Raw genomic sequence first — 60,948 nt, forward strand, 5'->3', positions numbered from 1 at the left:
CTATAAATATACATGCTTTTTTAATGTTCTTTTTTACTTCCAAAAATGGTACATTTAACAGTATTTTATTGTAAAATGACATGAAATGTGAGGTTAGATCTATTACAGTTTTCCCTGTATATAGCAACCAATTAACAGTTTTTATCTTAGCATTTTTACAGCCTTTACAGTTAAAATTACAATAATTTGGATTCATTTTTTTTTATTTTTTATTTTGAGTTCAGAACCTTAAAGCAGTGTGTTTAGAACTAACACAACTATCATTTCAAAAGATCAAGGAAAATGTGAGTATCTCGGTAACACTTTACCATATGGGCTCATTTGTTAACATTAGTTAATTCGTTAACTAACATGAACTTTCAATGACCAATATATTTTTACAGCATTTATTAATTAATGTTAATTAATAAAAATATTCCTGTTCATGTAAGTTCACAGTGTATTAACTAATGTTAACAGATACAACTTTTGATCTTAAAAATGTATTAGTAAATGTTGAGATTAACATTAAAGGGGACCTATTACGCAAAATTCACGTTTGGACATAAATGTGTGTTGGCAGCGTGTGTACACAACCACCCTATAGTGATAAAAATCCACCCACTCCTTTTTTTTAATCCCCATAAATCATAAGCAGTGTCTCCCAATGACCTGTTTTCAGCCATGGTGCTAATGTGACGTCACATTAGCCACGAACGCTGACTCACAGTCCTGTATTACCATAGTTTCCGCCCTCAGTGAGCTGTACGCTGGCCGCCATTTTCTCAGTCTTCATTTACCTATATCTGAGCCGCTAAGCGCAGTGGATTAGTTTCATTTTTGAAGGGAATGCACCACAGATCTAATATACACATACAATTTCTGTAACGTTGCCTGCTAGTTACGTTCACAGACATAACTGACTGTGTTAATGTGAACTGTGTGTGTTTTTGACAGAACCTTGTGAGTATTTGACAGTTTAAACAAAACAAAAAATGTGAAAGAGAAGTTACTCACGAGACTTGACGTCTGACAGCCAGCTGTCTGTGTGTGTGCGCTTCAGATAAGCGCGCTCAGAAAACGATCCATTAGATGTTTAAGCTGATATAGCTTTAAAACGCATGGAAATAATAAACTAAAGATGAAAGAAGAACTATGCTATCCGTGAGAGTGATTGCGATATAGATAATAATCAAAGCCAAGCAGATGTCTTGTTAATATTTGGCAGAGAATCCGATTGAGGCAGGAACTGTGATCGCAGAGAGGGGGCGGGGCACAGCAGCTCATTTGCATTTAAAGACACATGCACGAAAACAGCCTGTTCTTGACTGTAGTCAGAAATGGGTGTTTACAACATGGATTTATAAACAATCTGTGAGATATTTTAAGCTGAAACTTCACAGACACATTCTGTGGACACCTGAGACTTAAATTACATCTTGTAAAAATGATAGGTCCCCTTTAAATAAGATTAATAAATACTGTGCTGTATTGTTCATTGTTAGTTCTTGATAACTAATGTAGTTACGTTAACAAATGAAGCCTTATTGTAAAGTGTTACCATTACAATATGCTCAATGGTGAAAACACTGAGGCTTAAAAGGGCCAACAAAGCTCTCTGTCTGCTGCTAACCGAGCGTAGCACTGTTCACAGTGTGAGGTCACAGCCTCAACATGCTTCCAATGGAAAGCCACCATCAAACACATCTGATTCATCCTTTTTCTCCCTTTCTCTCTTGCATCTCTCACTTTGATGTGCCTTCCCTTCCTCTGTAGCCCATTTATCCCTGGCACAAGCCCCTTTGGCAGATGCGCAGCATACGCAGTAATAAGGAGCTTCCCTCATTAGAGTTTCACTAGAGGCATTGTGACATTACTGTCCCCCAAACATGCAGATATGCACATGCACACACTGATTCACTGACTCATTTCCTATTATGAGGAATTGTCTTTGAAGAGAATATGGGCATCTTCAAATTTAGTCTCAGAAATCACTATTTTGTGACTATACACTGGTGATGTACCTGATTGCATTGATTCTGAAGCTGCCAAAATTCTTGAAATTCAATAAATCTGTGGAAATAAGGAGCAGAATTTAATACTTCTGGGAATTTATGTTTTCTTAAATGTCAGGAATGTTCAATATTTATTATTTAAACAGCACCACAGAAATATCAACCGAAAATAGATTTCCAGGAACTCTTCCAGAAATATTTGCTCTTTTTATATTTACTCTTTTAAAAACATTAACATTTTTTTTTGGGTTTAGTCTTGTGCAGACTGGCTCTGAAACATCTGGCTTCCCAGATCTTTTTGTGTTGAGTAGAAATTTGATCCCTAGAGCATGATAAATGATCATAATCATAATATTACAGCAGAACTGTAATAAAAGCCTCAAGTTTGAGGAAGGCCATATGAGCTTTTATGCTGTTTACTAGGTTAAACATAAATTTTGCTCCAGGGCATCTACATTCATTTGAATCCCAGTGACATCTGGTCACCTACTTCATGTTTTATAAATAATTCTCACAGATAGTGAACCTAAAAATAGACCATGTGAAGCCCAATTTTGAGGCTAAATAAAGAGATTATTTTACATATGCCATATTTCACAATGCCATTATTTATGACAATAATTACTTAACATGAATGCAGTAATGTGAAAGAATAATGTATTCCATGTTACATTATTAAATTACCTCAGTCTTTGGGGGAGGCTACTGCTCTTTTCTCTAATTTAGAAAATGCTGCTATAGCAGAAATTCTGATAAACTCACATTATTGTTCTGGAGCTTGAAGGTAAAACAGCACTTCCTTTTCTTCTCCTTTTGAGCCAGGCAAGATGAAGCACTCTCTCACTCGCTCTCTCACTCACTCCTGACAGCTGATGCAGAATAACACCATACTGAGGGAGAGAAAGAGTGAGAGAAAGTGTGAGGAAGAGAGAAAGAGAGAGAAGTTAACTCAGTGCAACGTGAGCTGAGATTTGTTGGAATAAATCATTGTCCTTTCATGACACATCCCAGGATGCCATGCCAGAAATGGAGACAGTTTAGAAGAACTCATAGAACTATCACAGCGTGCATCTGTTTCAAGAGTATTCGCTTAACATTTGAAACCTTTACATCTGACATCTTTGCTGTTAAAGGGATAGTTCACCCAAGAATAGTATGAATTTCTTTCTTCTGAGGAACATAAAAGAAGATATTTTGAAAAATGTCTAAGTGTTCTTATACAATGGAAGTCAATAGCCATCAAAACAATTTGGTTACCAACATTCTTCAAAATATCTTCTTTTGTGTTCAACAGAAGAAAGATACAGATGTGAACCGACATGAGGGTAAGTGAATTTTCATTTATAGGGTGAATTCAGGTTGAATGGGACACTTTTTCCGACACTTTCCTGAATTCACCCAGAATTCAGCCCTATATTTTATATATATATATATATATATATATATATATATACACATATATATATATATATATATATACACACATATATATATATATATATATATATATATATATATATATATTTATATAGACAGAGCAACCATTACAAATACCCAACTGCCCAACACACTTTTTAGTGTGCTTGGCCTTGGTGCGAAGAAAAAAATACTGTAGTCTGCCATGTTAAACAACAGCTTTGAGAACAAGCAGAACCATCTGCTAATTTTTAGCATTAGCATGCATTTTTAGCATACAGCATGCAGTTATCTTACTATGGCTAGTGCCCACTTACCTGCCTTTTAGCAATTTATATTCATGAGCCAAGCTTATGAGGGCCACTTTTCATATGATTGTTTTGGGTAGTTGGGTAGTTCAAACTTTACTAAATAACACACTTTTTCTGCCTAATTCTAAGGGTAAGAGTAATAGTACTACAACTAGCATAGTATAGAGTAATAGTATAGAATAATAGTGATGGCCACTATGGACACTAAGCATGAAAAGTATAAACTGAAGTGTTGTTTTCAGTTCCATTTTAAGATTCCCATTTCAATTTAATCAAAAATCAAGGTTGTTTCATTGCCAGACATTGATTGACTCAATGCTGAATCAATGTCTACTGCTATCTAGGTGACTATTTATGAACATATGACAAGTGTGGGAAATATACGACCTGAATTGTCGCAACCCACAGTGTGTGACCTATATTAACGGGGAATCCTGTGGGTGCCTGTGTGGAGCACTAATGATGGATGTTTGCTTGAGCTAAGCAATGAAGCGTAACACAATCTATTCTCCTGGATGGCCAAACACCTCAGGTAAAGGAAAGAACAGAGCCCCACGCTTGATCTCAAACATTTATACACATTCTCGCAGAGACACACATGCACACACACATCAACCTCCTGGAAAGACTAGTTTTTCATCCTTGTCCCTTAGTGATATTTCACCTGCCAGAGGCCAGGCTTCTTTATTACCTCTGATAGCTTTCCTGTTCTGTAGCTGATAACCTCACTTCCTGGTTCTTAGTCAATGTCACCCTATTGGGTTTCGTCTCATTTGTCAATGTAGACTTTTCCCCTTGAGTCTATTGGCCTTTGTGGGCATCTGGAGAAATATCTCCAATCTGTCCTTTACTGTAAAAATGCCTGCATAAATGGCTCTTTAACATTTTCCTGCCCTGGCTTATGCTATAATGTGGGTTTACTTACAATGTTGGCATTATACATTTTAGTTAATGAATTGATAGTCTTTCTGACCACCTAATTATGTAAACAAACCCCCTAAAATATGACCAAAACAACAGTTGATCTTAAACAATGCAATGTAGAATGAAGTAAACACATTTATCTCATCCACTTCTTATATGTGACACTTAATTAAGACACTACACTAACCACGAAGAAGTTTTTAAACACAAGGTGAAGGCTGATGATTTGTAATGGGGTACTAATTAAAAAGATAATTACACATGCATCTGTTGAAATATGGATGCCAGCATAAGTTCCCTCTAATTAACCTCCCAAGGACACTCAGTTATTAATGCTGTTAAATAAAGTGGAAGCGAGACCGAGAGAGAGAGAGAGAGAGAGAGACACCTCAACTCGCCTTTCAGTGACTTAGCAAGAGAGAAAAAAAGTAGGAGAGAAAAATGGAAGGAAAAACATGTCGCTATTATTAAATGCCTTTGTATTCTTTCTGGAAGATTTATGAAGTGCAGCAGAATTTCCTGTTGTGTAAAGTCAAGACAGCAGAGAATAGAAGACATGAAAGAGGTAGGAAGAGTGGTCCTAATGGATATGCTCTTTAAATATAGCAAAAAAAAAAACACACACACACTCGTGTACACATGCGAGGCCTTAAGTCAAACTCATGGACCACGCGCCCAAAGCCCATAGAAACACGGAGTACATTTGTGCACACTGTTCAACTAAATTGCAAAGGCGTTGTGTTAAAAATAGAGACCCAGCTGACAGCCTGAGGGGACAGAATGCACATCTACCAAAACTACTTCTTTTATAGTGCTTTTTTGGCTAGGTAAATCCAGTAGAAAAATGTCACATGGAAAATACATTGCAAAGATGTAAAGAACCAACCGCCAGTCAAATAAATTGTGTGTGTGTGTGTGTGTATATGTAAATAAATATACACATACATACACACTAGAGCTACACGCTTAATCGTTAAAAGATCTCAATTCAAACACCCACACATCTTATTCCTTAATTACAATGATTCGGCTATGTCCATTAAACCTTTGACAAGCAAAAATTCAGATCTGCGTTCTGAGCCAGAGAGAGCAGTTGTCATGTATAGGTATGAAACAGACTCAGTCTTTTCAACCACACAGTATCATTATTTCTGTGTTACAATAATTCAAATGATCACAGAAGTACTGGGATAAAAGTTTATAAATTGAATATGAACACTGATGTCTTTGGTAGTGATCGAAATAGAGTAAATCACCTTTTGAAAGTAACTTGTCTCTTCAAATTGACATAAATCGTTACACCAGTAGGTGGCAACAAGTGACTGTTAAAAATGTATTTATCATTGAATCATTCAAGAGATTACTTCAAAAACACTGATTCATTCAGTAATGAAACAAGTGAAGTCTTTGTTTTATAATTTATTCAATGAGTGAGTCATTGAATCATTCATTCGAACTGATTTTTCTTAAATAATTCAAATTAATTAAATACTTCAGCAATTAACATTTTGTCAGAATCTCTAGTAAATTATGTTATTTTTTAGTTGTCTATTCAGAATCATGATCTGTGTTTTAAACAAAAAAAAATGTGATTCTAAGTTTATTCAGAATCATGCAGCTCTAATACACATATTCAAAAACTGAAAGTACATTCGAAATATACAGTTTTAACTGTTTTCAACATTTATAATAATGAAAAATGTTTCTTGAGCACCAAATCAGCATATTAGAATGATTTCTGAAAGGATCATGTGACACTGAAGACCGCTGAAAATTCAGCTTTGCCATTACAGGAATATATTATATATTAAAATAAATTAAAGAAAACAGTTATTTTAAATTGTAATAATATTTTACAATATTACTGTTTTACTACATTTTTGATCAGATAAATGCATCCTTGATGAGCATAAGAGACTGCTTGAATGCTCGTTGATGTAAAAGGAATTATAATTATTTTAATATAGTTTACAATGCGACAGGCTACAAACATTTGCCATATTGTTAGAAGCCATTCACACAAATGCGTTATTTGTTGCATTAGATGGACATCTTCAACTGCTGTAACAGTCTTTTTAAGTCTTGCAGCATGAGTGCAGAGTTTTAAAGTCCCTTGTCAAGAAGTTTAACTTTTAAAAACATGCCTTGGGATCCCTGCATTCTGCGTCGTTCCTCTGCACTGTGTCAGGTTTTTTTTAAACGCAAGAATGTGTCCCATGTGAACGGCTCCTCACACAAGAGCGCTTCGGTTAGATTTGCTCTCTACATTTTAATGTTTAAATGGCCTACATCATTTGGGAGAAAGGAACTGGTATCCAGTGTTTAATGTTAGGGGTGCATTTATATCTGTCTGGCCTACCAGTTAAATACATGCAAGGTGTTTTTTGAATGAATGAATGATGAGGACAAGCTGAGCTGTAGCAAAATTTTGCTGTTGTAAGTTTTTTTGAGTAATCATATTTGTGTACAGGCAATGATCCAGCATCCAGCATATATTTTTTAACTCGGAAATTAAACTTCTGTCATCATTTACTCACCTTCATGTTGTTCCAAACCTGTATGAATTTCTTTCTTCTGTAGGGAATATTCTGCTCTTTTCCACATATGGTGACCAGGGACTGTCAAGCTGCAAAATGGATGAAAAAAATACCATAACAATAGTCAATAAATCTTGTGCACATTATTTGAAGTCTGAAGCCATAAATAGCTGTGTGCGAAGCTGAATTTTCAGCAGCCATTACCCCAGTTTTCAGTGTCACATGATCATTCTGATACGCTGATTTGGTGCTCAAGGAACATTTCTAATTATTATCACAATTGGAAACAGTTAAAATATTGTTTTTAATTTTAATTTAAATTATATTTTTTCCAGGATTCTTTAATAAACAGAAAGTTAAAAAAGAACAGCATCTATTAGATTTATTTGCAATCATGTAAAAGTCTTTACTTGCACTTTAATTATTTAATTGATTAATTTAATGCATCCTTACTAAAGAAAAGTATTAGTTTTTCAAAAAAAATTAAATAAATAAAATCTTACGGACCCCAAACTTTTGAACAGTAAAGTATGTTATTATTGTAAATTATTTGATTTTAAAATGTTTCCATTCACTTTAGCTTTCAAATCTCAGTATTTCACTTGCACAAATTCAAACATGCTGAGTTACATGCAAGAGAACCAATGGTTTTTGAGTCATTTATCATTTTCTTTTTTCTTTTTTTTTTCAGACAGAGTTGAGCTTTCACTGTTACATTTCCCATTGCCTTCGGAACCAAAAGCACACATATAAATATTTTATCAGTGCTCTTTGCTCAAGTGAATAGTCAGCACTATTCTCAGTTCTTCAAGCCTTAAATTTTCACGAAACAACCACATGGATTTACACTCAACCTAAATTTACGACGACTGTATGCTTTCTCAGCATGCTAACATTTTGTGAGTGGCATCAGATACTGCTGTTTACCACGCATCTCTCAAACAGATGTCCGATGTCTCTCGTCATTAGAATTCAAATGAGCACATCTTGATCTGAATCATAGCGTTTGTAGGATAGAGGTGCGTGAACAGTACAGACAGAGCAGTTGTGCTGTTGTTGTGTGATGTAACACGGTTTGGCAGGCGTGTTTGATGACAAACAGAAGCCCTCAGATGCACTTGAATAGCTGTGCAGTTGGGGGATATGAATATTATATGTTGTGATGTTTTGTGATGTGCTGCTCACGCTGCCTTGTTGGAGATATATGATAGCGGAGCCATACAAGTCCCCTGTGTTGAAAAATCGATGCTATTATCTTTTATTTAACAGCAAATGCTAATGATGTTTACAGGCCTAGCAGTTCGCAGTTCACTCTACTTTTTCGTCATTTAAAATATTATAAAACTCACAATAGCACAGTATAGTTACAACTGGATAACACTGGCTCTATATCTATAAGCAAGTGGCATTTTAACTGATTTTAATTCATTGTTATTTAGGGCACAAGGGCTTTATCTCAGTAGGCTTTACAGTAAAATGTTGTTTTCAGTGGTTCAGTGGTTCTGTATGTCGTTTTTTAATCATCTAGTTTATGGTTGTAAAAGCTCTTGGGTAAATGTGTGTGAACACAATGTAACTACACTGGGTTTCAATAAGACAGACGCATGTGTACAATAAGACATAGGTTACAATAGTTCAACTATAATTATTCATCGTAGTGAATCGGTTCATTCGGATTTCATAAAGAGTAGAGCTCAGTTTCAAAGTAGCTTCCCAAACACAAAATGTCTTGTATTTCTGCTGTTTCATATTTGTTTGAATGTATTTCTTATTCTAAAAAAACAAACAAACAAAAAAACACAACAACATAAAATAGCCTATAATACTGTTTAAATAAAGATGTTGTGGAAGGTAGCTTTTGTCCAACCTTAGGATGTATTTTACAGAGCCCCTAAGTGGGCATGGTGAAAAATTGTACTGTATTTTAATGTTTTTGCATTAACTAGCAAAATTCTTTGAGGAATGCAAAACCATTGTAATATAGTTTTGCACGTAAGTAAGTGTTTTGAAAACATTGGCCATATAAAAGTATCATTTACAGACAAAGCAAAAGCATTATGATATCGTTTACTTGTCCTTTGTAATATAGCTGCTGTCAGATCCAATACAGCTGACTGCGTCATCCGTCAACAAAAGTTTCTTTGCAAACATTACACTGTGTGTCATTTACAAAACAATCTGCAGTCAAATTCTCTAAACAAACATATAATCCTCTGGTGCGATCCAGGACGCAATAAAAAAATCCACTTGTTTCTGACACTGACATCCTTTTTAAGTCTCTACAGAAATGAGCAAATGAGCTGTTTTACCAGGAAGCATCAAAGCCAACATTCCTTTTTTAAGCTTCTATTTACTCTTCTATTTGTCCCCTTGTCAGCAGACTCAAGTGCATGGAGTAAAGAGAATGAGCATCTGTATCCTGTATCCAGTGTAGACAGCTTCAGTGATTATAATGGGTTCTATTTGCTTTTGACGCGACGCTCGCATCCAGTGTAGGCACTAGGCAAAACTTGAAAACCGCTGTTGGACATTGTTGATATTTGAAATCAACCCAAACAAACCCACCCCTCTCTTCATTGCTCCACCTCCAAAACTCACACTCCAATCCTAACCACCCTGCTTTGAGTCGGTCTCGAACCCCGGCCCGATCACTGCTGGCAGGTGAGGCGAATGCACTAACAGTGACGCCAAACACCGTATTCTCTAGCAGTCGTCAGTGCGCAGTGGATTACCTGCACAACTTTCACTAGCTGGCCACTGTTACAAACGCAATGCGAGTGGATGTTTGTTTATCGCAGCTGACGCGCAACAAAATGCTTCACGAAAAATAAAGCGAAGTTGATGAACTAACGACAAGGAAGCACAAAAAAAAATGAACGTACAGTACACAAGAGTAAATACAAAGTGTTCGTTGTTAGTCACCAACACCACAGCAGCTCCAGACAATCAAACGTAGTGTTACTCACATGAGAAGTGGAATCAAAGCAGCCTCCGCATCTGTTTTCAGGCCTTCCCACTTAGCTCTCTCCAGCGCTGGAAAGCTTTTCTCATATAAACTCGGTCCTAAAGCGCTTGCCTAGTCATAAACCTTCATTCCAGTGATATTCTTTTGAGCTTTTGTATTGTGTCCCATCTATCGTTCTGCAGTTTTTTTCTTCTTGCTTTCAAATCTCCCTCTTGCTCGTTCTCTCTCCTCGACCGTCATACGCCCCATAATGATGATTGGTTAGATGTTTGTTGTTGGTGTCAGACAGACTAACTTCCAAACAGTGTTTTTGAAATTCTACTGAGTCCTACTTTAAGTGACAGAATGCCAGTGGGCGGGGCCTTTGATGTGATTATGTAAAACTATTCGTCATTGTATTGCTCTGGAGGCAAGCATATGCAAATCCATTTGCCCGTTTGACATTACAAAATCCCACAATATCCAAATGAGCCATTTTTGGAGCTTGATTAAATAAATTCTTTGTTTATAATGAGGAGGACGTTTTAAGCTCTGAAACTTGCAGGATTTTTTAATGGTAGAAAGACCTCTGTCAAAAGATCAGGGCAAATTTGATTTCTCATGTCATGACCCCTTTAAGTAAAGTGTTACCAAGCATTCTTCTCAATTAACTGTCAATAAACAGGCTAATTTCATTACATCTCACCCCATTCAGTGTGGCATGCCCACCTATTTCTTAAATAAACTGAATCTTTCTTCATAGGCAATATACAGAAATTGACTACCAAAAATGAACCAAGAAATGTACTGGTGCACAAGCCTTGGTTTCCCCTACAATTTCGAGCAATAAAGAGATTCAAATTTGCTCTTTTTAAGGACACATGCTCTAAAGTAACCATGTTGCACATTTCAAAGACAGTCTATCCTTCTCCGGCATGGAGGAATCTTTGATCCTTGTGCTGCTCTATCACTATTGCACACACATGCACGTGGGCAGCGGGACACAGTAATTAACCAAGTACGTCTGCATGACGTCTAGCTGAAGCTACTGGCGCTCGCACTAATTGAGTGAAGAATTCCTCCTCACGAGGCGTTAATGAAGGTTTTTCACTTGAATGACCGTGACATCACAGCAGCTCAAGCACCGGCTACTAATGAGAGGGGTGAGAATATATTCTGTTACAAATGTTGTAGATCAAGGCATGATCATAAAGTGTCTTTTTCACAGATTTTATCTGCTGGCCAAGTTGTGTTAGTTGCTCAGATCTGTACTTACCCTTTTCACGGGTCAACATTTTATTTCTAAAAAAACATTTATTTAAAAAAGGCATCTGAAATAATTTGTGCAATGTAGTGTTGTCAATAATGTCGATTTTTCGATACATATTGAAATATCTGAAATGCTTTCCATAGTCATTTTCCACGGAATAGATAAACGATACCATCTGCGCTTTCTCGCTCTTTCTCATCTAGCGAGTTGACTCACAAACCCACCTCCCCTCATTCACTCATTTCATTTGCTCTGAATGAATATTGCTGGCATTACAGGGCTTGAATTTCGGCGTGGGTTTGCGCGTATTGCGCATAATTTTACTCATTCCCATAGATTTTGTGCTCACACCCAAAGTGCGTGCACATAAAGCTGCCTCTCAGTACTAAATTGAGTTATTTTTCACTGCTTATTGCGCTTAAACAGTCAAATGCAAACAAAATAATGTCAAAATGTCAGCCTTGGCGAGTATTCACGTAAACACAGTCAGTTATGTTTTAAATGAACGTAAACAGTTGAGAAAGACAACGTATGTGTAACAGTATAATGGATCCATGTGCCAAGTTTTAAAGTGAAAGCAGCCTGCTGTCAAATTATGAGAAAATATTAAAAATATCTATATTGCAGTTTAGTGCTATATGTTTAATAATTATTACTATTAGGCTACAGTTTTTCACAATTGCGACATTTCTTGAAACCTTCACCCATTTTTTCACATTAAACACAAAAGCAAATTTTCAAACTACATTCACAAAACCCCTGACTCTTCCGGCAAAATCAAACAATTGACACAAAACCACTTCACCTGTGCTCAAAATCAAACAATGCTTTCAGATCATACACAATCAGTCAATATACAGTATAAACACTACAGATCATTCATTAGACACTACATTTAAAAAATGGAGAACACAGCATCCAGAGCATGTAGTTACAGAAAATGTTTTTGCAAAATTTGCAATTACGTGAAGTATAGTGATCGCAACTAAGGAGAATACAAGTGTGAATAATTTTGAGCCGTTGTGTGTAAATGATTACAACTGTGTTGTAGTTGTGTTTAACTTTTGCCACTTGTGTTTACCATTTTGCAACACAAGTGCATCACAGTGCAAAATGTGTTTTGGTGAGTAAGAATATGTTTAGAGTTTTGCAAAAAGAGTGCATGTGACTTGCAAATGTTGTCTAACTGCTTGAACTTTTTTAAGGTTTTGCAGAAAGAGTGATTTATTCGACAAATGGGTTTAGGCCTTTGAGAATTTGGTTCAGAAAATGGGGTTTAGTGTCTTAGCAATTGTGAAAAACAAATTTGAATATAATATAATATAATATAGCACATTCACCATTTTCTTTTTTCAATCAGTAATGTGTAACATGAATCATAGAAATATACCCATTAGAATCTGTGGAAAGAACATTAATGATCATTTCAAATATGTATAGAAGATTGAGTGTGGCTTTTACTGACTTAAGTTGCACTACTAGACCAACAGATAGGAAGATCAGACAGACAGTTTGCCTGGAGGCTGATGGCTCTCCCATAAGAGAGAGATGAGAAGCTTTACAAAGGGAGAGATGGGACTCCAACTAGCTTAAAAGGGATTTAAAGATTTATCGCAAAGTGCCACAGGAGGATATTCCCCTCGAAAGCTCACCTGATATCAACCTTCCTGCCTCCCCTTACAACACAAACTGTTTTTTTAAACACCAAGCGGCAAAAATAAGAAATTCAGCTAGCTAATTATCCCAGCTTTAAAAGCAGCACTATAATAGTACTCATCCAGTCCATATATGGCAAAAAACATACACTTCACCTCTAAATGAACCGAATCACGAACCAGATGATTCATAATCACTTCAAGCAACACCGTCATATATGAATCATGATCATTTATGAAGCATCTCTGTGTTCTTTCATCTAAGAGCCATATGTTGAGTTCATCGGGCAGATCGCAGACCCAAGAGAGATACCACAGAGATAGAGAAAGGACATGTGAGAAGCTGTCAGAGTGAGAGATGACTCCAGGCAACAGATGCCCAATTACCATATTTACATAATTATGGTGATGTGGTTGGATCCGAATGAAGTTGTAAGAGCACAGCTGTTGTTGTCCAGCTCAGGCGTAGCTCAGCAGAGGAGCAAGCTGAATATTTATATGACATTTCATGATATTTCAATTGCGTGGTACTTATCACAGTCAAATGCAGTAGAGACCTATTTCACAAGCTTGATTACCATCTGCGCCAAGGTTTGATGGCAATATGATATGTTTAACAAAATATCATGGTAAAGCTATGAAAGCATTTCACAGCTTTTAGAGAATGTTTGCTGACAATTAACTAACACAATTTAGCTGCATCACTTCTATTTTGCAATAAGGGATCTAGGTAAGACTTTATTTCGATGGTCTACTTTAGACAGTCCACTAACTGTAAGTTACTTTGCAACTACATGTCAACTAACTCTCATTAGAGTACTAGTAGACTGTAGTAGACCGTTAGTAGACTTTTAGGTTAAAGGGTTAGTTCACCCAAAAATGAAATTTCTGTCATTAATTACTCACCCTCATGTCGTCCCAAGCCTGTAAGACCTTTGTTCATCTTCGGAACACAAATTAAGATATTTTTGACGAAATCCGAGGGTTTCTGAACCTCAGATAGGCAGCAATGTCATTGCACCTTTTGAGTACATTAAGGTTGAACCACTGTAGTCACGTTGACTATTTTAACAATGTCTTTAATACCTTTCTGGACCTCAATGACATTGTTCTGTCCTATCTGTGGTTCAGAAACTCTCGGATTTCACAAAAATATCTTTATTTGTGTTCTGAAGATGAACAAAGGTCTTACGAGTTTGGGACAACATGACGGGTGAGTAATTAATGACAGAAATTTCATTTTTGGGTGAACTAACCCTTTAAGATTAGGTGTTAGGGTTGGGTTAGTAGATTAAGTTGACGTAGTTGAAAAGTTATTTATAGTGAGTAGAATGTCTGTTGGGGGACCATCAAAATAAAGTGAGCAGATATTAAGCAGACTTATTTAGCCTACTTATACTCTAATGAGAGTTAGTTGACATGTAGTTACAAAGTTACATATAGTTAGATTGATTAAAGTGGACCATCAAAATAAAGTGTTCTGGGATCTATATCTAGAGTCTTGGGATGGGACTAAGGCCCCAAGAAGCCACAAAAAAAAAAAAAAAAAAAACTTCAACAAAAGATCTGAGAAATGTGCATGGGGCAAACTTAAAGGACTAAAAAGTCTTAAAGAGATAGTTCACACAAAAATGAAAAATTTGTCATCATTTACTCACCCTCAAGTTGTTCCAAACCTGTATGAGTTTCTTTCTTCTTTTGAACACAAAAGAAAATATATATTTAATAATGTTGGTAACCAGACAGTTGACGGTAGCCATTGACTTATAGGAAAAAAACAGTATGGAATTCAATGGGTGCCATCAACTGTCTAGTTACTGACATTCTTTAAAACATCTTCTTTTGTGTTTTTGGGTGAACTAACCCTTTAAATACACACTCAAAGAAAGTAATCAAAGGATGAAATGAATGAGACACAAGCCTCTCTGGAAATTTCCTACTACAAAATATGTTGCTTTCTGCTTCCCCTTTGAAGACAGCTTCTGCTCTAATAACTTCGTCTACAGGCCTGCTGTTCACAGGCTTTGCACGGCCCTAGCTAGCTCTCGGCCTGAGCCTTTTCAACTTTCAGATAAATTATTCAGACAGATAGCCTATAAATACCATTCTCTTTTAATGAAATATCCTGGTGAAGCACCGCAGTATGATGTAGCAAACGTAGTCCTACTGACTTCCATGCCCATCGATCTAAATGTCTACAAGAAACATATGAGTTACAAGAAAACATATGATTGTCACATCTTTCGCCTTATCAAGATCACAAAAACGTCTTTTTGTTTTGTTTTTGAAAGAAATCCATACTTATTCAGCAAAGATGCATTTGATTTATAATGTTACAAAAGAGTTCTCTTCTGAATAAATGTTCTTTTGAACTTTTTATTCATCAAAGAATCCTGAAAAATACGTATCCCGGTTTCCACAAAAATAATGAGCAGCACAACTGTATTTAACACTGATAATAATAAAAAAAAAATCTTGATATTAGAATGATTTCTGAGTAATGGCTGCTGAAAATTCAGCTTTACCATCACAGGAATAAATTACATTTTAAAACATATTAGAATAGAAAACAGTTATTTTAAATTGTAATAATATTTCATTACTGTAAATACTTTACTGTATTTTTAATCAAATAAATGCAGCCTTGGTGAGCATAAAAAATCTTACCGACCCCAAATTTTTGAATGGTTTTCATGTGGAAATTATTCAAAGTGTGAGTTAAAGGAACAGTTCGCCTTCCAAAAATATGTAAATTCTTATGATTTAGATTTACTCATCATGATGTCAAGATATGTGAAATCAAATGGTGTTTAGAATTAATGACAATTTGACACAAACTCTTATCCCGTTTTGATGTGTGTGACACGCCTTGAGGTGGAAAGTTTTAATATGCGCAAATAAGATTTGAGAGCTACTGTGAAAGAGAGCTAATGTGCTACTGTGAAAGATTATAAGTGAATAAAAGTGACATTTAATATATAACTCATGGGTCTTATGGACTACTTTTACAGTATGTTACTTTTTTTGGAGATACTTTCATTGTATGCAAAAAAAAGAGAAGCCTGGACATTCCACAAAACATCTTTTGTGCTCCACAATATACAATATACTGTAATAGAGGTGAGTAAATAATGACAAAATCTTCATTTTTGCATACAACTATTCCTTTAAATTCTACACGTAGATTTAAAGGCTTCAAAGTAAAAAAAAAAAAAAAAAAAACACCCAGTCACGTACATCAAAGCAAACTAGTAGGCGTATTGTAACTATGTGTCTGGAATTAGGAGTAAACATTAGGAGTAAACTGCTCTTTACATTCTAGAGGGAAAAAATAAAGCATTTGTTTAGACTCCTGCATGTCCTTAAAACAGTGCCGCCACCTACAGACTTGTCACAATTAGAGCACAGAGCACTGCCAAAATCTCTGACCTGCATTTATGTGCATATGACTTGACACTTGAATATTGTATATTCAAATGCAGTGCTGTTATATTCTACAGTAATGGAAAAACTAATCACTATAAAACACATGACAACAAAAAGTGACAGTTTTTAGCCATCTTATATACTAAAGCAGCATGAGGTATTAATTAACATGTGGTAAGACATCTGCCATGCTCCTAATGATCTCCTGAGTGCACATCTTTCCAGCTAAGCCTCAAAGTCTATTAAATCTCCTTAGCATGATGGAGTCTGTCTAGAAAATAAATATGTAAATGTGAGCTCCAGAGAGGACAGACGCACTTTGACTTTCATGGTGGGCAAAGAGTGACAGAGAAAAGCAGTCTGTGGTGTCTCAAATGCAGTAGCTAGACAGAGGACTGTCAGATTTGATGATGAGGATGAAAATGAATGAAACTGAGCTATAAGTGTCACAAACTGGCACACCAACACTAAGTGTCACAAGCAATCACGTCACCTCACGCTATTCATCAATGAATGGCACAATTAATGAGTTAATGAAGCAAGATTGTGGTGTCTATTGTCTCACTTTTTCACAAGACAAAACATACACATTTGTTCTTCTATCATGGTTGGGACTTCCCGTTTACTTCTGCTGTTTTTATATTGAGCAAATTATATTTTCCATCCCTTAAAACTAACCTCACACAAACCTTTTTGCATCTCTATTATTTTCATTAAGACATTATTTAGTACATATTGAGATGATTTCCCTGTGGGTAATGTTAGCCACAGAGAGGTTAATTAAGGTCTTATTATTCTTGTTGGGACATTTGGTTCCTACAATGTAGGGCAAAACCTGACCCACAAAACCACACAGAGGAAAAACTGAAAACAGATATAGGAATTGTGACCACTAGATGGCAGATAAATACCACTGAAAAATCAGCCACATTGCCTGTAAAGGTCCTTTGAAATATTGTTTTCCCTCAGCTCCTTCTGGGACAAAAGTTAAAAGAATAATACGGAAAAAACATAATTTAGAAATGTCAAATGATAAACAAAAGTTGCTCAAGACAAGGACTTTTGTTTTTCTAGCTTTCCAAATATTTGGGGAGTTATAACGGTTATAAAATTCTAATCAAAATAGAGCCTAAATACAGTTAAAACAAGCTAGTGATAAAAAAAAAAAAAATCCATACATTTCAATAATATTAATAGCCTACTTTGTTTGTGTTAAATAACTTGCGTACGACAAAACTGGACCTGAACTAGCGACGAAAGCAACGGGAGTGTCCTAAATGGTTTACAATTAAACCTTTAAAGATACAATAAAATCCTAATATTTAATGTCGTTATCTGTCACCATTACTCGAGAGTTAGAGAATGGGATTGACTTTCAGTCAAAATACGGTTAATACGTACGTACTATTCTTCTCAGTCTCAAACTGACAGCCACCAGGACTTGTTTGTCTGCACTTACAGCTGCTGTACACGATTTCTGTGCAATTAAATCTTTTCCAAGCAGGTTTCCCATACACTCCTGTTGTCTAGCTTGACTGTTCACATCTAGCCATTAGGCTCCTTCGAGATGCATCGGCGCGAACAAGCCTCTTGACTGTTCACTCACGCCATTGGCTTAGATCCGACTTCGAGTTTTCTGATTGGCTACCACTCGCGAGCACATACTTGGAGGATTGGCGCTTTGGCCTGTCACAGAAACAAGTGTTATTTCTTAAGACACCTATTAATGAAATTTGGTCATATTCCGACATGTTAACCTGATTGCCAAAACCTGATTAAGCCAATATTATTATCTAGCAATCCAATAAAAATGGGAATACCTTACACCATTGCCTTCACTTTCTCTCACCTTTAAACACACACACACACACACACACATACAGAACATTACACCACCCATGCTAAGCAATAGCATCTACATACTCACAAAGCATGCTCACGGCATCTTCAGTTATTGTGTGTGGTTGCCAAGCTGTGCTGCTTTCACATTCATGAAAATCCTGGCCATTAATTCCCTGGGATGGAGGCGAGGCTGGACCACTGATGAAATATATGCCAGAAGCCCTGCCAATTTCTATCTGAAAGCCAACAGACATCTCATTCACTTAATGCTGTTTTGGGGAGGGGAATGGGGATGATTTTTTCCCCCTACACCATGGACTTATGCATCATGATCAGCAGAGAGTGAGAAAGAAAAGACTCTGCCTGAGGTGGGTCATTTCTCTGCCTCCCATCAGCTCTTTTATGGAATAATGACATTTTCCAGGATATTGAAATAGATGGTGGAAGAAAAAAAAAACAAAAAACAATAAGTGAAGTGAAACATGTGAAAAATTCAAGCAACTCCATAGTGCAAACACAATTCTAACCTGAAGTATCACCAGTCAATGTAACACTAATTGACTTTCAGAGTCCAGTATAGGCTTTTTTTCTAAAATGACTGTTTTTTACATCCTCCATTAAAGTCGGCATGAGTTGGAAGTTGCGATAGTCTTCCCTATTATGATGTATATCTGAGTGAAACTTCTCGAACAAAAATTGGGAATTTATTGATCATTCCATTGGGAATTTATTGATCATTGTGGTTTGCTATTGCTATTATGTGAGTGACAGGTGGTTTCGCCTTCGCACCAGTAAACACGTCATCAGAGAAGAGAAGATATGTCATTCCAAGAGAGAGGGGAAGTTATTTTGATTAAAGATTATGATAGCACATGATTTAAAAATAATAATAATGAGCATTAGTGGTGCAACAGATCACTAAACTCCCGGTTCGGATCATATTACGTTTTTTGAGTCATGGATCGGATCATTTGTATTTTTTCGGATCAGCAACAAAAAAAAAAGTGGGGAGGAGACTTAGTTTTTCATTTATTACTTAAATACCACTTTAAGTACTTTGATACCATGGCAAAAATCTGTATACATTAAATATAGATTAGACAGATTTGTTAAAGCTGTGTTTTGTTGTTTGATTAACATTAATGACTTAGCAGTGGGTATTTATAGGTTGCTGTCACTTTAAGACTTAATGAATGGATCCAATATAATGATACACATCCAATTTCTTTCTCAACTGTTTACGTTCACATAAGACATAACCGACTGTGTTCACGAAAATACGTGCAGAGACAGGTATTTTTAACATAATTTTGTGTGTATGTGCCTGTTCAAGTGCAAGGAGATGCGAAAGCGGAATCAATTCAGTGTTCGCGGCTACCTGAAACGCTTCTCTCTGTGTGCGATTGAATTCTCTTTCGCCTCTTCTTGTGCTAGAATGGTTTAAAATCGCTTAAATGTGCAAATTGTCAAGAAAAATATGCAAATGATAAACTTTCACTCTATGAAGGTTAAACTTAGCATTTAATCCGCGAATCACATGCACATGCAGGGCCCAACGCTATCTCACGACTAATTCGTTACAAGGTGGCTAATTTGTACGAATTCGTACGACCTCACTCGTACAAATTCATACGATTTGTCTAAACCCCAGTGACGGGTAGGTTTAGGAATGAAGTTAGGGGTAGGTCATTCATACGAATTTGGCAACTTGTAAAATACATACGATTTAGCAAAAAACGTACAAATTCGTACAAGTGAGGTTGTGCGAATTCGTACAAACTGCCGTGAGATCGGGTTGTGGGGCCTGGTCCATGCTGTGCATGAATATATCATTCATAATAAAAACTGCAATATTCTATTTAAAAGTGTCCATTTTGATTTCATGGGGACCTTAATTAAGAAAAAACACACACAGAAGACTGCTGTTGTACTGAATTGTACAACTGTGATCAGCAACTGTGTAAGCCTGTAAATGAAAATATGGGCTTTCTCTGACATCAAATGGAATTACTTTGTTCCAGAAAGCTAATATTCATATTCAATCCTTTTTCAACCATCTGGACGATATGGTAGTGAACCTTTTACTCTGTAGAGTTACTACTACAGTAGGCAAGCCAGCTGGCAGGTTGGCATAACACATTGCTCTTGTAGGTACTGGTATTTCAGACAGCCATCTTCCATGCCAACAGTTCCTGCAAATCCTCACGCAAACTATTCAGGGGCCCCGCAGACCTCAAAATGACTGTATCATTCCAAACTGACCCCGTAAAGGCCCCTCTCAGCTTGGAGAGCAATAATGTGCTTATGAGCAGATATCATTTCAGAGCATAACAAGAACAACGAGAGGGAGAAACGGAGAGAAAGAAATACATGCAAATTCAAATAATTATTCACTGTCATGTGATCTGCATGCATGTTGCAATGCAAAAACTTTTATTGCTGTCAACTGGTTATTTGGGTTTTTTTATAATCTGACAGACAATTATTGTCTGTGGTAATCAACAGGCAGTCAAGTTTACCCATCATCTTCAAATAAGTGTTTACGTTGTTATTTGAACAGGATGAAAGTGGGTTCCGAACTATAAACAGTGACTCTCCAACCAGTGAGGGGAAAAAAGCACCAAGCATAAAGCTGTGATATAAAAGATATGTGACTCAGAGCCGAAATACAAAAGTAGAGCTATAACTCTCCACCAATATTGTAAGCATAACTGTCTCCTAAAGCTTCCCTCCCTTGGACAGCAGATGATTGGTATGCCTGTGAAATCCTAAAGGCTCCCAAGAGAGGTGGCGCCTGGAGATGATAAGATCCATTCCCATCAAAGGTCAGAGCTGGTCGAAGAATAATATGGTCAGCATTGGGCAAAATCACATCACATTCCTTATTATCATATACCCGATAGCTTGCAGAGAGTCTCGGTCAGGGAAAAGTTAAGACTGTATATCATCAATGAAAATAGATACAAATTATGGAAGAGAAAGAAGAAACAGGTGAAGGCCTTTTAAGATTTCTTAAAAAAATCAAAATGGTTGTTTTGTGGATTCTAGGTCATGTCTGTTAGTTCTAATGTCATCAATTCAGAATATTAAATGGAAATAAAATATCATATACAATGTATACAGTAAACAAATGTTTGCTTTTTTCCCCCTATAATGTTATTCTTAAACTGCCCCCGCCTGCAAAGTTATAAAGATCAAAGTGCAGGAGTCTCCTAAAAGAAAGAACCGATTCTGAACTGCCTGAAACGAGTCGTCAGTAATTCCAGTCTTACTTCATGCACAAACATACGTTACAAATTTGCATAATGCCAGCCTATGGTCTTCACTGCCCATGAACAACGAAACCATTGTTACTGTTCATATCACTGTTGCTGTGTCCGAAATCAAATACTTCCCTACTATATAGTATGCGAAAAACAGTACGCCAACAGAGTAGCATGTCCGAATACATAGTATTCGAAAAACAGTAGGCGAAAAGTCCCCAGATGACCTACTACTTCCGCTGAGATTCTGAAGAGCGCATTCGATAGACACTTTACTATCCCATGAGGCCACGGTGAATGAAGGTGAAGCAACGCAACTGACGCTGGTAGGTCATGATAATAACAACACGGTGGATGTAGTATGTCCAGATTACATTCATACTACACACATTCATACTATATAGAACGTACTTTTTTAACAGTTGCGAAGTAAGTTCAAATTCAAATGTAGTACCTACAGTACTCAGTACGTGATTTCGGACGCACCATGTATATATAAGTGCTGGAGATGAGTATTTGAATACTCAATTTTTTCCGACACATGCTGTAAGCGGTAGACCAATCACAACAGGCTCGGCCATCTGACCAATCAGAGCGGAGTAGGCTCTTGGAAAGGAGGAGTTTAGAGATAACTCTGATCAGTTTCAGACAGTGTGAGAAAAGACGTGATGCTGCAATATGTATTATGAGAAAATAAAAGTGTTTTTTGAAGTGTAAACCTATTGTTGGAGACCTCCAAACACAATTGAGCCTTTAAAATACCGTAATAGGGGCATTTTAAAAGTTTTTTGGTGGGTCTCAAGATTGATTTTACCTCTCTAGGTAGGCCCTACCATGAAAATGTTTGTGACCTCAACCTACTGTACCAGTCAGACACATAATGTCCTGGTATTTTAAAACTTTTAAACTTAGCAATTAGTACAAGCATAGCCAAGTAGCAGATTGTCTTCTGTGATGCTGCAGTAAAGTCTGTGAAAACCTGTATTATGAAGCAGCTTTTCTTGTCTTCTTCTTCATCTTATAACAATGTTAAAAAAAAGATAACATCTTCATGGCTTGTTGAAAATGTTTGAAGATGACAGAATAAGTCCTCAATGCCCAGGCCACCCTCACAGGATCCGACCGCTGCACAAACAACCCCCATCTCCCGAGGAAGGAGTGAATGAGTTTATGTTGCCTTACCTCGTCTTTTCACTCTCTTTGCCTCCACCTCCTTTCCTAACTCATGGGACCTTCTTGGCTCAGGTTCGGAGAAGTTTAGTTTGGATATGACTCATATGGAAACTCATATAGAGTGGGCTGCCAGGCTGCTCCTATGGCCTGTGATGTAGTGTGAATAATGGTCGTTTACTGCCCGTACAGTCCTGATTCAGCCATTGCACTGCTTTATCCAACAGAGAGCAATGTTAATGATACAGAGAAAGACTATACATGAATGAGGAGGAATAAAAAGTTTTTTGGCTCATTCTTAGGAAATGGCATGTCTCCATGACACAAGTAGCAATTTATTTATTTTTAAATTAACAAGAAAAAAAATACTCACACAACTTAGTGGCATGATTTGATACAATTAAATCTGATTTAAATGTGTAATTATTTTATTATTGCAATACAGAATCAATCAATCAGTCTATCTATCTATCTATCTATCTATCTATCTATCTATCTATCTATCTACCTACCTACCTACCTACCTACCTACCTACCTACCTACCAACCAACCTACTTACCTACCTACCTACCCACCCATCCATCCATCCATCCATCCATCCATCCATCCATCCATTACCATTTCAGTCGTATCCGACTCTTGGTGATTCTATGGCCATCTCTCACCAAAATGATAAAATATCAAATTATACATGCAATACTCGCATGCAAATGATTTAAAGCCAATAAAATAATTTCAAGTAATTTTGTAAGTAATATAAATGGCTCTGGTATACATTTGTAAAATGGGGTTCACCAGTAACTTTTGTCAAATAATAATATAATTTTTCCTGAAATTTTTAGAAACAAATTACATCATTTCCGGGGAAAGGAAATGTATAATGTGTGATTATGCAGGATTTTTTTTTAATAAATCAAGAATTAAGCATTGATTAAATACTGATGTTTGATGCAAGTCTATCAAGTTTTTTTTTCACATTCTAAATTAGTTTTATTTGTAAACAGAAAAAACATGGTTACAGTAACAAATATGGAAACTGCATAAATACTCCCAGGTCATTATTCATATGACAATACTGACATGAAATGCATATGTAAAATTGTCTAATTTGGCTATATCCAGCAATAAACTGCTGTATTTTCCTTGTCAAGTATTTTCTGTTGAATTCATATTTGCACATTTAATGAAAAGAGAAACAATAATAATATACGTATGTGGTATGTGTGTGTTTGTTTTGGACTTGTACACACACTCTGCCAGCCGTGACATTAGAGTCAGGCGGTTAAAAAGTTATTAGCGCTCAGATAAATGGAGGTTGTATTTGGTGCAATTTATTCTCATTAATTATTTAGCGGCCAGGGCCTCACATTATGCAGTTCAGATACTTAATAGGAGCAGATCACCGAGTGGGTCAGGAATGATTACACATTGCACTGGCTGGCAACGAGAAAGCATTTGCTGTGAGTGGTAATTACTTGAAATGATAAAGTGTTTGCATTAAAAGTGATAAAGAGAGGGCTCCAATGCAAAGTCGCTCATTGCAAAATTAAGAGAATTAGCAACAATTTCACCTGCCAGTCATGCAAGGGGTTCACATTACTGAGGTTAAATCAGACATTATATACCACAAACACATTCATACACTAATTGACCATAGTGGATGTTTCTGGGGTTGTTTTAGGACTTTCTTTGATTTGTCTATTTAATCTTGTGCTGATACAACCTCTCATTAATCTTTCAAATTATGCATACACCGGCAAATTAGGCACAGGAAGAGTTTGGAATATTAATATAGTGGAGTAACAAAGGAAACCAAGGTAAAAACACATATAGGACACGATCTCGAAATCTTCATTTACATGTCTCGTGACAGGCGGGAATTCTTTAATATGCACAGCTGAAGATGATGTAGATGATGTCAGTCGACATGCTTTAAAAATAGCTATTCAGTTTCTAAGCCTCCAGAGGTTCTTGTCTAGAGTTGAGATAGCGAGGCAGAACGTCTTCTTTTGAAGCAAACACAAAGACAAGCCCACAGGAGCTGTAGCAGTGTGAGACAAATGAAGATATGACCAGCAGTCGAGTTATTACTCAAGACCGGCAGATATGTCCATCTCACGCGACACAAAGGCACCCGGGTTATCAATTATTAATAATGGGGTTTTAGTTCGTATTCGTGCTGGTTCTTGAACAACTGCTAATATGTACTTTAATTCATGCTATGTTTCCTCTTTCTGTCAGAGAATTCCCTTGTTTGTCACTATCTTGTTCAAACATAATGACTTTGGTCATGCAAATTTTGTCTCTCCACGGGCCCTTTTTTCACTCACACACATTCTCTAGTCATCATTTTCCATCACAGCTCATTGAAGTACCCAGTTAGAACGCAAACAAAGATTGAGCTTTGTTCAATGGAGAACACACTTGACTACTCAGCATGACAACAGTGGCTCAAATTATCTAAGTGCACAGTTTTAACTTCACTACATTACTTGTACATCCCATGTCTCAGAGGAAGAAGATTTGTTGTTAAATTCAGTGTTTTTGGTTATGTCCTGTTATGATCCATTGCTGTGTCTAGTGAGTGAGCTAGTGAGCTAAACAGCAAGAAAGACCAGACAGCATTTTTGAGCATGTTATTATAGGATTGATCAAAATTAGCCAAAATCTAGTGGACTACCTACTGTACCTAGACAGCATTTTTGAGCATATAGACACATTTGAACCTAATCAATGACCTAGATATATCTCCATATAGACAGCATTTTGGGCATCATATAAGGCCCTGTTTCCACCTTGCATTAAGATAAGTTTTGGTTGCTAAAGACAGGTGTAAACGTTTTAAGCTTGTCCACTGTCGACCACTTTCAGAGGTAGTCGAAAACGCATTCAACCGGATTGCTTTTGTAGTGGAAACGCTCATGTGGTCGAATACATGCTCTCCGCCTGCTGACCTAACGTGTACAGGAATCACGCTAGCCAGATAGGAATTAAACTTTTGTCAGCTGAAGACCCAAGTTTGGTTTGAAGACGTAAAACATACCAAGCACAATATTCTCTCACCATTTCACAGCATTCGGCGTGGTGTTGTGACTATCAGAGCAGAAATAAAAGCTGCTGCTTTCCGTATGTTTTTCTGTAGTCTTTGGACACGTTCATATGTAAATTGCGCAAGCTTATTTTGTCCATTAGGTTGATTTCCAGGGGCATTTTTACCTACATAATGACATTTTTCTAAACTTATTAGATGTATGCATCACCTTTTAGGTCAAATTCTAACATTCAAATTAAATTCTATTAGAATAATAGCACAGTATAGGGCTGTTACCAATCAAATGAAATCAACAAAATCCATTTTTGCAATGCCAGAGGGGACACAGAAGCAGCATTAACATTTACACAGCATTTACAATTTGTCTACATAAATTTAATTCAATATTTAAATATGAAATTATTTCTAATTTTAACTTTTGAATTAAAATGTACTTTAAATATGAAACTAAACTGCCAGTAGTGGGCAGCAAGTCACTGTCTTAATGAGTGAGTCATTCATTCAACCGATTTGTTCAAACGACTGATTCATTCAGAAACGAAGCAAGTGACTGTTCTTATTGAATGGGTCATTGAATCATTAATAAAACTGATTCGTTCAAAACGCGGATTCAGTCAGTATATATATATATATATATATTTTTTTTTTTTTATTCTATGGAGAAAAAACAAACAATATTGACAATATTGTGTCTAAAATGTAGCTAACTCACAATGTTATTGTTCATTTAACTGTTGTATAAAATAAATATCACATTTGCAATCGTTCTGATTTGGGGAAAACGGCACTCTTGCTCCTGTGATATTGTATAACTACATCGTTTCATATGATATAATTATAAGACATAGCCTACATCATGCAGTGAAAGTCAAACTCACGCTTAGCTCGCCGATCGTTAAAACATATAATTACGATATCATCACAGACAAAAATCACACACCCCTACGCAAATAAAGAATGAACTTACAACGGTTACTGAACTGACATTTACCCATTTTCTTCTGCTCTCTTCCTTTCGCGTGCAGGAGACAGTAGCCTACGTTATATGCTGTAACAGGCTAAATGCCGCGAGGCCCGCGAATTGTCACGTGAACAAGCAAATCCACAAAGAAAAATAAAATAAAAATAATATGTACGCTAATTAGATAGTTTTAATGGTAACACTTTACAAAAAGGTTCATTAGTTAAACATTAGCTAATGTATTAACTAACATGATACATATGTTGCTGTATTTACAATACATTTGTTACTGTATTTAGGCTACTAATCTTCATTAACATTAGTTAATGAAAATACAGTTGTTCATTGTTTGTTCATGTTAGTTCACAGTGCATTAACTAATGTTAAAAAGATTTTAATAATCTATTAGTAAATGTTGAAATTAACATTGACAAAGATTAATAAATGCTGTATAAGTGCAGTTCATTATTAGTTCATGTTAACTAATGTAGTTAACTAATGTTAACTAATGAACCTTATTGTAAAGTTACTGTTTTAATTTGGTAAATGATTTAGATATGTCTAAGTCAAATTGTCATCTAAAATTTAAGATCTCTTATAAATAAAAATAAGACTTTTTAAGACTTTTTATGACCTTAAATTTTAAAAATCTAAGACTTTTTAAGACTTTTTATGACCTTAAATTTTAAAAATCTAAGACTTTTTAAGACTTTTTAAGGATCCGCGGGAACCCTGTTATTGTAAAGCGTTACCAACTCATTTTTGACCACCTAACTAGACAGCAATTTGGGGCATCAAAAACATGTTCAATCCTAGTCAAAACCTATAGACAGCATTTTGGGCTTCATGTGCACATTCAAATAGTGAATCACCTACCTGTATTTCTGTGCATAAAAGGCATGTTAAAACCTAGTCAAATCCTAAAGAGACTCCTATCTAGACAGCATTTTTGGCATCATACACATTCAAACCTATAGTGAGTCACCAACCTAGATTGCATTTTTGGGCATCATAGGCATGTACAAACTAGTCAAATCCCAGTGAGCTACATGTATATATACCATTTGTAGGCATCATAGGCACATTCAAACCAAGTCAAAATATAGTTATTTCAAAATGCAAATAATACCCAGGCATACTGTAATATCTGTGCCAGATTGATAAGAAACTTAAAGGGATGTTAGAAGGATGGGGGATGGATAGGAAACGAGTGAGATAAAAAAGCTTCTCATAGACAAAAACTGAAAGAATCACTTAACCAAACAGATCACCGCAGCTGTCTAAATCTCCACAGCTCCACTATCCTTTCAAACCTTCGAAAACACTATTGTCTTACATTCATCAAACCATGTAAGTCACCCCGGACTGAACAAAGAGAGGCTCAAATTCTAAGCAGGCAAGAATTCCTTCCTGCAAAATGGAGATCAATGCTATATTGACTCACACTCATCAGAGTAAATGATTTTTCTTATTGATTCTGCTGGAAGACTGACATGTGGAAGCCAGAGGAGTTGTGCTGTTTTATGGTAAGACCTGTAAGTGCATTTCTGTGGGTGTAAACAATCGAATATGGTTGGTCATAGGTTACCTATCCAAATACATATCACAGATATCACGGGTTACAGCAATCACGACAGCATGCATCTACTTGTGTGGTGATTTTGGAATAGAGTCAATTAGTGTAATCTAATTAACACAGAGTATATATTATATAATCTATACTACCGTATATTCAAGCTGAGTTGTTGAGTGATAAAGTCTCATTTGGTGGTCTAAAGTGTTGAGGTGACAATATAGTAATTGCAGATCAAAAGTGCAAAAATGTCCCAGATTACCCAAAAACCTTGGTGTGAATGAACACTCCGAATTTTAACCCAATTTCTTGCATAGTTGGTGTCTGTTTCATTCACACATGCACAAGGACTCTTTTTATTAACTCAGTACCTTTTACCCATTCACAGGTAAAAAATAAACACCTATTTACTGTGCTATTAAGCATTTCCCCCCCCCCCCCATTTCTCTCCAGTGAGTCTGTTAAATGCATACTCTAACCTTTTGGAAAGTGGGCCTGTTGGTTTCCTTTATATAAAAAGTCCTTCCCTTATCTGCAGATGTTCTCCCTTTCCCAGACATATGGAATTCCTCACCCTGTGGTCTGGAGGGAGGGAATGCTGCGGAAAAGACCCATCTGGAGTGGGAACAAGGTGGGTAATGGTAGAGATGACGCCCCCCTCTCTGCCTGGCTCTCTGGAGAACCCTTGGGCTTGTCTGGAAACGCATCAATCGGGACATACACAGCGGGCCGATCCAGAGCCTGTCACCGGATAGCCCAGGGAGAGGAGTTAAAACTACAATTGGTTCTGCCGTTTAATGATAGAAGCTACAGGACACTGGAGACCAGACGAGTGCTGAAACAGACAGGCTTAGTGAATGCAGCTGAAGGATTATGACAGATTTTAGGTGGTGATGGAGACAAGTGGTTTTGAGGCGTGAATAATCACACGCAGCCAAACTTGACCACTTTGACATGCTTATTCAGGCTGATTATCGCACGGAAATAGCAAAGAGCAGCATTAAACCCCTTTCACGTGTCAGGGCTTCAACCAGGCTTCAACGCACCCTTCAACACAAATGTCATGCGCCATTTTGACCTCCATTCTAAAAGAGCTGCAAATAGCATTACATAAGATGATTTTATGAGGTCAAAAGAAAGTGTTTTTTATAACTTAAACAGTGAAAACAAACAAACAGTTCAGCCTACTGTATATGTGTCCCGCTTGACTTGAGTCATGCTCTGTGCTTGATGACGATGATGATGAAGAAAAGAGGGATACCAAACTCCTGTTGCTTTTAACTGTTAATTTTGTTGTATGCATAAATGGCAATAAAAGTTCTTAGCATTATTTTGTAACTTTCTCCTATAAACTCAAGAACACAAGACGTATTTGCAGCGCACATTCAGACTGTGACTCTCTTAAAGTGGCAGTACTTATTTTTCGTGCCATCCATATCATTAACTCACCTAAAGAGCAGTTTAATCGAATAAAAACATGAAGAAAGAACAAAAGAAGCCATAGCCATCTTGAGTGACAATAATAAAACTGTTACTTTCTTCAAATGTACAACTTAAAACTGAAGTATGTATTCTGTGTTAAAATACTTTGTCCTGTCCCAGTTTAATATGTAGAGATAACTAAGTAAGCCATTCATAGGTTAATTTTCTCAAAACCCTCTATGGCAATATGAAAATTTGATTTTAGCGACATCTCTAGCCCAACACAACACTGCTGACCAATTCTGAAATAAAATAAAATAAAAATAAATGAAAAACCTAAACTTTAAAGGGGTCCTTAATTATGATTTAGTTAGAGTGTAATGATGCTGTTTGAGCATAAACAACATCTGCAAAGTTGCTACAACAAGCTTCTTCCTGGGTTGGTGACATCACATACCCCAATATTTACATAAACCCTGCCCCCAGGAACATGCAACAAAGGGGGCGAGGCCATGTTGGGCTGCTTTAGAGAAGAGGAAGAGTTGTTGTAGTAGAGTGTTGTTGCCCTGCTGCCATTTTACGCCGGACTGCTTCACAAATGAGGGTCAATTCAATGCTGGATCTGCACAAAAGATTAACATGACGGCACATGCTAGTCAATTAGTTGAATCAACTCCACAGCAACTACATTAATGTATCCACTGACCATTCGGAAACGTCCAGTTGCATTCTAAAAGTTGTAACTTCTTTCTGAGTCTTTCCATCAGTGTCTGACTCCGGTTTGAACAATGTAAGGCTGAACACCGTAACTGACAATCGTCATTTTGGCTGCGTGAGATTCTCCAGCTTTGTTGTTGTTGAGCAACCGAAGCGAGAGCTGTTTAAGCCCCGCCCTCTTTTGGAAAGCGGCCGGGAGCAGCAGCTCATTTGCATTTAAAGGGACACACACAAAAATGTTTTTGCTCACACCCAAATAGGGGCAAATTTGACAAGCTATGATAAATGATCTGTGGGGTACTTTGAGCTGAAACTTCACAGACACATTCTGGGGACACCAGAGACTTATATTACATCTTGTGAAAAGGGGCATCAAAGGTCCCTTTTAAAAACTTACATGGAAATTAGAAAAGTTGCCTTACTGAAAAGTTTAAGCTGAAGTTCTAAAATTCCCAAAAAATTTTTTTAAAAATAAATAAATAAAAATTAATTAAAGGTGAACAGTAATATAAAACCCCCAAAATTAATACAAATGACAAAAGCCCCCACCCCCCCAAAAATAAACAAAAAACAAACTAAAATTAAAACAAAAACTGAAAAAAAAAAAAAAAGGTAATTCAAAATATTTATAAAATATAATATACATAACAATAGTAAACATAAAATAATAAAATAAATAGGCTACTATATAAATAATAAAATAACAATACTAACAAGTGACAAATTATAATCAATCAATGGCTTACAGGGGGCTTATTCAGAAAGCTGTATTGAAAACAATGTTTATTTTTGCAGTCCTGTTCAGTGGCACAGAAGTGACGTACTTCAGCTTCAATGTGACTGGATACATGCCTTTCTTCCATCATGTCTTATCTTATTTATGTGACACCAGACATAAAAATTTATCATGCAAATTGTCTGGTAATCATTGGCTGTTTCACAAGTCAGCAGCAAACGTAGTTGAAATGATTGAAAGTTTCAGTGTTGACCAGCCTGCAATACTGGGGCCGATGGTAGTGCCGTAACTTTGTGAAGCCTCCATATAGTTCAATGGATTTGGGGAACATTGATGCGAGTCATTAAGCTAGAGGAAGAGGAAAGGAGCTGAATTTTTCAGTAGGGCTAAAGCACTTGGTCTTCTCTGGGTCTAGTGTCAGTGCTTTACATGAATGGTGAGAGCTCTACTCTGACATCTCCATCCCAGATGAGACAGCTCCCAGCATGCCTCAGGCTACCAGGACTCACTATCAGAGCAGCACACATCACTCAGAGTGGTGGTGAGAAATCTTTTATTCTGCATACCAAATTATTTGCATCAAAAGCTCATAAGGGTCATCGGACAAAACAGTAGTATGAAGCGCTACGGTATTTGGACATCTCAGCTGCGTTTCACATAAATGTTATTGCATTAGATAAAATAACCAAGTGACATGAATTTTAAAGTAATATAACGATATAATAAATTAAATGGACATTTCCTGGTCTAAAATGACCTTGAGATCAGTTGGTTAAAAGTCATTGCAAGAGTCTAATTGCATTTTGGGGTCACTGTATTAAGGCTAGTTCACACCAAGAACAATAACTATAAAGATAAAAATATAGTTCTAGAAGTCGTTCTAAATATAAAAGAATAGCACTATCCACACCATAGCTATAACGATAACGTTATAGAGGAACGATATTGTTGGGATCACTTTCAGAGCGATAAAACACTGACAGCCAATCAGAATCCTTTCTAATATAAGGGCTCACGCATTTAAAATGGCAGACGACATTACGGAGAAGTTAATCGCCGAGGTCCAGATAAAGCAACCACTGTTTGATAAGTCAACCCCCCTTTTCAAGCATACTTTAAAGAAAATGGAAATATGGAAAACAATCGGTCATACTCTCGGAATAAATGGTGAGAAGTATTAACGATGAGATAGCAAACAGTATAACATAAAATTACCTCAGGTATCCTGCGCTAGTTTCGATAACTGTCTTGCGGTGAAAAAGACTAACTTAAGCGTTGTTTTTATTCCACTATATTGACTTGCGTCAGCTAAATTCACTGTTAGATTTGATCGATTACTCTAGCTATTCACTCGAAACATAGCATACTGAGGACATCTGCTGGTTAAAGCTGTATAAATGCAACAAGAACAGCAAAAACATGTTGTACACTTTGAAACCGCAGCGCGTGAGCTTACAATAAACAGACTGTTATCGTTCGTTGGTATGAACGCAAATATAGTTATCGTTCTAGTTATCTTAATAGTTATCGTTCTTGGTGTGAACGGGCCTTTAGTCAATTTTAGCTTTGGGTGTGAAGTACAGTATAAATAAAGACCAAAAACAGCACGTTAGATAAATTGAACATTTTATTTGTGGAAAAAAACACAAGCAAAATGCATCAATAGACATTTCTACTTTAAGCAAGGGAAATGATAAAGAAGCCTCTAAAAGCAAAGTCGTGCACATGCCAAAAGTCTGTCAAATGTTAGCATTGTATCAGCTATAGACAAGGAGCAGTGATCAATTAAAAAATTAAGAGAAAGGGAAGTAAAATGTACATTTACAAGTGAAATTAATGAGCTCCACACAAAATTTTACAAATAACAGCAACTAGGCAAGAACAAAACAAGGGGGAAAAAAAAAAGATTTTTACTAACAAAATTAAAAGTTATTACGCAAAAGGAAACTGTAAAAGCATTTTTTTTTTACAAGATATTGACAAAATTAAAGAAGCCAAGACTATACAGGTACACTGAAATTTCACAAGGTTAACGCTATAGCATATGTAAACAAGCATTCTATATTTGGGTTTCTGACAAAAAAAACAAAAAAAAAAAGCTAAAAAAAAAATGTAACCATCTTTACACAGTAAATTAAGGTTACTGGTCGTACACAAGAACAGAACTGCTTGCGCGTAAAAAGGAAGAAAAAAAAAAACTTTAGCTCCATTGCTGTTCATAGCCTATTATGTTGGCTTTTGCACCATTTTGAGTTATACATAAGCAATTTAAACTCAGCAATTGTTTTTTTCTCCTCAAATTTAAATAAATTAAGATACAATTCGTTGTTTGTTCTTTTTTTCCTTTACAATTTTACAAAATTCAGGTAATCGTTTCTGACAGCGGATAAGGCAAGTGAAAAAATGGCTATATTCATACATTTTATGAAATGTCGTCTTAAGCTATACACTGCAAATTCAACAACTCTGCAGGGGTTAAAATGTAGTAAAACCTCAATAATCTGAGTAATGTAGAATAATTAACACCCCAGTGATTTGTGATGTCAAACATCTCCCCTTCTGGTTATTACTTTGCATACTTCTGAGTAAAAGAAAAGATTTTACAAATAGTGTCTATCTTGAATTGCACTGATCTAATTGGGTCAGAAAACAAAATCAATATCAATACAACTGAAATGTTTCGTATCCAACAATCAATACCGGTTTGGTTGGTTAACTTCACAAATACATAAGACACACGTTTACCCTCTCAAAACAACCCAGTAAAGCCTTCATTTATACAAGATGCTGATTAGTCTGTCTACTTCTGCTAATGAAGTGAAATTCAAAGGAAGCAGTAACCCATTCAAAGCATCAAAGTGGTCAGTGGATCAAAATGTCCATTTATCTCTTCATTTCAAAACATACAAAAGATTAAAAAAAGAACAGCTTGATGGGAGTTCACTGTAATAATTCTATGCCATAGCAGAATTAACACGCAGTACAATGACAGAAGTCAGTGTTGTCTTTACAGATTTGACTTGAATGTCTATGAATTTACAAGTATACAAATATTCTGCATATATCAAGAGGACAAGAATTACACATTTGAAATGGATTATATTAGAGACTTTATTAAAATGTTATATATCACACATATGGTAATTACATTTTGAATTATTCATTTGCCTAGCATGTCATCAATATCAAATTCCTTTGGTCCTTCAATAAATAAAACTCATATCATATACACATACTTTGTACAAGTTTAATACAGTTCAAAGGGACGATTTGCTGACCTTGGGATTTGTGGGAAACGCCAGCTAGACATCTTGAGTATTTTGAGTCAATGGGGAGCAGTAATATTGAGTGAAATCATGCTTGTGTCAATGTTTTGTGACACTGAAGTAAACAAATTTTTGAAAAATGTTGGTACTGAATGCTTGTGAGAGTTCCCATGCATTCAATGACAGTTTGAAGTTTATGTTCAGCATGTCTCTGATTTCTAGCGGTGGGACTGTTTTAGTAAATCAGTAAGTTTCTGAAAATAATGGGGGGGGAAATGTCACAAGTTTGTCTTAAAACAAGGCTGAGTAAAGCCCTAACATTAAAATCGGTTTCTTTCGATCAAAAATAACTAGCAAACGCAAAAAAAAAAAAAAGGTTCTTCAACATTAAAGGCCTACAAACCTTCGAGATGTCAAACCCTTTTAGTGTTTTTACAATACATCATATGTAGACCATGAAGGACATCAAAAGCTGTCAAATAAAACATTTCAAATACATTTGCAAAACCAGACGTTAAGCCAAGTGAGCATTAAGAAAGCTCCGTTCCGAATGTTCAAATCCAAAGCTCACGTCATGCTCCTTGTAGTTTCTGAATCCCAGCTGTCTTCTCCATAACAAAGCGGATGCAAAACACCATCCGTTTAGTTCATTGACGAAACCAGATCTAGGGACCCCCAGTGCACCAATATTCAGATGAGTCTCGCAAAATGAAAAAAAAAAAATCCCAAAACAAAGCAACAGAAGAATGCAGCCTGACACCAGGACACAAGTATTTCCATTGTTTTTCAGGAGTAGAGGGATCTGTTTCTATGGTGTGAACGTCAGTCTGAGGACTGAAACCATTTCACAGTGTATCTAGCACCATTGTGGGAAGTTTCTCAGGAATCTCCGGCAAGATTGTTCCAACACTAAAGGGGAGCCGTCGGCTTGAGCTACTTTAGCTTTGTGAAACTGACGAAAAAAACCAAACCTCTAAAAGTAGAAAGATGCAACATAATAAATAAGAGCAATAATGGTCCAGAATAGTTAAAATGTCGGTGGTTATTGTGCACAGCGGACATTTACATATAATTTTTTTTTACCAAAACAAAAAAAGTTGATTCAGCTGCACATCCACGTACAAATATAAAACAATACATACAAGAGTGGGATGTCTCCAGAAAGGGAAAGGAGGTACAGTATGCCCAACCGTTCAGTTTGCACCATTCGCACAAATGTATGTGTACGTATGTATGTGTTTGTGGGTAAGAGGACTATACATCCCCCTTTCAGTGATGGAAATGAACATGAGTTGGCTCAGGGCAAGGTGAGGGGAAAATGGAGGCGAAGTACATCCCCGCTGTCTCGACAGCGTCCGTGGTGCTCAGAATGACTCATCGTGCCCGACTGAGAGGTCTCCCTTTGGGGTCGAAGCACGGGATGAGCCCTTGTCCATGCTCTCAGAGCCGGAGCTCTGGTGCTGCTGTTCAGAGCCGGCGCTGGAGGTGACTGTGGAGGACGAGGTGGAGGAGGTGCGGGTCTTCTCCTTAAAGTCTGTTATGATCACTGTGACATTCCCCACAGTGATGGCCAGCTGCTGGGCTGTGCTCCTGTCAATGTTCTTCAGCTTGGGCCTGCCGATGTGGAGAGAGAGAAATATTCAGGAGGGTAGTGTGACAAAAAACGCTATTTAGATCACTAAAGTCATGGCTTCAATTTTTAAAATGAAGAAGATAAAATTAATTTTTCATGTTTGCTATTGCTTTCTCTTTGCAATTTTACAAAACAAGGTAACTTTCGGTATGCAGGTTAAAAAAAAAAAAAAAAAAAAAAAAAGGTTATATTAATACATTTTAAATGTTATGTGGTCAGTAAGATTTTTTTTTTTTTTTTTTTTGAAAGAAATACATTTTCTTCAGCAATGATGCTTTAAATTGATCAAAAGTGACTTTCTATTCATCAAAGAATCCTGAGAAATGTTCATGGATTATGGTTTTCACAAAAAATGAAGCAGCACAACTGTTTACATTGATAATTAAAAGAAATGCTTCTTGAACAACAAATCTTCATACTAGAATTATTTCTAATTAAAAAAAAAAGGATCATGTGACACTGAAGACTGAAGTAATAGTTGCTGAAAAATCAGTTTTGCCATTACAGAAATAAATATGGAAGCTTGTTTTTGCCACTAAATAAAAAAAATAAAAAGTCGTACTTTTTCTCAGAATTGCGAGATTTAAACTTTTTTATTTTAATTTTAATTGTATTATAATTTTGAGTTATAAAATCAGAATTGTGTTATAAAGTCAGAATTGTGACTTTATATCACGCAATTCTGACTTTTTTCTCAAAATTGCAAGTTTTTAAATCACACAATTCTGACTTCATATCTCACAATACTGACTTTTTTTCTCAGAATTGCGAGATATACTCACAATTGCGAGTTATAAAGTCAGAACTACATGATATAAACTTGCAATTGCGTTCTTTATATCTCCCAATTCTAACTTTTTCTCAGAATTGAGTTTATATCTCGCAATTCTGATTTTATAACATGCAATTGCGAGTTATAAAGTCAGAATTGTGAGATATAAACAATTCTGAGAAAAAAAATGTCAGTCTTCTTTCCCCTCACAATTGGACATTATAACAAGCAATTACGAGTTTATATCTCACAATTCTGACTTTATATCACGCAATTGTGAGAAAAAAAAGGTCAAAATTGTGAGAAAGTCGCAATTACATTTTTTATTTTTTATTTCATGGCAGAAACAAGCTTCCATAAATAAATGAAATTTTGAACTATAGTAAAATAGAAAACACATTTAAAATAGTACAAATATTTCAAAATGTTACTGCTTCTACTGTATTTTTGATTAAATAATTGCAGCCTTTGTAAGCATAAGAGATGTCTTTTGAACGGAAGTGTACATTTTTAAACAAATTATTAAAAAAAAAAAAAGTATTAAATAATTAAATATATATATATGAAGAAAATGGTGAGGGAAAAAAAAGGTTCAGATTCCCTCTGGGCCCATCCATAACAAACAATGAGATTTCTATGGTTAGACAAAGGGGGAAAAGTCCTGCTTTTTACCTTTTGCAGTATTTGCATGATTTTGACTTAAATGCAGAAAAGGACAGGGGTATGGTCGTCTCATGCAAACTATGTCGAGGGGGCAAATACTTGTCCACAGTAAAAACAGTCCACCCACACAGCTTTTAATGCAAAAGACGGAGGTAACTAACATGTTACTCTCAAAAAATATCAACATAAAATCTAAGTACCTTTATTAGCGCTAACATTTGAGAAACAATCCCTAACCACTGCTTAGAATGCAAAAGTTGAGTTGAAAATATGGTTTTGAGAGAAAATAAGGCCAGGTTCACATTTCCTAAACATTTGTTTGCTCTATCAGAAACCAGCAAAGTACACAAAAATTATCAGAGATCAGCAAGATTAACAGTGAACAGCAGACATTTCAAAAGTTAAACATCACCAAAACTGACATTTACACAAAAAGCTCACCACAAAATCTTTCAAAAAATGGAGACATATTTCCAGGGTTGTGTGCATGGCAAAAGCACAAAGCTAAATCTCATTGATTGGCATTAGCCTCAGTTGTTAGTATGCCTCCAAGACAATGTGACACAATGAGCTCTGCTGGCAGAAGCAGACAGAAACAGAATGGTGGGACGGCAGCCAACAGGGCGTGTGTGGGAGTAAAACTGTGCTGCTCATTTGAGATCAGCCCACGACTCGCTCATTCAGAGAGAAAGAGACAGACACAGACAGAGAAAGAGAGAGAGGAGGCATTTGTGAATCAGAGCAGTTTCTACAGTGACTTTCGTCACTGCTGACTGCCAGCTTTGTTCACTGTCAGAGTGACTTACAACACATTCTCAAAAGCCAGATCTTCAACTGCAGTTATTATTAAACTACCATTATTTGGGCTTTTAGATAGCAGCATTAAGCATGTTTGTGACTGTATGGCAGTGTCTAGTGCTAATAGAAGTGTCTCTGCCTTTCCAGACTATGTGGGCATTGCTGAGGGGCAGAGCTTTGGGTACCTGATTTGGTGGCACTGTTGAGTGCCCTCAAAAAATGACAAATTTTAGGACAGACACCGATACTGACGGGATACAAAACTTATGCTGGCAGGAAAAATTAGTGCAAAAGCCCTGTGGAGAGCGGAAACACACAATCCAAAAGTCCAAAATACTACATGCAATGAAGTCCAAAACAATGAAGCAATGGGTCATTATTATTTTTAATTACACCACGTTCAAATGTTTGTTTGTTTTTTTGAAAAGTATATTTGATGCTCAAGAAACATTTTTTTTTTATTATCAATGTTGAAAACAGTCGCTCTGCTTAATTTTTTTTGTAATATTTATAGTTTCATAAGCAAGTTTTTTTCCCAAGATTTTTTGATGAACAGTTTAAAAGTGCAGCACTTATTTGAAATACAAAGCTTTTGTAACATTATAAATGTCTTTACTGTCACTTCTGATCAAATGAATGTGTCCTTGTTGAATAATTGTAATTTCCTTTCATACAAAAAACAGTGGTCATATAAAGTTGATAGACTATCTAGTAAACAGCAGGAGTGTGTAAAAAGTACTGGCATTTTGGTTGATTGGTAGGCAATTACAGTAAGTATGCAGGCAGAAGGAAGGAAAGAAGGCAAAAGGAAGATTGAACAATATTTCACTCCATACATATTGTGTCCAACCACATACATCGGAAGAACTTCACAGTGGAGCGGTAACTCATCACAAATTTTGCTATGGAGCAAATTTGGAACAAAAAAAACACAAAGCAGATTTGTCATTACAGAATGCTGTGGGGAAACTGCTGTCGCTCCACTCCACTCACATGCTTTGCTGCTATATGATCCTGTCTCTACTTTAATAAAAAAGAATAAATACAAAGATAAAGGTGAGATACCTGGAGATGTGGGAGTTCTTGGTTTTGGTTGTGGATTTGCCGGACTGAATGCTGTTTCGTTCACTGGGTGGGCTTTGATGGCTGTCTGACTTGGGTCTGTAAAGAAAAATTCTTTTGGTTAAACATGCCATAAAGCAGAAAACCAGACATTTCTTAAATTCTAAATGGTGACTAAACGAACTTGTTCTTTTTGCTGTTGGGTTTCTTGGTGATGGCTGGGGTGATTTCTTTCTCCCGGTCCTTCTTCTCTTTCTCAGGCTGCTCCTTCTCGCTCTTGTCCTTGTCTGTGAGTTCACTGTCGGGTGGATTTCTGTCTGGACGCTCCCCCTCGGCCCGATCTTTCTCAGGCCTCTCGGGCTTTTCCTTCTTCTCTTTCTTTGGGGGAGGAGGGGTGGCGTACTGCTGGGCCACCTGCTGTGCCACCAGCTGGGAGTTTATCCGGGGTTTCCTGTGGGGCCGAACAGAGTTGATAGTATCAGAGTGGCACAAACTCAGTCTTAACAAATAGAGTAAACTCTTCACTCATCTGGTGAGCCTTTAGGTTATAGACAAGTACAAGTTCAATATCTAAAGCATGTCCTTTTCAAATGAATGATCTTGATTCAACACAAGCTCCAACATCTCTGCGTTTGATTACCACAGAAAATAACCTTGTCTTGTCCCTCGGGTTTAGTGACTGGGAAAAACCCATTGCATTTACGGAGATGAGGTACCATTCATGTATGAAGCATTCAGAACAAGTTAAAAACCCACGTTTGCTACTAGTGGTTAAGAGCTCATTTAAATACCTAATTTCAAATATGAGGAACTGCTATATCATGCAGCACTCACTAGAACAATGTACAGTACCAAAAAGTCTGCTCTCCATCGCATGTCTGCATGTAATCCTCCTCAGTCAGTGTTTACACAAAACCATTTTGAAGCACAGATTCTGTGAATTGTGATAAAGACATTAAGACATGCCTAGCCAGGTAATGTCCTCTGCAGGCATTTCAGTGACTAAAACCCTTTCACTGGTCCCTGATTGTGATGACGGCCCATTGCCAGCTGTGTGGGTCTGCTGAATGTGTAATCTCATTTCTCTACTCCTTTAATAAATGACTGTGAGGATCATAGGGTGGGACATTTGCAGCATGTCATTGTCATAGGGGCTAATCAGATTAGCTAGAAGGTTTGGCCCCATTTGTCACAAACCGGATAGAAAGCGGTTTTCAGTTTGGTTCTCCTCTCAAACAAACAAACTCCACCAAAACTTGGGGTATACATATAAAAAGTAGCACAGAGAAGGAAAAGTTTACTTTAATATTCACAAAAGCAGAATATCCATGCAGCTCTTTTCGGTCAAGGACAGTCCAAAAAAAAGTACCATAAGAGTGCCATAAAACTAGTCCATATGACTTGATCTCAAGTCTTATGAAGCCATAAAATAGCTTTGCCTGAGGAACAGACCCAAATATAACTTATTTACTGAAATCAGATATTTATGTAAAGTAATTTCTTACTCACAGATTTTCTTTATATATTTGAAAGTTCAAACATGAGAACTTAGTTTACAAAAGTGCAAAGCCTGAACCGAGGCTGAGGAGAAACTGCACAATATTCATCTGTTCTCATGTGCATCATGAATATACCAGGTTTACAAGAAACCAGGTAAGAAGTGATTTATAAAACTGAGAATATGAATTCCTTTACTAATGAATAGTATCTATTAGGGGTGTGTGATTAATCGTAATTGATTTTTCGATTTTGGTTTCCAACGATTATGAAAACAAGATAATCGTTGTGAAAAGATTATTGTGCCATTGCCGCACTCCTTCCCGCGCACATTCCTTTCCTTCACAGCGGTGCACTTTCGTTCCTCCCTAAAAGCCCAAACTTGACATCCAAATCAGCCAAATAAGTGTAAAATTCAGTCTACTGTTGCTAAACTGTGGGACATGCTTGATACTAAATAGTGTTATTAAAACCGTATTAAGCTACGAAAGAGATACTGTTCCCTAGGCAGCCTCCTGTGCCAACTCCGACTCCGAGATGGGGCGGAACGCACATAAGCAAAGTATACCGTGGGCTACGGATACATGCCTAAACTGTCAAACAGCCTACACACAAATACATCGAAATGCAGTATCCTCGTAAACACGGTCGGTTATATCTTAAGTGAATGTAAACACTGAGAAAGTGCCCATGTGTAACAGTATATTGGATCCGTGCATTAGCTCTTAACCTCTTACGATCACACTGGTGTGATCAGTCTTGGCTGGTCCCTGGAGTGTACGATCACACTGGTGTGATTAGAACGTTCAGTGCATCACATGACCAACTGCCAAATTCAAATGTGTTTGCGCGCTTTGGATGGCTAACAAAACATTTAGAGTTTGTAAATTACACACAGATGTCTATAGAAGCGGCAATAACAATCCTTTCCATTATAATTAGACGACACTTTTTATTCAGATCAGATACACATTGTGTAAGTAACTTTAAAGTTTATTCTATTCTTCTCCCAGTTCACCTGCGCGTTGTAAATCCAACAGATCCGATTTTCTGTCCGGCACAAACTAACATGGTGGCGCCCATCACAAACTATCGCGATCATTATAAAGGTGTTTAAACAACAAAACACATCCACTTGCACATATCTGGCAATCGGAATATCAGATATTTCACGCTATAGTTAACAAATTTGTAAATATTTTGAATAAAAAAGGATAAATGAAATAAAAGCAGATCATCAGTCATACAGCACTGCGGTATGTCACGTGACAAGCAATGATGCGTCGCCATGGAAACAAAGTGATACGTTCTAAATAACGGTCGCCTTAAAAAACTCACGCTGGGGGCTCAGCCAGAATATTTTAAACTTATGTGTGAAAGGGTTAAAGTGACAGCAGCCTAATAAATCTGCTGCAGTCATTATTGTTAAATCAAACAACAAAAGACAATGATAAAATCACTCACTGCTCTTGAATAAATAAACTGTAGTTTTAATAAGGATTAGTCTATATTTAATGTATACAGCGCTGATATTTTACATTTGCTTACTATTCAATTTCTGAATACCAATTAGTACATCTTCCTGAAAAGCAGTATTTATTTAATTTGTGTTTTTGTTCCGTTTTATTTTTTGTCATTTTTGTTTGTAATTTAGTTTTATTTGTTCTTATGGTATTGCTGACTGTTTACTTTTCTTCTGTAACTGTTTGAGGACTTTTACTTACATTAACCTAGAATTAGTTTTTGCTGAAGTATTGATAATTATGAAATTTCACCGATATTTAAAATTACTCATAACATGAAATAAGACTTTGATCATATCACCCACCTATAATTGTGTTAAATAATCGTGATTTCAATATTGAGCAAAATAATCGTGATTATGATTTTTGCCATAATCCAGCAGCCCTAGTATCTATGTGGGTAAGGAAACCTTTCTTTTGCTTCTGTGCGCACACACATTCTGTAACGGTGGAAAGACAGGCAGCGGCTGCGCGCTGGAGGCTCTCTCTCTCCTCGGCGCGGTGTTGAGTTAATTAAAAGCCGAGGGGCTGTGTCTGAGATCTGAGGCAGAGCGCCATGCAGCCCGAGCCAACTCACGTTCCTCAAGCATAATGGCCAACATCTGGCAGCAGCTGGGGGTAACAGAGGATTTCAACTGATCATGGGGGAAGAGCTGAAGCCCGCAAGTGTTTTTTGCTTTGTCTAAACATTTAGACTCAGGAGTCCTCTTCACCTCAATATTTCAGATCAGTCGCAGTTGGGAATGTTTAGCTGTTTAGATGGCGGTTAGATTCTTAAAACTCATGAATGAAAGATTACGGCCAGACTTGTACTCTACGTAAATGCACAGACATGAAGGCTTGGCCAATGCATTGCACTGTCTGCTTAACATGTGTTCTTATAACAGTAAGCACAGAAAATAAGCCTGAGAATTCAACGTGAGTTATCATTTTGGAATATAACACCACAAGAAAATGAGTCTGAATCATTGTGTTCACATGTTTGTGTAGAGGACGTTTATGACTGCAAGAAAGCATGCATAATAACAACCCATCCACACATTGCACTGACTGGCTATGACTGTTGCACTGCACAGCATTTGTCGCAACAGGTTGTCATCAGAATCGTGTCATGTTATGCCTGGTTAGGAGCGCAAGAGGTCACAGAATAATAAACGAGGCAGAATTAAATGGAAGTACTGATAGAAGCAGCTATTGGTGCCCTTCAACTCAAAACCAATAGATAACTCTGGATAAAACTAACAGCTGTCTACTGGTTGTTTGAAGAAAACCTGTGGTCCTTAGATAGCGACGGCTCTTTCACTCCCTATGACTGATGGGATACAGACGCCTTTATCGCAGAGACCAGCCAATGAGAAGCCAATCAATCCCTCATAATGGGGAATCATGTTCAAGAGGCCAGCACAACTCCAATCAATACAACCTCTGCAAGGAATCTAGATGAGCTTCAGGGCCCGCTGGCAAAAGATACTGGAGAGCATCTTTTAGAGCATGTGGGAATAGTTTGCATCAGGTCTTCGCTGGTCAAGGGAAGAAAAAAAACGAAGATCAGAAACTAACACACTGCAGAATAACTGATGAAAAGCAAACAATTTTAAAAAGTTAAAATATACAAACTTACATTTATGCTATAAAAGGCAACATATCCATCCCAGAGTATGATAAAACTATGAAGGATTAAAAAAACATTTTTGGTTTACAATCAATTTACTTAATATCTTGTTTTTGTTAGCAATGACTAAGATACTGTCAAGACAGACACGTTGACAATTTTTTTAATTTGCCCGTTCAAGTGCAAGATGATGTGAAAGAGAAGTTAATTTAGTATTCGCACGCTGAGACACGGCTTGTGCGCTTCAGATGTGCGCACAGAAAACTTCTCACACAACGTGTACAAGTTCTCTTTCGCGTTCTGCATCTTGCGCTTGTTTAAATTGGCAAGGCTTAAAAACACGCAAATGATACAATTTTGAACTGAGATGTTAGCTTTTTAGTCATTATAAAGGGAGCGCTCTGTGCGCGCATTCTGCCATACCAAACCATGCACGCAGCAGCTTGCTTTTCTGTTAAAACTAACTATGGTTTGTGAATGCTGATGCTTTAATAACAAATATTTTATAGGGAGTGTTTATGCTGGGATGTTGTGACGACACAATTTAATATTTCACGGATGTACAGACAAAAATCTATACAGGCTACATTTATCGCGGAATTTTGCGGGCAGGAGCAAGACAAAACATGAATGTTGTGGGTGGGAGCGGGACAGAATCCTGCAGGAGCGGGTGGGCGGGTCTCTAGTCCACGTTTTTTGACCATCGCTGTTAAAACGAATTTGGAAGCCAGAATGTTCCCAGACAAGAGATGTATATGATGCAGGCAGCAGCTCTACCAGCAGTGTGTCTCCTTCATGCCACACACCAACACATGAGGAATTGTGATGTCAGCAACAGATTTACATGATAAAAGTTGACTGGACAGCTACTGTCACGTAAAACGCATGCAGAGCTTATCTATCGACAGAAACAAACATTAGCGGAACATATTATAGATGTGTTTTCAGATTTGAGATTAACCGCGGTGTAAATGTGTGCCAAACCGTGGGTGGAGAATGGTCCATCCCCTGTAGTACATTTAGCATTGGGGAATTTGCTCTAATCCAGATAGGGGTTTTGTCAAAAACGCACGATCCTCCACTTAACAGGTACTTGGCTTAGTTTACCTCCTGAGGGGGGATCCAGAAATCCCTTCCAACCTGAGGTTAGCCCGGGAGTCTCGCAGCAGACAGGCCTGTGATTGATTTGATTAACCTCCCCTCTGTGGATCTCCTGCCACGCGGGGAGATTTGTATCAGGGGCAGTTCAGCGAGACAGAAACAGGCTGAGTGTTTGAGCCATGAATCAGTGCCAGCTGTAACTCAGCCACGAGAGCTCACTGCCATGTCAGGACTGCTGTCAACACTCCCTGAGCACGACAAAAACCACACAATGCATTATTTACTGATCGACACATGACCGCCTCATCACAACCTCACCCTGTTGACTGGGACTCGTGTATGAACACAGGTGGCACCTCTCCAGTGGGAAGAGAGTAATGGCATACACTTTGAGATGGACACTGACCAAACTCACATTAGCGAGCAGACGTTGTTTGCCAAGTCAAGGGAAACTTGAATGGAGTTGAATGAGAGAGGTCATTGTGGTTGAGGGACTGTGTTTTGGAAATTCATACTACTCTTACTATGGATTAGTCAGGGCATGTGCCACATTTAATTTCACTTGAATGAACATGACGCTGTGAGAGACAATGTACTGTTGTATACTTTGGTGCCCATCATTCAGCTGACAAAACACAGAGTATGTCTTTTCAAAGCATTTCCTGTTGACAAAAATACTGTGCTGTGAAACTGAAAGTGACGTGACGAATGGTAAATGGTGTCCCATACTCGGAATTTGTGCTCTGCATTTCACCCATCCAAGTGCACACAAACACACAGCAGTGAGTATTGAACACACACACACACACACACACACTGTGAACACACACCCGGAGCAGTGGGCGGACATTTTTTGCTGCGGCACCCGGGAAGCGATTGGGGGTTAGGTGCCTTGCTCAAGGGCACCTAAGTTGTGGGTAATGAGAGTGAAAGAAAGAGAGCACTGTTCATTCACTCCCCCCACCTAACATTTATTGCCGGTACTGAGACTCGAACCCGCAACCTTTGGGTTACAAGTCTGACTCTCTAACTATTAGGCCACAACTGCCCCAATAAATAATACAATTACACTGTGTAAATTATACAGTAAGACAAACTACTGAATGGACTGTATCTCCCTCCCTCAGAATCTTATTTTCATTTGCAAGTGTCAAATTAAATGTTGCCCACCTCTAACTAAGGTCCACTTCTCCTGTATATAGTATGTATACTGTGCATTGTGGCTTTTCTTTATGCATGGAGAATCCAGATGACCTACATTTGACAAGATCTGCAGTACACAATATAACACACTGTGTAGAATACTGTATCCCACAATGCAATCCACTTGACAAGCCATTCCATTTACAGTTTGACTAATGAACCGGAAGAAACATCAATCATGATTTACCCTACAACTTGACTCATGATTTAACCTGGCTAAAATTATGCATAACCTTATGCAAAAATTGATTAAAAATGTAAAATATTCATATTTACTTCCAAGAAGAAAAATGAATGGCACTTAATTAATTAAACTGCAATGTGTTGCAGCATACTTATGTTTACTGTGCGGTATGCAGTAAGAAGTATGCTAGTATTCCACTCCAAACATAGTCCTACTGCTCATGAAGCCCTTGTTGGACAGAAACCAACTTGAATAAAAGGGAAGCCTCAGATTAAACCAAGTGAAAATACACAGACTACAAAAAGTCACAAACACTACACAACCTTTAAGATCCAGAAGTCTCATTACAAAGAACTGGGCCCAGTTGCAACCAACCCCTTAAGCTAAGAAAATGGATTTTATTTATAACTAAGGGTTACTCACAAGGTTTTCTTAGCTTAAAGGGTTAGTTCATCCAAAAATGAAATTTCTGTCATCAATTACTCACTCTCATGTTGTTCCACACCCCTAAGACCTTCGTTCATCTTCAGAACACAAATTAGGATATTTTTGATGAAATCTAAGAGGTTTTTTATCTCCCATAGAAAGCAACGAAATTACCACATTCAAGGTCCAGAGAAGTAGTAAAAACATCATTAAAGGCGTAGGAGAATGACAGGGTAGAGAGGAAATTGTTGACTATTTTAACGTTGTCTTTACTTGTTTTCTGGGCCTTGAATGAGGTAATTTCTTTCTTTCTATGGGAGATAAAAAAAAAAAAAAACATCTCGGCTTTCATCAAAAATATCTTAATTTGTGTTCCGAAGATGAAAGAAGGTCTTGCGGGTTTGAAACGACATGGGGGTGAGTAATTAATGACAGAAATTTCATTTTTGGGTGAACTAACCCTTTAAGGGGTTTTTTTGTACCCAGCTACTACCCTTTATCTGTTGAATATAAAAAAAATACAAAAATACAAAAACAAAATAAATAATTACTGAGATGTAATTATCATATTACCAAACAGAAAATAGGCATTAAATAATATAAATTATTATTATTATTATTATTATTATTATTATTATTATTTTTTTTTTTTTTTTAAATATACCACTGGTCAATTTCTAATTGTAGGACTGTGTGAAAACAAGCCTTGGTCTGAGAAGCCCCCCATGGTGGCATGTGTCACTTTAAACTGATGCGCTGTAATTAATGACACCACACATGGAGGCTCTTTAATTCCTGGAGCAGTTGGCATTTCCGTGAGGTTCCAGTCTAGGCTTCAGTTACACAAACGTTAGCGGTGCAGTAAATTATGGTTGCGTTAAATGAAACAGATTGCTTGTAGAGGCAAGACAGAATGAGAGAACGCTCCAGTGAAGAGAGGCTACAAAAAAAGCGCTCAATTAACACAGCTCTCCAATTCAAGTGCAGTATAAGCAGGCAATCATGGTCATTGACTCTTACATGCTATGGGGCCACAAAGTGCCCTGAAGAGAGGACAATCAGGTCAATGGGATACATATCTGCTACTTATGCATGGTGTTGGACTAGAAGGCGCTGTACCTTTATAGTCAGAGTGCAATCTAAAAAGCAATCTGTCGTCATTTAAAGGACAAGTCTAGTTAAACTGAACCCAGACTCTCTACTGAGCCTATGGATTTAATTCATCTCAGAAGGAGGACTCTGAATGAAAAAAAAAAAAAAAAAAAAAAACAGTGCAAAAAACATTCATATTTGTCCTAAAATATGCTACACTTTTTAGACATTTCCTGACAGCATCCTTGAATTTCACCACTAGATTTAACGTCATTCGCCTCTTACATCACGGCAAAACGCGACAGTTATGTGCAGTGGCAGATTGGGGAGTGCCTTGATCCTCTGGCGTAGCAGCATTAAGCGTTTGGCTGGTGGGGGATGATGAAGCTGCCATGTGTGCGCGTGTTGAACAAGCTCTGGGACCGGGCTCCCATAAGCCATTCTACTAAGCGATTAGTGGCTTTGTGCCTGCTGTACAGAACGGAGATAGCGAAGAGAGCACCTAGAGAACAGGCCCTGGGTTCCTGTTCTGTCGCTCTCGACTGGGTGGAGGACATTAAACATTCATCTCCACCTTCTGGAGGGATTCTGCCCTCCTTCTTCCCCCAGGAAATTGCTCTCTGGGGAGATCATCTTAGCTGTGCTGAAAAATCTAACTGCTCTACCAAGATGTGGATGTGAAATGCAATGTGAAAATGGGGCAGTTAGCGGATAACTTAAAAAAGCAAGTAAATAAATATATAAAAATAAAAATTAAAAACACCAAACAGTAGCCCAAATGCAATCTGCTGGTTTATTTATTTTTTTTTTCTCTCTTTTCTCAATTTTCTGCACCAATTTTAGGGAAAAATCTATGGAATACGGCAGAATAGATTTAAACATGGCAAAATGTACTAAATGGAACAGAGAATTAAACTCCATCAGAATGAAAGCTTACAAAATCATCTATCATGTGACCGGTCCACTGATAGACACCTGCTTTCAAACGCTCCTGCTTTCAAAACGCTTTCACATTCAATTTGGTTCGTAAAAATGAGAATCGATTAAAATCGAGAAATCGATATTGTTTACCCAGCCCTAGCTCAAAGCATCACATTTTTAAAATTTCAGTACTGACTTGGTATCAAAGTCAGTACTTTTGACAACACTAGACTAAATGACTAAAAATTACAAACATTAAATGAACAAAATTAAATTGGACAAATTTATATATATATATATATATATATATATATATATATATATATATATAAAAAAAAAGACTTGCCAGTACCAGGGTTTTTTCCTCACAACACAAACATGGGATTTGTTCTACGAGTGGCATAAAAAAAAAAAAAAAAAAATATGCCCTGCATTTTGTATTTGGAAATCAGGCACAGACTCTGTGTGGGCCTGTCTATAACTAGCAAAAAAGCAAACAGTAAAAAGAACGTCTCTTTCTCTCTAAACATCTCTTTCTCTTTTTGATCCATCCAAGAGAAGCTTCCCGTGTTGCCTGACCTTTCACCAAAGGAAACCACACAATTCCCCTCATCACTCAGACTGCAAACCAGGTGTAGTGTTTGTGTTTAACCCACATAGGAATCCATCTATCAGCAGAAGCTTTCCATGTTTCTTTTCATATGAAGAGTGATTCCTTTTCTATCAGACTCGCTCAACCTTGTGTCCTGCCGTTGCCTCTGACCTGTATAATTACAGGTCACTTTTCAAATTAGTATGAACGAGCTAAAGGCTGTGCAATATGCACCCTATTCAACACAACAATTTACTGAATATTTATGTCTAGACTGGCCTGCTCTGCTAAACTAATAAGTAGAAATGCAACAAAGAAGTGCTTTTTGTTAAGTGCTCAAATAGAAAACCACGTCTTGTCGCTGAACTGCTCCTTTGGTGATTCACTTTTGCACTGAGAGTAAAGTTTCAATACAGAGTTTTACTCCCACACTCAAATAAAATATCTGGAGACAGTGGGCCTACAAAGTATTTGAACACAAGTCACAGCATTAAAAAATAAAATCAAGGGGCATTTAAAGACACTTTTGAAGTACACTCTGCAAGCAGAACATTTCACTAAAAGTATTAATTAATTAAAACAATAGAAGCATGGTTCAAAATTAAGACAAACTGTATTTAAAGACTGGTTGTCAAATAAAACAAAACAAAACAAAGTTGTTGTTTTTTTTTTTTTTTTTTAAATCAAGTTGTTTAAAAGTAATTTATTAGCAGATGTTGCTTGATTTGATATTTTGTATGTGACTTGTAAAAGTCCAAATACTTCTAGAAGCCAGAGAGTTTTCAAATACACTGCTGTTGTAAAATAAAACCTTCACATGAAGAGTTCACAGAAAAGATATTTCCCTTGCCATCACCTTCATACATTTTATCTGCAAATCCATGCCCTCACTGCTCTGAAGAATTTCAATGTCATATAAAAACACATCAGCAAGCAATACAGTAGGCTGACTAATCCTCTTAGCACTAACATCTATATACAAAGCAGAGCTGCAGATTGTAATAGCTTTATATTTCCCTTCGGCAAAAACAGATTCCGGCTCATATCAAGACAAGCTGTCAGTCACTTCGTCTTCCATTGTCTGCCTTACCATCTTCATCAGCGCTCTGCTCCGCAGACTACAGCGTCCCTCAATCGAAACAGCTTCAGTTCCTACTCAGTTAGCTGATTAAGTGTGGTCACCGAACGTCACTCACTGTGTTACGTGATATATGCATGAGTCAGGCGAACGGCAGCCTCCTCTGCTCCACTGACTGAATGACATGCGGCGGGTGAGGAGGAGGAGGAGGAGAGCGTGAGTTGAAGGAGGGTGAGCCCAGTGCTTCCCTGCGCTGGGTAATGATGTGCTCCATTCTGCCTTCCCTCTGAGAGCCTCTTGGCTGAGTGAGCACATCCCAACAGAGCCGTCCATCAAACTCAGCATGCAGTGGCCCACAACCCCCTCCTCACAGCGCACACACACGTACAACACGCACACTCGCTCTCTTGCATTCATTCACTCTCTCTATTCTTTTGGGTCCTTTTTTATCTCCTCCCTGTTGCCTTGTCATCTAGCTCCCTTCAGAATCACATGGACAGCAAATTCTCTGTTGCTAAATCACTTTCAAGCCAATTTCAGCCCACCCAAACACACACGCACACACACGAACGATTCAAACTTAATACTAAGCATCGACTGGTATCACCAGGACAGTGAGGTCCAAAAGCCTGAAAATACTCTGAAAACCTGGGATTCAACAACTTATTTAAACCTATAAATAAACCTATGAATAATCAGAAAGGTGTAAGTGTTTGAGAAGTATAAAATGTGATATCAGTTTTAATATGTAAAACAATTAAGACATTTGATCATCAGGTTCTGTACAAACTTGTCATTAAAAGCAAATAAAAATTTCTAAACTTTCATGTACATTCATATTAAAAATATATTAGAAACAAAACATTTTCACTAGTGGTATACTCCACGGTATATAATACAATTTAAAGACAGCAAATGAGATACTGTTGGTATCTTAATACTGTTAATTGAATGAATATTATGTTGATAATACAGGCTAAATAAAAACAAATTTAGAAAATTTATATTAGAAATAATTTTAAAAAAGCATACATTTAAAATAGAACCATTTTCTCTGGTGGTCTCAGACTTTTGGACTTCTCCATATATAATGACAGCAAATAAGACGTAGTCTTCATAAAAATGAAAAAATTAAGTAAATTTTTAAATAACATGTTCATTAGCCTACCTGTTGGTATATTCTGCCAATCCAAAATAACCATATATTGTTTGATGAATCAGTCTGGCTAATATATTGGTCTATCACTACTCAACACCTTTCTTTGACCTCTACAAGACAAAATCTCATCCATGTATTCCGATCTCTCATTTACGCTCTAGTCTAGTTAAAGACCCCTATTGTGCTCATTCACTTAAATGTCTACAATCTCATTAAGAAGTTTTAAACCCTCAATTAACACAGTGGTATAGATTAAAAGCTTATGCCTGTAGTTTAGAGCAGGTCTAAATGCTGATAACTGTGGATAAGCAAAAGTGTGTCTAAGTGTGTTTGTAGAGGCATGGGGGAATTTGACACAGTGTTAGCACAGTCTGATTATGTAATTTCATTATCCTCAACAATCTGCACTCAAGCAATGGCGAAGAAAATTACTGGATTGTAAATCTCTGCTCCATCAATTACACACACCGAATCCAAGCCATCCTTGTTGATTTCACGAATCAATAGTGTCAAGACAATATTATGTTATTCCAAGCGGAACAAGGCACTTAAAGCTTCAATTTCCCATAGAAACACGAAAAAAATTCACATCAGCTGAACAGATTGTATGAAATTCTTGCACCGTGACATACTTAATATTCCATCTCCTTGCTCTGCGTGTATACCTTTACACGACACACGAGAGAGACGGTCAACACTGCAACAACCTGTTGACTATCAGGGGTGGGAATGTTGAAGACACCTCACCATTTGACTGAATTTTGATTTAGCGACTGGTGAGTTAAAGAGAACAGTTGCCAAATTCTATGGAAAGATTCTTTAAAAAAGCCATAGTAAAATGTCTGCTCTGGCCTATCAATAAAAATACATTAAGAGGCGGCTCTGCAGCTTTCATTCAGTGTAAATGAAATAACACATCAGAACGACCTTAAACTGTCAATCAGTGCGCGTCTTGATTTCTGTGGATGTGCATGAGACTAATCAACTATTGAGTGTGTACATACATATACACTGAGGAGTTAATACATGTTCCCTTTAAATATAAATGTATTTATGCTGCTGCAGATGCATATAGAAAGCCGTTGCACACAGCAAACATCTATATCTGCAATGTTTTGTCCTGTGTATGCTTTATCAATAAACAGAATTTTTAATAATGTAAAAATCGAATGATTTTTGCGGCTTAGTCCAAGAAACTGCAATGCATCTGTGAATCGATTTTCCCCACCTCTATCACTGAGTGTGTTTAATATAAAAAGTTTGAGAAGAAAACTGGACAAGCACTGGGGAGGAATCTACTTTCAATTAATTAACATTAGTTAATGCATTAGGTATCACAAACTAATAATGAACAATACTTTTACAGCATTTATCAATAGAGTTTCATGTTAAATTATATATAATTTATATATATACACTAATACGGTAGCACTTTATTTTACAGTCCTGTTTCGCATGAACATACTATGTATTTATTGTAGTAATGACACTAACTGTGTAATAACTAGGTACTAACCCTGAAACTACCCCTAAACCCAACTTTAACCCATGTAGTTACCTTATATTACTCAGTACTTCTGTGGGTAAGTACACTGTAAGTACATTCAAAGTGCACATACTGTAAAATAAAGTGCAACCACTAATACATTGGGAATATTTCAAGTTGTATAAATTAGCAATCCATTATGAACTAACATGAATTAACAATGACCAAAATCATAAGTTAGCATTACCCTATATTAATGTTGTAAAATAATTGTTTTTCAATTTTGCTACTGTTAACAGACTGAACATTCTTGTAATCAATTAATCAATTAATTAGGAATCAATTAATATTTGAAATCAGGCACACTTGGTAAAACGTTTCTTGTGGCTTAAATGAAGAAACAAAACTACTCGGACACTTGTTTAAAGGAGGAAAAACTTTGGCTGGGACCTGGCAGGGAGCTTCAGGGGAAGTAAAAGTACACCCGTATTGAAGATCAAGGTAACACAAAGGCCAAATGGCACTTCCCCCTGATCCGGCACATCAATCAACTAAGAAACCCCTAATGGATTCTTCCCTCTAACCTGTGGGTGACTGATATGCATCTTGGAACATAGAAACCACAGAATCTGATACTGAAACAAGGTGTCGCATTCTTCACTCCTGTTCTCAGGATTCCAATGTAATATTAAAACATGATGCTTTAAGGTCTGCAAGGAATGCTGTGCGAGAAAAATTTGATTTAGATGGGCTCAGAGGAAAGAAGACCGTTCTGAAGCTTTGCTTGAGGCTTGAGTGTTTTTTTTTTTTTAGTTCAGATTAGTAAGAATGGAAGATTAAAGCCATCTCAAGGCAACTTGAATCCAAAAGTGCTACCTCACAAATAATAAAGACCACACTTCTAACATATCATGCAACAAGCCCACAATGATTCAATACAAATTTTTGCTGGGTTGACAGTAGCGTAACCCTAGATAACCTCTACTGCCATGGTAACACAAAGCGAATGAGTCTATGAAGTGTGCAGCTGCTGTGTGGGAAAAAACAGTGAGAGACATGCCCTCCGGCAAAGATGTCATCCAACTCTTACAATTCTGCAAGTTGCGGATACACAAGCATGAAAGCCAAACATATAATTCATTCAACACTTCATTAGCACACTATCGAGCATCAAACAGCACAGCCTATAAGTGAACATCCAAACCTTTATGAGGTCTGTTAGTGATTCAGTTGAGCAAAAGAGAATGTTATGCTCAATTAATAATTTTCCCTAAAAGTTGCCTTTAATTATCATCCTAAAAGTCTACCGACACCATGCACACTCTCCTGCAGCCAAGTTCAAGGCACACTGCATGAAAATAATCAATCTGCCTGAATCCAATGTGCTCAGGAATCAGATTAAAGGATTAGTTCACTTCAGAATTAAAATTTCCTGTTAATTTACTCAACCCCATGTCATCAAAGATGTTTGTCTTTCTTTCTTCAGTTAAAAAGAAATTAAGGTTTATAAGGAAAACATTCCAGGATTTCTCTCCATATAGTGGACTTCAACAGTTACCAATGATTTGAAGGTCCAAATTGCAGTTTCAGTGAAGCTTCAAAGGGCTCTACACGATCCCAGACGAGGAATAAGGGTCTTGTCTAGCGAAACGATCAGTCATTTTCTTAAAAAAAAAACAAAACAAAAAAAAACTTTTTGACCACAAACACTCTTCCTGTACTAGCTTTGCAATGCGCGTATACGACTTCACACATTACGTAGTCACGTTGGAAAGGTCACACGTGATGTAGGCAGAAGTACCGACCCAGTGTTTACAAAGCAAACATGGCAAGTCGGATGATTTTGAAGTTGGAGGAGTTTTTCGCCCCACTGTGGTACTTCCTCTTACCTGAAGTAGGCGGAAGTACCACGGTAGGGCGAAAAACTCCATCTCATTTTCTCCCGCGTGACCTTTCCAACGTGATTATGTAATGGGTAGCGTATCGCAGAGCTAGTGCAAGATGAGCATTTGTGGTTAAAAAGTATATAATTTTTTTTTTTTAGAAAATGACCGATTTTTTCACTAGATAAGACTCTTGTTCCTCATCTGGGATCATGTAGAGCCCTTTGAAACTGCACTGAAACTGCAATTTGGACCTTTGGTAACTGTTGAACTGCACTATATGGAGAAAGATCCTGGAATGTTTTCCCTCAAAAACCTAAATTTCCTTTTGACTGAAGAAAGAAAGACATGAATATCTTAGATGACATGGGGGTGAGTAAATTATCATGAAATTTTAATTCTGAAGTGAACTAATCCTTTAAGCTTCACAACCATCCCGACACTTTAAACAGACTTTCTTTACATGACAAAAAAAAAAAACATGCATCACTTATCTACAAGCATCCTTGCACAGGGGGTTGCTGCATTCTTTGAACTCCAAAGACCAACAAAGATAAAATAATTGGTGAGTGGAATGCGTTATCACACCACAAAGACCCATTCACTGAGGGGAAACCGAGATAAAAGGTGCTGAGATGGGAGCATAAACTGCTGCACCCTCGTAAGGGAGCGCATCGTTTCTCTGCGCGCACCCCACGCTCCCTCCTGTGCACCACTGGAATACATCAAACGTGGACAAGATGGCTAATTAGTCCTCATTACAAAGGGAGCCAGGCTTCTTACATCAGCAAACAATCGCATCCATCAAAGCTTGACAGCGCAGATCAAACAGAGACAGAGCGGCTCTCATCAGCAATATCGTGCGATTTCTATTTAGCAGACTGATAGGAGCTGGGATGCTGCCAGCGAGAGTGAGACGAGGGGTTTCCGACACGCATGGCATCATTTCCTGTCATTACCACAAACGTAACGCGCCTGCTTTACGCAAACAGATCCATGAGCTAAGCTCGGTTTTCGAAGGGAATAAACAGACTAATCGTTATTGACAAATACGCCGCTTTGGAGTGTCTGACTTCTCCCGACACCTCTTCTTTCCCCAAATGTCAGAAAAGTACTGGGTGTAAAAGAGCAGATGAAAAGGTTACAGCATGGGGATTACTGCGCGCGGCCGCATATTACTCATAGCTGTAGACACCACATCAGTCAGCTGATGAGAAGTGTTGGCGGGTTCACACATCATAACAAACACAGCACAGGCCAGACAGACGTAGAACATACGCAACTGAGGATACACCGCTACTCCGCTTACAGGAATGCAACCACGATGGCATTTTAGGCAAACTGAAAACATTTGTTGATTTAATCAGTGATTCTCAATCCTGGTTCTGGAGTGCCCCTTATTTAAACACACCTAAAATATTATTAGCATACTAGCCTGCAGTGTAGTATGCAAAAAGCAGTACATCAAATATATTGCATGGTCAAATAAGAAAAATGAAGCAGTCGAATAATACATAGATACTGAAGCGTGAAACCAAGAGCTTAAACCATTAGAATTTGGAAAAAAAAAAAAAATGGCAAAGAACTGTAAGCCAGGAAGCATTAAGAGCTATAGGTATCAATAAAGTTGTTCCTCATAGTTAGCAACACAGAGAACTAGACTAGGGGTCAAATAAGAGTGACCTCCAGGATAAAGAATGACAACCACTGGAATTAATGACCTTTATGAATGTACAAGCACACCTAGACCTGTTAGTGACAGCTTCCAAAAGAACAGCATTGGAATTAGAGTAATGAAATCATTCAATTAGGCAAACCAGAAAAACAACATTAACGTCTGGTTCTTTGCCCTTAGCTTTATTACAAGTGAGCAGCATGTTAGTCTAATTCATAAGTCAAGCAGAAATTGCTACACTTGCTGATGTGTCAAAACAAATGGCACATCCTGAAGAATTTCTGACACCCGACTGACCTTTAAACTGTTGCAACCGCTTTAATAAGACAGGAAACCCAAGAGAATTAGTTTCCTGTTCTGGATCTGAACAGCAAATGTCTCTATAACAGTTTGATAGGCTATAAACACACCCAGACATTAAATGCCTTTGATCAAAGCCAACAAATTCCAGCAATGTATTTAAATTGGAAATCTGACGGGAGCCACACATGCAAACACTGCAGCACTGCAATAGCAGGTATGCATCTGCAAGCATGCATGATCATGGAAGCAGCAGTGAAAGCATCTACAGGCAAATCCAATGTGTTCAAGCTAATGCAGGACAAAGAAAGTTTGCCCATCACTGCAGTGACTGCACAGGCTGGCTGCCACACTTCATTCTAGTGCCAGTCATCAGACTGAATAAATGACATTTAACTTGCATGAGAAGACTGATGTTTCTATGAATCTTAAAGAGCAAATCAACAAGTAAAGCATCACAATCAGCTGTATTAGTAATGATGAAATCAGGATTGCAATGCTGCAGAAGCCCAGTGTAAATGCCCATACCTGGTAGACGTGCCCTTCCGTACATCACAGATGCTGCATTTGAAGGCTTCGGCACTGTTTCTGAAAGTGCACACGCTACAGTCCCAAAATCCGTCGTCCGCTGTCGGTTTGGCTTGTCTTTTTGGCCTTAAATAACAAAAAAGAAGCCCAAATTATAAAGGTCAACCTCCATGTTTGCCCCCTAACATCCTACACCCCGACTTAGACTGTCTCGTTTAACGTAACCGAAGTGGCACTGAAAGTGACAGAAAATCCGACCCGTGACGCGCGAGGGCGGTTTATTAGAACCGGAAAATACTGGAAATACACGCTAACCAGCTAACTAGCCACGGTTATTCTCCACAGCTCCTAGTCACCGGGCTTAACACAGATATAATACACTCTCTAGATTGGTGTCCGCTGGCACGGCAGCTAACATTAGCCAGCGAGCTAAAGATATCGCGTCGGTGAACGGCGTGAAATTGAATGTCAAAAAACCGTCCATTTAACGGTGAACTTCGACCAAAAACCCTGTCCAAAGAGGCCAGGCGTAACCCGTAGGAAGAAAATCTCTTTGTCTGAGAGGCACTGAGTCGTCTTTAGAGTCCTATGTGAAGAAGAGAAAGCCGCCATAGCTGCGCTTGTTTCTGAGAGAAAGGAGAAACACTCCTCGAGAAAAGCATCCGAATATCCACCGAGCGAAAAAACAGCCGCGCGGACACCAAAATCGCCTCGTAAACTACCGACTGTTGACGCTTTCTTACCTGGTCGGGCTCTTTTTGTCGCCCATGGTGGAAAAACAGACTCTCAAAAGACCGAAAAGGGTTCAGTAATTAACAATAATTGTGTGTGAAGGTCCGTGTGAGCGTGTATGTGTGTGTATGGTGGATCCACACAGAGAGAAGCGCTTGCAGGCAGACTCGCCTTCCCCCGACTGACTGACTGACTGACTCTAGGCAGGGCGAAGAGACTGCGGACCCCGTGACTGCGCCGCCCAATCACCGCTGTCGTCGGTTTAAAAGTCTCGCCAGAAATAATCGGCACGGATAGAGTAATACTACTACACTACTCTCCGATTGCCAAACGTAATTAGACTGTGTGCCTGTCGAGGTGAGAGAAAGCAGTAGTGAGAGACTGACTCGATGACTAAATGACTCTGCTATATATCAACAGCAGAACTGGGGAGTGTGCGTTGAATTAGGCTATGGGTAGAAAGTCAAGTTCAACTTGGGACACCTCAGTACTGAAATGGGGGTTTACTTTGTCTTGTGGCTTACCATCTCAAATCACATACGAAAGTAAGCCATGGAAATGCAGGGATTAAATGATCACATGACCACAGTTTTAAGTCTGTCTTCAAACATCTCAGTGTGCAACAAGTTTACCATGGTAGCAGCTGATATGTTAACAGCTGATTGCAATATTGGATATTTGTAGGGTTTTAAGTGTCTGATAAATAACTGGTATGAAGAACCTGTTTTTAGTTATTTTATTTCTGTTTTTTGAGCAAATAACTAAATAGTCATTATAAGAATATTTATTATTAGGCTATTACTTTAAGTTGTTTTTGCTATCTAGATGATCACAAATTTATATCTTTAGCCTATGTCTAATTGTAGAAGTCATGATGTAATTGAAGCAAACAAAAAAAAAGTTGGACAGGGACATTGTTGGGCATATGTCAAGGTGCGTTCACACCATGTTGTAATTACTGTATTAATTAACAGATTCCAGATTGTAAAAAGTGCTCACGTCCTTGTAGAACTCGTAATTACAACTTGTAGACTGGGAATTTTCTGAGAGCTTGAACCACCTGACCACTGCAGATTCATTTAGGCATTGATAGTGTTGCCATAGAAATGCATAATTCCCAGTCCGAGGATTAGAACATCACGTGTTGTCATCTCGAAATTATGGGAATTACGACATGGCATGATTCGTGAACGCAGCATCATCAAAAAAAAGTCTCGCTGGAAGATCAAGTTTTGTTTTGATTAAAAATGACAAGGTCATGAAATGGATGAATCAGTCACAATATAATGCATTTACAAAATAGATGAATTTTGAATTGATTTACAAAATAGAGGAGGAATTTTCATTTCATGCCTTATAAATGAATGAACACATGAGAACCAATGCCATTTTGTTGTCGCTGGATCAGCGTATTGATATTTTGTATGTCATTGCATTTTATCTGCTTTGACAAGCATGACCAGAAACTAATTGTGCCAAAATAAATGGTGTTCATATTGAGGATACAACAAGTTCTAAGTATAAACACAATTGACCTCACCCGTTTCTCTTGGAGAGAAACACACACCACCATCCCCACACAGCCAAAGTGATCATGAAGGGAACACAAACATAATGAGCAACAGACGATGATATGAGTGTTTTTAGTGTTTTTTTTACGGACTTCATGATTTAAATTTCTCAAGTGTCCAGTCCTCATCTGCGGCTCCCATTTATTTTGGATTGCACAGTGAAAACAAACCCTCGAAGAGGCCCCTCATGGTAGACACAAGGGCCCCTGTGTGGGGGGATATGAAATGTGAATCATTAGCTGCTCTCCGGGGTTCCAGCCCCTCTGTGCTCCCTTTTCTCTCCATGTGCTGTTGGATTCTCTGTTGCAACTTCATGACAGACCCTCGTAAGTTTATTACCGGCTGATGTTGATTGGAGGTTTGATCTGGAACTCTTTGCAGATGGTTCCTTACAAAACCCAGGACAGCTAAGAATACAAACGTCTAAGGTTCGGAAAAGCCAAAAGCTTCAAAGGCCAATACAGTATAAGAAAATGATACTAGAATCACACAATTGTAAATATACAAAATCCAATACAGATGCTGTCAAAGTGTTTTTTAGTCACATCAGACAAAACATGAAATATTACACAGTACTGATTACCTGAGTTTACAAACCTCAAGTTCACACTCTGCCTTCAAACACTGGTTCATAATTGAATGCAGAGAACTTGGAGACAAGTTGTAAGAACCTGTCAGATCCTTAATTTAGAGCTTGTCTGTGATGTCTTAAAATTAGAACAGTACATTTGGCTGTCACCTTTGTGGTACCAGATTGATGTCACAGATTTCTAGCTTTTGCATGCTGTCTCACAAATGATGAGATGTGATGTGGGAGTAGGTGAATTAGAAAGATGACTCAGATGAGTGCTGAGACTCCAGCAAACAGATGAAATAGACAGAATCTGAGAACATGGTTTCTTTCTGTTCTCCATGTGGCTGGTCAACCGTTATTTGATGATACATTTTAACAGCGCACAGTGTTTGGATACATGGGT

General features: G+C 37.5%; 1 protein-coding gene across 1 annotated transcript; it reads right to left on the reverse strand.

Moving 5' to 3' along the window:
* Positions 1-34,307: 34,307 nt before the first annotated feature.
* rybpb (RING1 and YY1 binding protein b) lies at positions 34,308-58,709 on the reverse strand. The gene is made up of 5 exons (XM_051896674.1): positions 58,412-58,709; positions 57,669-57,794; positions 39,593-39,859; positions 39,412-39,507; positions 34,308-36,094 (listed from the first exon to the last, which is right to left on the reverse strand). Exons 1-5 carry the CDS (start codon positions 58,435-58,437, stop codon positions 35,845-35,847), a joined length of 765 nt encoding a protein of 254 aa, XP_051752634.1. The 5' UTR covers positions 58,438-58,709; the 3' UTR covers positions 34,308-35,844.
* Between the last annotated feature and the right edge of the window lie 2,239 nt (positions 58,710-60,948).

Source organism: Ctenopharyngodon idella, chromosome 6 (assembly GCF_019924925.1).
Source record: "Ctenopharyngodon idella isolate HZGC_01 chromosome 6, HZGC01, whole genome shotgun sequence".
NCBI lineage: Eukaryota > Metazoa > Chordata > Actinopteri > Cypriniformes > Xenocyprididae > Ctenopharyngodon > Ctenopharyngodon idella.

Coding starts and splice junctions, on each gene's coding strand:
- rybpb (XM_051896674.1), bottom strand. CDS start 58,437: ATGGGCGACAAAAAGAGCCCGACCAG. Junction 39,508..39,592: donor CCCAACAGCAAAAAGAACAA/GTTCGTTTAGTC, acceptor TTTTCTTTACAG/ACCCAAGTCAGACAGCCATC. Junction 36,095..39,411: donor AAGAACTCCCACATCTCCAG/GTATCTCACCTT, acceptor CCACATCGGCAG/GCCCAAGCTGAAGAACATTG.